This window comes from Pongo pygmaeus, chromosome 14 (genome assembly GCF_028885625.2).
Source record: "Pongo pygmaeus isolate AG05252 chromosome 14, NHGRI_mPonPyg2-v2.0_pri, whole genome shotgun sequence".
In the NCBI taxonomy this organism is placed as follows: Eukaryota; Metazoa; Chordata; class Mammalia; order Primates; family Hominidae; genus Pongo; species Pongo pygmaeus.
In genome coordinates, this window is record NC_072387.2 from 102,843,441 (window position 1) to 102,915,529 (window position 72,089).

Consider the following 72,089-nt stretch of genomic DNA (forward strand, 5'->3'; position numbering starts at 1 on the left):
CGTGGATTGGAAAAAATCTGAGACAAATTTACAAGGCTGTTCTAAATATTAAGGCAGAGCTGACTCCGAAAATAACTTGTTTTTGAGTAGCTTGCACTTTAACAGAAAACCTTGCTTTAAAAGCAAGATGAAAATAGCTTCCTAGCTTCATTTGAATCTTTTAATTTATGTAATAGTTATATTGTCTCGGCTAATCAGTGATATGCCAATTAATTATTTAAGTGGCCCTTTTTGCATTGCCAAACCCTAATCAACAACAACTACAACAAAACCTGGTAGAAAGACTTTATTTAAGTAGCTTCATAACTGAATATATTCTATAGAAAATCCTGGAGCCTTGTCAGACGTGTACACTGTAGACCGAAATTATTTATTAGGGAAAAGTAACTTGCCCTTTTGAACTTACACCCTAACCTATTAGGTGAGCTCCTTCTTTCTAGGAGTTGTTAACTCTTTTCTTATCAATTGTAAGGTTCACAGCCAAAAATTATTCTAGGGTGATGACCTTGTCTATTTTAACATATTTTTGAGTGATTTCAAGGTACAAGTAGATTTGAACTACAAGTTCTCAGAAAATAACTCCCTTGCTTTTTTCATAGTATTGAAGCATGATTCTTAAGGACTCACTTCTAGTTTCCTAGAACACCATAAACCCCTTGGGCAGCCAAAGGCTAATCCACTATAACTCTCTTCTCTGCCCTTTTTGCCATTCATTCCTGGGTGAACGGTAGAGGCATGTACTTTTTGCTTTATGCAGTTTCCTGTCTAGTCAGATTATTAATGTGATTTCTATGTTAAGCATAGTATAGAGATGCAGTGACTTTTGCATGCTAACACATTTTCAGAAGCAAGTAACAATGTAAGGAAAAGAAAAACACTCAAAATTAAAATGATAAATTAAAAGTTCACTTATAAAGTATCATTTAGATGCAAAAATACAAAACTTCTAGAGAGAGCTTTAAGCATTTTTACCAATTTTTTTAAAGTTTTAACAACGACCCTAAAAGTTACCATTTGTTGGGCAGCATATCAAGATATAAATCATCTTTGATTCTCACAATAATCCTGTAATGTAAGTACTATGATTACATCAACTTTACAGCTCTTCTGAGACTTAAAGAGATAAAGCACATTTAAAAACTCAGGCTGGGCCCGGTACAGTGGTTCATGCCTGTAATCCCAGCACTTTGGGAGGCCAAGGCAGGAAGATTGCTTGAGCCCAGGGGTTCAAGACCAGCCTGGGCAACCTAGTAAGACCCCATCTCTACAAAAAATATAAAAATTAGCTGGGCATAGTGGCACATGCCTGTAGTCCCAGCTACTCGGGAGGCTGAGTTGGGAGGATCACGTGAGCTGAGGAGGTCGAGGCTTCAGTGAGCCATAATTATGCCACTGCACCCAAGCCTGGGTGACAGAGCAAGACTCTGTCCAAAACAAAAACAAAAACAAAAACCTCAGGCTGGATGCGGTAGTGCATGCCTATAATCCCAGCACTTTGGGAGCCCAAGGTGGGAGGATCACTTGGGCCCAGGAGCTTCCCAGACTGGGAAAAGCAGCAAGACCCTGTCTCTGCAAAAAATAAAAAACTACCTGAGAGCAGTAGCGAATGCCAGTAGTCCCAGCTAGTTGGGAGGCTGAGATGAGAGGATCACTTGAGCCCAGGAGTTTGAAGTTGCAGTAAGCTACTATCATCACACCACTGCACTCCTACCTGGGCGACAGAGTGACACCCTTCTCTAAAAAATAAAATTAAATTAAAACTCACATGATTGGTCTATGAGAGGATCCATTCATCAATCACCCGTGTACCCAGGATGACAAAAACTCCATCTTTACATGAGCTTCTTCAATGTTAGACTTGGGGAAGGGAACATAGTGATCCTGCATTGGTTTTTCATGCTTCCATCTTCAAATGATTTGCATAATTGTACAAATATTTTATTGATCAAAGCAAATTGCAAATCCAACTTCAGAAGAAGAGATAAAATGCAATCATTCTTTGTGCCCAGAATGAGAACTGGAACCGATGTGAATAGCACTAATGACCCCCACACATATCAAAGATATTCTGCTTGCGTGATTTTGTTCTGGTCTGGAGTTACGTAAACACAATTAGTGGTAAATACTTTACATTTAAGTTTCCTTGTAACTGTATTCTAGTTCCTATAATTTACTTAGAGTCACATTCTGTACTTTCATTGCAGGGATAAATGCCCTAAGAAAATACAGTCTATTAACTCAGAGTCTAATAACAAACGCTTATCTTGAAAATCCCTTTTTATTTTTCTCACTTGCTAGTTGAACCAGTGACTTGGAGATGCTTATAATGATTCATGTTATCTCACTTTTATTTCTAAATGTTCATTCCAAATAGATTATCCTTTATCACAAATGTTCTTCCTAAAGTGCCAGCTTCAGGTTAGCTATTTCATGCTTCACCTAAATCATAAATTTAATAAAAAAGGAAGAATTTCAGTTCCTCTCCTTAGTTTATTTACACCCTACTTCCACATACTAGCAGTAAGTTAAAAAAAATTTCTTTATTTTCTCTTCTTTGGAGTTATATGGCATCTTTCTTGAAATTACTGTATAAGGGGCATAGAAATTCCTGTGAGTTATATTTAGGGGTGGTCCTGACATGACAGTGACATGTAAATTCACATTAGTAGCTTCAGCTTCAGAAAATAGATGTTTCTATTTTCTATTTTCTAGTAAATTTCTAGAAAATTTCTATTTTATAGTAAATTTATTCACTTAATATTTTCCTGCTCTATAACATCAAAATACTTCCTAACCCACAATGTTTCTGTAGCATTGTAGAATCCCTGTCTCCACCTTCTTCCCATGATCAAACTGTAAAATATTTTAGGTGCCCTCTGTGATATTTTATGTTATTGAAACTAAGAGAATATGAACTAAACACTTATGCAATGACTACCATGATTATAGAATAAGTAATTCAGAAAATTAATATAAAAATTCTTTAAGGTTTAACTTTGTTCTTTTGTGTGGCAACACACTGAAAACAGCTTGAGTTAGTTACTTTATGTGGTGTCCGGCTGCAAGGAAAAACAATATTCAAAAGGGAAAATGGAGAGAAACGTGAAATAAAAACCCTAAAATAACCTCTTCTGAATATTATTGATTCAAAATTGTTTCTTAGCTTTTATACTGACTGTGTGAGATTTACTTTTTCTTGAGATAAAAAATATAATTTAGTCAGTCAAGGAATTTTTGTTTGCCAGTTATGTGCTACATGTAAAATTTTTCTACCCAGAAGAGATTTAAAAGGTAATGTGGTTATCATCAAATTTTAAAGATAAGGCTTTTATTTTCATCACAATTTAAAATGTAATAAATTATGTAATCACTAGTGTAAAAACTACTTGAGATGTGAAAAAATAAGTATGTTGATGTCATCTATGTTATACAGAAAGTTTTCCAGAATACAAGAATTGTGATAGTAACTTTTATTACTCTTCTTTGTCATCAGAAATGATGTCAATTTAACGGTGATTTTATTTTTCTTAACTATTCATAATAAAAAACTATCTGTACTGGGACAAAATTTTAACAAAAAATATAAGCTTATAATAACCAATATGTGAATGCACTGAAGTTTTACAAATTTTATTACTTTGATTACATTCTAACATTTATCATGATGTATAATAGTATATTGATTTAAAATAATAAAGTGGTCTACATTAAACCAAGTCTTCAATGCTACAATAATTGTCACACCTCTCTTCATGTTTATCTATTTTTCTTTTGTCCTTTCTTAGCTGAAAAGCCTGGGTGCAATACGGTCCCTCTAGAGATCTTTTTGTGAAGCTTAGAGAACATCCATGACATTTCATGAAGACACATGAGTAAAAATGACTAAAGAGGCTAGTTCTACACAATGACAACAAATCATTTGGGGACTAGAACCTGTAGCATTACCTTAAAAAAAATAAAAACTGTGTATGATCAACAAAATATTTCCAAAAAGTATTTCTTTTAATATGCCCTATTTTTTTCTCTTGGGTAAAGTGTTGTTAAAAACAATAAGCACTGCTACTATACAACAGTATCCATTCATTACCATGCGGGAAGCAGTGTACTAAAAGTTAGACTTCCACATTATCTCACTTAGACATTACATCAAGCCTGAAAGGTAGGTATTTCTGCAAAAATTTAAGCTATGACAAAACTAGAATCAGAAAAGTAAAGAAACTTGCCCAAGCTTAAACTTACCAAGGCTGTAAGCAATTATAATATTTTATTTACTATGAGTAGATTAACCAAGCAAAATTTTTTCTACATAGCTTTGAGTATTCCTGAAACCTAGATGATTTTATTTTTCTCACTAACTTGTTTTTTTTCCAAAACATGTTTATTTTTATCTTTGTCCAGTAATAAAATCATAATTTACAAGACTGATGACAGAAAGATCATACGAAGTTTTAGGAAAATTTCTTAACATTGCAGACGGGATCATATATTGAGCCTTTCAAAGCTGAACAGGATTCTACTTTTGTCACCCACGATTTCCTATAGTTCAAAGGATTTACTGATAATTCAAAGATAATTGTTCAAATGCCTAGTCAGTATCACAGCATTCACATTAGTTTCCTCATGAACTATTTAAGTCATGGATGCCTCAGGTACCCAAGGTTTTTAGTAGTTACTCACTTGAGAGCAAGCTTCCAAGACTATCAGGCAAATTGTTAGTTCTGTCCATGTCATTGGATCAGAATCCTTGAACCCTAGGAAAACTTGCTACATTCTATATACTTTAAAATGAAAAACAATGCCCATTTGGAACTTGAATAATTCATTTTGACAGTTTGACCAGATAAATTGTAGAGGAAAAACTGTCATGTATTTCACAAGCAAACTTCGGTATAATTAGGAAATTGGTTTTGTATTTTTAGTTAAGTACTTATATAATTATAAGAGAAGCTCAAGTTTTTACTCAAGGAATTTAGAGTTAAATGATTTCTAGAGAACATATGCAATGAAAAGTTAATGTTTTAAAAATAGCAAAGGTATTATCATTATGGTTTATTCCTTTTCTTTGGCATTCTTGAATATCCTAAGCATAGATAAGTGATAAATAAATAGATACATAGGAACATAGATGAACAAATGTATTTGTTGGCTGTTGGCAAGTGAGATATTTATATAATTTCTTAAAGTTCTACCTTATATGTCTGAATTACATTGATTAAATCAACTTGAGTTTCATAGGGGACCAAGAATACTTAGATCATTCAATTCATCATGGTTAATTAAGGTATCTACCAAAGTCCAGGTGTAATATTAAACTCCATGTCTTTATTTAGAGAACTCAAAATAAAATGCTCATCAGGAAATCTAATAAAAATAAAAACAAAGTCTTGCTTTCTGTAGGAAAAAAGATGGAGGCCAGAACTTTTTGAGATTTCACAAAAAATCAATAAATAACTGAATTATCTGCAGTAAATATTTGTATATAAAATAGATTGGGAAATAAAAATATCATTTTAATTAGGATGTTAATCTATTAGTTTCAGATGTCCCTGAGAGGTAGAAAACAATCAATCTAGCTAGCTAACTAGACAGGTAGGTAGATGGTAGATAGATATAGATAGATAGACAAGATGATAGATAGATAGATAGATAGATAGATAGATAGATAGATAGATAGATAATATAGATAGGAAAATAATCATTGTGAAAATTCCCAGATGAACACATTAAAAGTAATTTTCAAGACATAGAAATGGTGAAAGTAGATGCAAAATTTAACTTACAGTATTTTTTAATCACTCAGCCCAAAATGTCATAACTTGTTGTATTGACAGACTAATACTAGTTAATATCTTCTTGACTTATTAGAAAATTGGATGTTAAAAATCCCAGAAGAAAAGACATGGCACAACCACAGGTCTCCTCTGGAACTGATCTCTATCTTAAACCACCGATCTCTACCTTAAACCGACTAAGACTAGCTCCACCAAAAAACAAAGTAGACGTTGGAATGAGTCAATAAGCTGACATAGTAGTAGAACAAACATAAAGTTGGGACTTTCTAAAAGGGATGCTTATTGAGTTACTTGTTTTTTTTTTTTATTTTCAAAATAAGATTTTATAAAATGATATAAGAGAATAGGAAAATCTCAACTGCAGTTTATCAATTATTGTCTATGATCCTTGGGTTTTCCCTAGGTATATTATTTCATCATATTTATGCCATTCAATATCCAGTGTAATTCTATACATTGAGTATTTTTGTGTCCCTTTTAGTGTTTAAAAAGGGATACTCAAAGAGTTTTTTATGTAAGTGTATTTCAAACTTGTGGGCATTTAAGAACTAAGGTGAGTATGTGATAAAAATCCAGATTCCAGGTCTCTTCTCTAAAGTCTCTAATTCAGTAGGTCTGGGGTGGAGATTGGCACTCTATATTTTAAGCCAGCCTCCATAGTGATTCTTTTACAAGCAGCCACTTTGGGGAATACTGATTTCCACCACAAGCTGCCTTGTGAAAGAGTTGAGCAGATCCTGAGTTTAAAAGACAGTCAAGATAAACGGAAAGAAAACAACTGTGTATATTTGTCTGTTTTAGAAGAAAAAATTATTCTTTTATCAATGAAAGAACAGAAACCACAGTTTTTGTTTAATTGCATGTGAATATAGGACAACTTTACTGTAAGCTTCTGTTAACATGGCAACAGTAGCAATTCAGACATGACCAATTCATTCATAATTTTTGACTAGCTAGCATAAACACAATATATGTGAAGCCAAAATAAGCGTTCAATATAGCAACAAGTTGAATCAGAAGATACAAAAGGAGTTACAGAAATCATTGCTCCAGGCCAGGCATAGTTGCTCAAGCCTGTAATTCCTAGCATTTTGGGAGACCCAGGGAGGCTAATCCCTTGTGCCCAGGAATTCAAGACCAACCTCCTGGGAATACGGCAAAAGCCTGTCTCTTAAAAAATAAAACAAAACAAAACAAAAATTAGCCAGGTATGGTGGTGTGCACCTGTAGTCCCAGCTACTTGGCAGGCTGGGGTAAGAGGTTTGCTTGAGCCTGAGGAGGTCAAGGCTGCAGGGCGGGCAAGGCTGCAGTGAGCCATGATCATGCCACTGTACTTTAGCCTGGGTCAAAGAGCAAGACCCTGTCAAAAAAAAAAAAAAAAAAAATTGTTGCTCCCTTCTAGGGGCTTAGAACAATCTAATAGAATAAAACATATATACACATTAGGTAAAACTTCAGGTAAACGTAAAGTTTTTATGCAGTGTGTTAATGTGTGACTAGACTAGTTACATAATTTCCAAAACAACTGGAGTAGTGTGGACAGGAGCTGTGATGGTAGGGCCTCCTACAGATGTGGTACTGACCTAGACTTTGAAACAGGCAGGTATGCATGCTGCAGGGGAAGAAGATCATACAGGACTACAAAAGAGCCTGACGCCCAGTGACTGGAGGGGAGATCGGCCTGCTTGGAATGAGAATCTATTTAAGTAGTATAGAAAGTCTAAACAGCTTTGGTCTTAACTAGAGAGGAGAACTATGCAGGGTTTTCTTGACGTTGCATATCGTCTTAGACTGTCTACTCATTCATTCATTCACTTAAGCAAGCAATAGTCCTTTTACAGACAAAGTTTTGATATTAAGCATTTTGTGCAAGCTCTTAGAAAGCATAATTATCTTCTTTAAATTTTATCTGTACTCAGATTTACTCCTTGAATCTGTGTCCCCTTTACTCCTTGAATCTTCTTTACTCCTTGAAACAGTTTGAATCATCTGTGTCTCCACCCAAATCTCATATTGAAATGTGAGGTGGGGCCTGCTGGGAGGTGATTGGATCATGGGGACGTATTTCTCATGGATATTTTAGCACCATCCCCCCTGATAATGAGAAGAGTTTCTAGCTGGGCTTCCTGGGTCGAGTAGGGGCTCAGAAAGCTGTGAAACTCACTCCTTTCCTGCATCAGGATTTACTTTGGTCCCGGATGAATAATATTGAAGATATATGCTTAAAATATTCCCAACATCAGAATCTGCGCATGTATTTTCTCCCCCAAGAAAGCTATAAACAGTGAAAATTTTGCTGTAAGCTTCCCTGTGTCCTCTCTCCCTTGCCCCCTCCTGAAACTAAAAAGAATGTTAAAAGCCCGTTTTTCTGTGACCAGCAGACCTTATCTATGCTCCCAGTTCCAATCCCTTGTAAACACAATTTGTAAAATCCTGTGGTCTCGTTTCCCATGCTGCCGCAAGGTTATATAAAGTAGATAAAACTTAAGTTACAATTCCAGTTCTCCTCAAGACCTGAGACATATTAATTGTCTTTGTCTCTCGCTCTGGTAACATCTTCCCACTGCAGGTATTTCCCACCTTAAAGAGTTTAAAAGGTGATCAAAAAAATCTAACACTGTCTACCCGCTCGGGACCCCTTCCACGCTGTGGAAGCTTTGTACTGCCCCTCTGCTCGATAAAGCCTACAGCTTTTTTTTTCTCTCGGTCAGATCCGTGTCTCTCTCTCACCGCGGGCTGCCGCCACACCAAATCTTTGGCATGGCTAAGGCAAGAACCTTTAGCGATATAATACTGTCCTCATGATAATGAACGAGTTCTTGTGAGATCTGGTAGTTTAAAAGCGTGCAGCATCTCCCCACCCACTCCCTTCTTTCTGCTTTCACAATGTGATATGCCTGCCCCCTCCTTTGCCTTCTGCTATGATTGGAAGCTTCCTGAGGCCTTCAGGCATCTTTTCTTTATAATTTACCCAGTCGTAGGTATTTCTTTTCATTTATTTTTCTTTTTTTTTTTTTTTTTTTTTGAGACAGAGTCTCACTCTGTCGCCCAGGCTGGAGTGCAGTGGCGCACTCTCGGCTCACTGCAATCTCCGCCTCATGAGTTCAAATGATTCTCCTGCCTCAGCCTCCTGAGTAGCTGGCGTTTCAGGCACCCGCTACCACGCCTGGCTAATTTTTGGCTTTTTAGTAGATATGAGGTTTCACCTTGTTGGCAAGGCTGATCTCAAACTCCTGGCCTCAGGTGATCCACCCATCTCAGCCTCCCAGGCGTGAGCCACCACACCCAGCAGGTATTTCCTTATAGCAATGCAAGAACAGATTAATGCACTCCTTCCCCCATGAAGACAATTGGGTAGTTATTTTTTGAACAAAATTATTCAAAGCATTCTCATCTTCTCATTGTAGCTTATCTACTACATTACGATTTCAAATTCAAAATTTAAAATAAATGACTATAAGATACCTATTTGTAAAATTTAGAAGTGTGGAAAAATGTAATTTTATTGATATCTGTCCTTTTATTTTAAAAAAGAGAATGAAATAATTTCTTTAATCACCAGTAGAGCCATATTTAGCAGATAAATGCCTGGAATGATCTGACTCAGACTTATGTCTCCATCATCTCCTTCACTGAGATTGTATGAAAAAATCTCTCGTTTCCCTCCATGAAGCATGAATGGGCTCTTCAGTCTAGTTTTCTTGTTCTCATTACACTCATCTTCAGCTTAATTTCCAATGGTTTTGTTTCTTTTTTTAAGCCCACGCAGTTAAAAATCATTAGTTTCAGTTGCAATACAATTTTAGGCAAGGGCTGATGATATCTGCACTGTAATGGATACCCTCTAAGATCAGCACTTTATATCTATCCCTAACAGGAAATTTTTTATCAGCAGCATTACTATCAGACTTAAGAGGATCAAAGCATATAAGAGCTATTATCAGATAGATGCTACCTTATCCTTTACAGAAAAAACTGCCACTGTAAGTGGTAAATAATCTTTTTCATCACTCTTTCTGGGCACTTGTTTTTATCACCCCCTTAGACTGAGATTATAGGCATGACTCTAGTGCCAGTCTCGAAACAATCTTCTCTCATAGTCCCTCCATATACTACTCCCTACATTGTACATCATAACTATGGCCAATATAATTTACTCAAGAGCAAAATAAGAACAGAGAGATCAGAACTCTATTTATGATGTCAGATAGTGCGGGAGAGACCTTAGCTCCACCCGTCATGTCTCCCAGTTCCTCTGATTTCAGCCTCAGCTGATGGACAGTGCCACACAAGTTCTGATTGACAGTTACTCACCTCAAGCATACTCCATACATCTTTCTACTTTCTGCCAAGAACATTCTCCAACATTATGAAGTCCATGTGCCCTATATGCAAGTAAAGCCAGAAGTAAAGTTCCTATTGGGAAACAGAAGCCAGTGAGTAAATGCCCCTGCCTCCTGACCTCAGGGTGATAATTTTGGAAATTCTAGTAGACATTCTGTCACTTCTCGACAGGACCTAGTAGAATCAAGTGAATGCTGTGCACAGGCACAAACTCAATAATACATCTCCCTGTTAGCTGTTTTTTCCATCCCTGTCTCACCTCGGCCACCCTTTCACCCCTACTTTCACATCAACTCCAATGTAAACTACTCACACCTAGGCCTTTGTCTCAAGGGAACGCAAACTAAGACAGGTTACTTTGATAACAACTTGCTATTCCTTTAGAACAGGGATCAGCAATTTTTTTCTCTAAAGGGGCAGATTGCAAATGTTTGTGTTTCATACGGTCTTTGTGGCCGCTACTCAATTAGGTGTTGTTATGGCTGTTAGGGTGAAAACAGCCATAAACAAAGCACAATGAATGCGTGTGACTGTGTTCTAATTAAAATATATTTATGAAAACTCGTGGTGGACCGCATGCTGTCTGTGGGCCATAGATTGCTAATCTCTATGAAACTTATTTCTGTAATGCATTAGAATATGCTTAGTTTCCCCTGGGCTTCAGTATCCTAGTGATAATAATTGGTGAAACTAACAATTGCATTTTATTAAAATGATTACATATGAGGCATTATTTCTAGCAGGTGTTTTACATATATTATCATGTTTGACTCCACGTTTTTATATTATTTATGCAGAAACTGAAGCTTGGAAATGTGTGCTTATCATTCATGTTGTTCACCAAAGAGCTGCTGTTTTATGTGGACTTACGTCTTCATCGTCTCCTTCACTGAGGTTGTATGAAAAAAATCTCTGTTTCCCTCCATGAAGCATGAATGGGCTCTTCAATCTTAAACAATCTGTCCATCAGCTGAGGCTGAAATCAGAGGAATTGGGAGACATGATGCATGGAGCTAAGGTCTCTCCTGCACTATCTGACATTATAAATAGATCTCTGTTCTCTCTGTTCTTATTTTGCTCTTGAGTAAATTCTATTGGCAATAGTTATGATACACAATGTGAGAAGTAGGATATTGAAGCGATGAAAAAAGATAGTTTCAATTGTTTTTTAGCCTCATTACACTCATCTCCAGCTTAATTTCCAATGGTTTTATTTCCTTTTAAAAGTCCTTGCAGTTAAAAATCATTAGTTTCAGTTGCAATACAAATTTAGGCAAGGGCTGATGATATTTGCACTGTAATGGATACCCTCTAAGATCAGCACTTCTAAGTACATAATTATGTACTTGCCTTCTAAGTACATAATCAAACTGTACTGCCTCTCTCTGGTGGGGTGAGGCCACCTAATAACTTCTAGGCAATGTGTTATGAGCTTTAATTGATACCAAATGATGCTCCAGAACTCTTTTCTTTTGTTCCATTGTTGACAAATTCCAGATAGTGGGTTTCAGATTGAGGCAAACAGAAGGCAGCAAATGCCAGTGGCAAGTAATCTGAGAGAAAAATACATCTGATATTTGGAAATTATTTTTTACCAGTGAATAACTTAGCCATCCTGACAAATATGAAAGCTAAATAACTTGACCATTAACATAGCTAATAAGTGGCATAGATCAAATTTGAATACAGATCTTCAAACCCCAATGTCTGACCTCTTTCCACTGTACCTGCCTTACTATATGTTAGTCTTTTCTGCGTATTAAAAACAGAAAAAAACAACAATATTTTACGGTAAATTCTCCCTGTCAAGGGATGCCACTGTCTGAAGGGCCAAAGGTCTCCTGTCTTAACTGTGTTGAAAACCCAAGAAATAGGGATAATCTGGAAAAGGTGAGCAAAAAAGAACACTGGTTCTTGAAAAATTGTCAAGCACATAGTATTTATATTCGCTGGCCTCCCATCTTTTTCCTACTCTAAGCCACAGTTTCTATCATAGAAAGACTCTGGGACATCTGTCAAGGCATAGTGATTTACTCTTCTCTGGTAATTACCTCCCATTTCTCTAAAATGGGAATGAGAACTCCCCATTAGTTAAAAATAATAATAATAATAAAAATAACTGGTCTCAATAACCATCATGAAAATAATTTGTTAAAATAATCCAGTCTTAAGTATCCTACAGGAAGACCATTAATAATAAATACATTTCTGATGGTAGAATCTGAATATAGGCCAGGATAGTTTTGTCAGCTACCTCTCCAGTTCTTTTCTAATTATTCCCACCTTCTCTCTCAAATCAGAACAGCTCAAGCACAGAATATATATGACTCAACCCCAGGATCAGAAAATAGATATTTCCTTAACGCAAACAGAAATCAATGAGTAAAATATTTGAACTGTATTATCATAACTAATCTATTAGTTAGGACAAAAGAGGATAATTAATTTAGTGTCTTTGTTTTTAAAATACGGTCACTTTTCTTAGGTTTATTTTTGTAAAAATGTATGCCAGTCACAAAATATTCTTGCTTCTCTCAAAATGATAAAGATAATTTATTCAAATTAAACAAATATCTCACTTTTTTCTCATAGAGGGCAGTAAATTGTACTCTATAGTAATGTCAGTAGCGAGTAACATGATTCTACAAATCTGTAGACTGGTTGACTTTGCATTATTTGCTATATAGATAGAACATAAAATGTTAGTTTTAAAAAGAAAAAAAGATGAACAGCTATTTAAGAAATAAATCATTTACTCTTTAAACCCATAAACAGAAAGTAAATATAATATGTGGTTTGCACCAAAACTTCCTTAAATTCAGGTGGCTAAACTGAATTAATATTCTATGTTGCCTAGGAGTTGCAGCTGACTGCCTCAGAAAATATATGGACATATAGTGATATATCTCCTGGGCTGTTATGTAAAATAAAATTGAATATATCAGACATTGTTGATTGCCTAAATATTTACAGCTTGAGAAATTTTAAGATCAATAACTTTTTTCAAAAACGTTGAGGTTTGAAATGAATTTATTTTAAAATAATTAGAATTAGGAGGCCAATCATGATTTGCATTATCTAGTCCTGTATTGAATCGTATCATTTTTGTTGTCATATGCTTTTTTGTCCTATTTTTAAAATTTAGTCTACCTAACATTTGCAAAATATTTTTAAATAGAAGTTTTTCTGAAGAGATTTCATGCACATAATAAATGTCTGCATTAACATATGTGTTCATTACAAGAATATTTTTTCATATTGTAAAAATCTGTGAGTATCTAAGTTTTTACTTAAATCTTGGAACATTCATGACAAGACATATGTTGATTGTTTAACGTTAAATGTTCAGCAGGAATTAATTTTATAGTATTACAAATGGTTAAAAATGACACATTATACTACAAAACTAGAATTTCTGATTTATAAACTCATTTTTATATTCACAATTTAGAGAAAATTGTGGACACATTAAACTGCTTACATAAGCTTTTACGGAAGTAACTAAAAAATGAAATGCAAATTTTGCAGCGCCATTTGGCTGGCTAATTTATCTAAAATACGATAACTGTAAAACCAGGTAGAAGGTCATAATTATAATTTTTTTCTCAGTGAAATCTGTGATAGATCTCTCCACATTTAAAGAATTCAGCACTTTTGTCCATTCTTACAAGGTTAAAAAGAAAATATCCAAGAAACACAAACTACAATTGCAATTTCTTAATAAGACTGTATGTAGGACACATGTATGTTAATGTGTTATATAATGTTAAGGAAGAGCGAGAATAATTCCTTTTTTGTTCTAAACATCCAGAAGAGTAGTCCTATTAATTCAAGGTCTCTTACCCTTCCAAAGGAAATCATCTAAAATTTTATGTGACCATTTAAATGATTGCTTCGGGAAATTTATATGGTAGTCATGGGAACAAGTAAAGAAGTCAAGGCAACGTTGATCATTTTAATGGTGTGCAAGTGATCCATCCAATTTGTAAATACCTTAGACCGCTCTCCAGGCCATGAATGATCAGAAAAGGCATTTATGCAAAATTAATGAAGTAAAATATATGCTCATTAATAGCTAGAGTCTTCTAAGGTTTTTTAATTGGTCAGGTTCATTGTAATACTCCATCCAAGCTTTTAAAAGAAAAAAACACCTTAGCTGGGTTAGTGCACACTTTTGAAGAAAACATATTTTCTTTTTGATAATTCAAAACTAATTATTTTGCGATTTTCTTTTTAAAAATACTGACTATTTCTATTAATAGCACTTCTTTACAAAATATACCTCCCTGGTTCTATCAACATTTGTCTGCTTAGAACAAGTAATGATATAAGTATGGTGTTCCTATATCTTGGCAGCCCCCTCTTAGAGATTAACTGCATAAAGTACAAACAGGGCAAACTGGACCTAGACCCATTATTTTGACCCCCCTCTCTCCAAACCTGGCACTTGGATGAGACAGGTAAGAGGAGAACTAAGTTGTGAATGCTGGAAAGAATCCCATGCTACAGACAAAATGTACTGATGGCATCTGGGTGATAAATAAATATCACAAACACCCAGCACTTTGGGAGGCTGAGGTGGGAGGATCTCTTAAGGCCAGGAGTTTAAGACCAGCCTGGGCAAAATAGCAAGACTGTGTTTCTACACACACAAAAAAATAAATAAATAAATAAAAGAAAAAAATTAAGCAAACAAACAAAAACGAGCTAGGCGTGATGACATGGACCTATAACCCTAGCTACTTGGGAGGCTAACATAGGAGGATCACTTGAGCCCAGGAGTTCAAGGTTATAGTTCAAGTAAGATATAAGTGTGCCACTGCACTCCAGCCTGGGCAACAGAGCGAGATCCTGTCTCTAATAAATAAACAAATAAATAAATAAAATGAACAGTGATAGTTCATGAAAACAGTCTGTCAGAGGTGGTCTGACATGCACCACATCTCAGAGTTTCTGAAAACGTGACGAAGAAGAGCTCGATCTCTTCAGAAACCAAGGCCAACAAGCAGGAGAAATCAAGGAAGTCTGAGAGCAAGTAACTCATCCTGAATTTCAACACAGAGACTAATCACAGAGACAAAACAGAGACTCATCTCTGACGGGATAATGGAATTGCGTTATGGAGGGAACAATGGATTAGATAGATTAAAATGCAGGAAGACAGGGTAGAGGGAACAAAGTAAAACCCTAGGTACTAGAAATGAGATACTAGATTGAGAAGTTTGGTCTTTTTACTAAATAGTTGATTGGTAATTCGTGATTAATTTATGATGACTATGGTAAAAATCTAGGAAGGACATGATATAGTAACATTTTCTTTGGAACTGAGACAACCTTGATCCCAAAACTACAGGTCAAATTGCCTGTGCCCCGGGAAGAGGAGCCTACAGAGAGGACAGGTAGGCAATGTCAGTGGCTGACTTGTAAAAGCTTCAATGTGGCTGCTTTATATTTTACTCCAGCTAAAACCCAAACCTATTTCCTCATATGTGCCATGAAGAGCACTCGTTCCACTCTGGTTTATAGGGAAGATTAAATGGACTTGTGTAATTAAAGTTCCTGGCCCAGAGTAGAGACACAGTAAATGCTAATACCACTCTCATTGTTATGGTCATGATCTGGATTTTCCAGACTGGTTTCACATCAAAAGTTCTAAAGTCAGGTTTCTCTCTATACTCTTTTCTACTCAATTCCCACCCCAGGCAATCAAGAATTACTTTTTAGTGGAAACAAGAAGTAACAACAACTACCTCTATAAAAAAACACAAAAGCATGGGCCTGGTGTGGTGGCTTCTACTTGTAATCCCAGTACTTTGGGAGGTTGAGGTGGGAGGACGGCTTCAGAAAAGGAGCTCAAGACTAGCCTAGGCCGGAAAGCAAGACCCCATCTCAACAAATATATATATGTATTTGTATGTGTGTGGTTATTGAAAAAACACTTATGTATCCTTTGGAGACATACTGAGGCACAAAGCACTTTGAATCCTGTACACTTTGTTTCTGTCCTTTACAATTCCCGTTACAGGCTGACCCAGGGAAAGCTGAGGGGTGGAGAGATCTCATAATGCGGAACACTCATTGGCTGTGTTGCAGCTCTTCCTCATCCCCTTCCTAGAAAGAGGTGACCATTGTGGAAGCATGCCAATGACCTCCAGATCTCTGTGGCCAGGTTAGTCATGGATTTAGCAGTACTGAGCTATTTTGATGGCGTAGTTAGCAATAGGCCAAAACCAGAGGATGTGGGCTCCTGTGGTTTGCAGCAAGAGCCTCTGGGAATCTGTTGGAAAAAAGCTGAGTGTTGGGAAGAAAGGTGAGGCAGGGTTTGCATAATGTCCTCTGGAATGTGTCTAGACTTGCTGGCTCCTTGCTTCTAGCCCTCCTAGGCTCCTACATCGATTGTATTCCCATTATCTCAAGTAGCAGAACATGTTCCATATAAATGCTAAACCATCACAGCTGTAGATCATGTGCCTGTCATTTTGACCCCCACATTCTCACCACCTGTTTCTCTGTTGGATTACCAATAAATAATGTGGGCTCCCAGAGCTCAGGGCCTTCGCAGCCTCCACAATCGTGATGGCCTCCTGGTCCCACTTTAGTTCTCCAACTGTCTTTTTCTCAATCCTTTGATTCTGCTGGACTTTGTTACCCCCACGACCTGGTGTTGGATCTGATCACCCCAACATTCCTGGCTGCCTGATGTGGGGCAACAAAGACCCCGGTGAAGGAACGCTAGAGCGTGTGAAAGTGGAGGATGCATTGTCAAAGGACACCCGAGGACGTCTAAAAGAAACTCAGCAGGAAAGCTGAGCACTCGGAAGAACCAGGGTAACAATGAGACAAAGTGAAAGCAGACTTTCCGCTTATTTAAATTTCTTAAGGCATTTATTACAAAGAGAGGGAGTGAAAGTTAGTACTCAGAATTTGTTATCACTCACTCTTTAGTGCAGTAAAGCAGTTTTCCCCATGGTTCCCAGAACAAGGGACTATGGAGTTGGATGCATGTGAGAGAATTAGAAGAGGTTTTTAAAAAAGTGTATAAAGATGGAGCAAAAATTCCAGTCTGTTTGTTCACTGTGGGCACTAATAAAACAGCTCTTGAGCCATTTCAAACAGATGATGAGGCAGATTCAGATGAGGAAGAGGAGGACGAGTGTAAAAATCTAACTTCAGATTCTGAATGTGAGGAACAGGAAACGGAGGAAATTTAAAGAAACGATATGTTTTACTAGCCCATCGGCTCCACCTGCTGAATTAAGTGAAAGGCCACCTCCTCTCTCCCCTTAATGGGCGAGAAGATGAATTAGCTACAAAACTTACTGCTCCTGTAGTTGCAACATTAAAACCTGGAGCAATTGGTAGTGCTACACAAAATTCTATTCAAAAGGCTAGAGCCGAGGGAGACCTTGAAGCATGGTAATTCCCCGTAACTATAAGATGCTCTTTTAAGATGCTCTGCTCCCCAATTTCTATCCAGCTTACCCCCACTGCAATACAATCTTCAAGCCTTGGCTCCTTGGTCAGGGCCTTAGAACTGATAACCTAGTACTTTAACAGCTGGAACTGGGTCTACAACAACATAATAGATCAGGATGAAAACAAATCCAGTAAATTAAAGGGAGGCACATATTCCTATAGTGGCAAATGGGGGCAACGAACAAACGTCCTTCCGCTTTGTTTCCAAAACCCATCTACAAAGGAGAAAGAGATATATACAAGTAAAGAAAAAACAGTGTACCCTATTCCTTTAAAAGCCAGGGTAAATTTAAAACCTATAATTGATAATTGGAGGTCTTCTCCATGACCCTATAACACTCCAATACTACCTTGTTGTCAGTGTAAACAAGGGCGTAGCCTGAAAGCACTGAGACCACTGACAGCCAGTAGCCTTCCTATCAAAAACCCTTAACCCAGGGATGGCTCAAATGCATTCCATCGGTAGCGGCAACTGCTTTGCTAACAGAAGAAAGTAGAAAAATAACCTCCACAGGAAACCTCATTGTGAGCACACCTCACCAGTTAAGAGCTATCCTAAGTAAAAAAAGCAAAAAGGTAGCTTATAAACTCAAAGTATGGGGCTATTCTGTTAGAAAAAGGTGATTTAACATTAACCACTGAAAATTCCCTTAACCCAGCAGGTTTCTTAGTGAAGGATTTAAATCTTAATTACCATACAAAGGTCCAACCAGACCTAGGAGAAACTCCCTTCAGGATAGATGGTTCCTCCTGGGTGACTGAGGGGAAAAAAAACCACACACACACAGACACAATGGGTATTCAGTAATTGATAGGGAAACTCTTGTAGAAGCAGAGTTAGGAAAATTGCCTAATAATTGATCTGCTCAAACGTGCGAGCTATTTGCACTCAGCTAAGCCTTAAAGTACTAAAATCAAAAAACTCTATCTCAATCCTGACTCAAAAGGTTACCTACACCCTCTCTGAAACAAATTTGCATAAGAACTGTTTATGGGAGTGCATCTTGAAGGGGCAGCTGGGTTGCTGTGAAATACTCAGGAACCCAGCCCAGCTCTAGGACTCACCCCTGAGCACAAAGGCAATGTTGGGCATGCTGGTAAAGGACCACTAGAATCCAGCAGCCCGGACCCCTTTCTTTGTGGTCAAGAAAGGTGGGAAAACAGGTGCAGGACTTCTACATCGGTGAGCGTAACTAACCCGATAAGCAGAGGTCCATGGGTGGTTATGCACCCTGGAAAGGAATAAGCATTAGGACCATAGAGGACGCTCTAGGACTAATGCTCATAGGAAAATGACCAGGGGTACTGGCATCCCTATTTTCTTTTTTTCAAATGGGAAATGATACCCCCCAAGGCAAAAACGCCCTTAAGATGTACTCTGGAGAATTCGACCCAGTCAGAGTGTGTGTACCTTTTTCTCTCTCAGACTTGAAGCAAATTAAAATAGACCTAGGTAAATTCTCAGATAACCCTGATGGCTATATATGGATGTTTTACAAGGGTTAAGACAATCCTTTGATCTGACATGGAGAGATATAATGTTACTGCTAAATCAGACACTAACCCCAAATGAGAGAAGTGCCACTATAACTGCAGCCCGAGAGTTTGGTGATCCCTGGTGTCTCAGTCAAGTCAATGATAGGATGACAACAGAGCAAAGAGAACGATTCCCCACAGGCCAGCAGGCAGTTCCCAGTATAGACCCTCACTGGGACACAGAGTCAGAACATGGAGATGGGTGCCACAGACATTTGCTAACTGGCATGCTAGAAGGACTAAGGAAAACTAAGAAGAAGCCTATGAATTATTCAACGATGTCCAGTATAACACAGGGAAAGGAAGAAAATACTACTGCCTTTCTGGAGAGACTAAGGCAGGCATTGAGGAAGCATAACTCTCTGTCACCTGACTCTATTGAAGGCCAACTAATCTTAAAGGATAAGTTTATCACTCTGTCAGCTGCAGACATTAGAAAAAACTTCAGAAGTCCGCCTTAGGCCAGGAACAAAACTTAAAAACCCTATTGAACTTGGCAACCTCAGTTTTTTATAACAAAGATTAGGAGGAGCAGGCGGAATGGGACAAACGGGATTAAAAAAAAAAAGTCCACTGCTTTAGTCATGGCCCTCAGGCAAGCGGACTTTGGAGGCTCTGGAAACGGGAAAGCCTGGGCAAATTGAATGCTTAATAGGGCTTGCTTCCAGTAAGGTCTACAAGGACAATTTAAAAAAGATTGTCCGAATAGAAATAAGCCGCCCCCTCATCCATGCCCCTTATGTCAAGGGAATCACTGGAAGGCCTAGTGCTCCAGGGGACGAAGGTCCTCTGAGTCAGAAGCTGATCCAGCAGCAGGACTGAGAGTGCCCAGGGCAAGCGCCAGCCCATGTCATCACCCTCACAGAGCCCCAGGTATGCTTGACAATTGAGGGCCAGGAGGTTATCTGTCTCCTGGACACTGGCATGGGCTTCTCAGTCTTATTCTGCAGTCCCGGGCAACTGTCTTCCAGATGTGTCACTATCCGAGGGGTCCTAGGACAGGCAGTCACTGGATACTTCTCCCAGCCACTAAGTTGTGACTGGGGAACTTTATTCTTTTCACATGCCTTTCTAATTATGACTGAAAGCCCCACTCCTTTGTTAGGGAGAGACATCCTAGCAAAAGCAGGGGCCATTATACACTAGAATTAGGAGAAAGTAAAAGGGTAAATATATACAGACTCTAAGTATGCCTACCTAGTCCTCCATGCCCACGCAGCAATATGGAGAGAAAGGGAATTCTTAACTTCCGTGGGAACACCTATCAAACATCAGGAAGCCATTAGACCCCCAAATTCTCCTTACCTCTGAATCTACTTCCTCCAATCCCTGCCTAAAGATAATTTTATAGGGAAGAGGATTTGCTTGTGTCTCTCCAGGTGACAATTAGGCACCTATGTGGGTGCCCACCAAACATCTGAAGATATGTCATGAGCCACAGCATCTAGTGGACCCACCTGTACAGTGCAAATTGAAGGTTTAAGGATTGCTTTTAAGCCTCGATTTGCTTTCTCTGTGCCTTCTGTTAGAAGGGGCCTGCTTCTAGTTATCAACAGTAAGTTTTACCCTTCGGTAATTAAACGAGGCAGAAGCTGAGTTACAAATGCTTCAGCAATGGCCTGCCTCCCGGCTACAGCCACAAAAGTTTTTGCTTCTGTTTCAGTGGGTTTACTAAGGTGAGGGTGAGGGTATGCTTGTGTTTTTGCAGGAGATGAACGAACCGTGTGGATGCCCTCAAGATGTGTATGACCATGGAATGGGAGACTGGAGGGACCCATGGATCCCAACCACGGACCGGGTTCCCCTAGTACGAGCCATGAGCCAGTTGACTCTGAATGTGAAGACGGAACGAGGACCGACTGGAGTCACGATGCTTGATGGACCAGTGCTTTCTGACTCGGCTCCTCTCTACCCTGAATACAAGAGAACTTAATAGTTAGGCAGGAATATCATCGCCCCTATTCAGCATGAAGAAGTTACAGAAGACGGACCTTCATCCTTCTGCAACCCCTAGGATTAAGGGTCCTCTTGTAAAAAGGAAAAGGGAAATATGTGGGAAGCATTCAAACCAGAGTGACTCCAGTTTGAATAAGGGCTAAGAAAAATGAAGCTGGATCACCAACTGGCAATTAAGGGCCGCACAGCCTATAATCACCTTGCTCAATTAAAAGAGGCCACCTTTTATGCTAGTAATAATGATAGCTAATAATAATGATACCTTCTCTTTTACAAAAAAGAGAAGGGGGGCGTGTTGGGAAAAAGCTGAGTGTTGGGAAGAAAGCTGAGGCAGGGCTTGCACAACATCCTCTGGAATATGTCCAGACTTGCTGGCTCCTTGCTTCTAGCCCTCCTAGGCTCTAGATTGATTGTATTCCCATTATCTCAAGCAGCAGAACATGTTCCATATAAATGCTAAACCATCACAGCTGTAGATCATGCAACTGTCATTTTTGAACCCCACATTCTCACCACCTGTTTCTCTGTTGGATTACCAATAAATAGTGTGGGCTCCCAGAGCTTGGGGCCTTTGCAGCCTCCACAATCACGATGGCCTCCTGGTCCCACTTCTCAAACTGTCTTTTTCTCAGTCCTTTGATTCCACCAGACTTCATTGCCCCCATGACCTGGTGTTGGATCTGATCACACCAACAGGAATCCACTGGAAGCCTGGCTTGATGTTTCCTTCGAAGGGTAACTTTATGTCTTGGAAGATGTAATTTCCACATGGTGATACTGTGTGGGGCAGAGACATTTCTTCTCAACTGCAACAATTTGAAGCTCTAATTCAGAAGCGGACACTCTGTTCTTTATTGGATTTCAGACTCTCAGGAATCTCTGTTTATAGCTGCAACCTGGAGATTCCCCCAATCTCTCCACTCCAACACAAAGTTCTAGTCTCAGAAAAGCCTAAATAAATAATTAAGGAAAAGTTGAAGTGTAGCCTCTCAGCTGTTTGTTTTTCTTCCAGCATTTCTCTGTGATAGATTTTTAGAAACCAAACAAATAAAAAAAAACCACCCACAGTATTTTTCATTCACTCCAATCAAGGGATGGAGCCTACTTCTCTGCCGTTGGAATCTAGGCATGGCCATGTGACTTACTATGGTTAGTGAGGCCTAAACAAATACAGTTCAAGCAGAGTGTGGCCAGTGTTTGCACCTTGGAGCTCACTTTCTTTGCTGCTGGGAATTCTTTTGTCACCCTGTGAATTGGCCCAGGCTGGCCTCCTGGAATATGACAGACCAGGTAAGCAAGGCATGCCAAGTCTGCCGAACCAGCTAAGGCCACAGACACATGAATGGGGCCCTCCTAAACGATCCAGTCTTACCAAGCTGGCTCATATCAGAACTGCCCAGCTGACCTACAGAATTACTGGGGAAAAGCTGTTTTAGTTCACCAACATTTGAAGTGGTTTGTTATGCAGCAAGAGCAAACCAAAATATTTTATTTAGTTCTCATATAATATAGAGCTGCAGAATAAAATACTGTTTAATAGGGGTTACTTACATGAGTAAGTACTTTAAAAGCAACACGGCTTAATGTTTTGTCATTTTCTCAGGAAAAAAAAATTATGCAAATTTAATAGATGTTGTCCTGGCGAGTAAGTAAAGCAGGTGATGGATTATGTGGCAGCACATATTCACCTATGAATACACTTGATTATGTATATTAAATAGTAACTATTTCTTACATTTATTGGTATCAGTTTCAGAATAAAGAATGGGATGAGGGCTGATTGTTATTTGTTTGTTTTCAACTTACTTATCTTGGAAAATACTACCCAAAAAAACACACTTTCCTTGAAATAGGAAAGAGCATTCCACTGGATTTTACTCCTGTTTCCATAGACACAATCACTTGGGTTATGATGTGTCCAACAGGGATTCTATGCAGGAACAGCTTTTCTTATGCTTTACTTTAGCAACATGGGTCAGTGACTCACAGAAGAAATGTGGTTTCCTTCTGAGGAGGAGAAAGAATCAGGGTTCCAGACTGGATGGTATGTCTAGTAGATATGCAGGTGGATTTTACTGTTCAAAATTAAAGCATTGGGTCAGTGTTCAAAGGATTGGCATTGGGTTATTTATGGCTCGCCTCACTGATACTAAGCACACCCTTGCCTTTGTGATCATACTTGCTGAGTTATTGCCATGAGGTTGTGTGAGCTTGGCACACCAAACTGCTTGACTCTCTAATATGCTACAAAAACTTATAGCCACATGGCAGCAGGTGCACTTCCCTTTACATTATCCAAGAGATATGGACCAAAATTAGAAAATTGAGACATTTGGGGTTTTTTTCCCCTAGAACAGGGATTTATTTAGAAACTCTAATCTGAAGACACTCACTTTTGAAATGCTGAGGAAATTGCAAACAATTTATCACACAGAAGTATTTGGAAGCATCCACATCATTAAAAGTGTCCCTTTCTAGTTTATAACTGAAAATCAAATAATGATCAACAACAGTATTGAGTTCTTCCTAGGCAATCTTCTTTTGAATCGCTAATGCATTAAAGAACCATTTAAACTGATAAGGTCCATAATTTTCATGGTCTCAGATCTTCAAGGAGAAAATATGATTATTTTAAAAAATGTTCTAATATGGTACTGGACTAATGTCACTTAAAGAAACAATATCGAAAAATCTGTATGAATCGACTAACATGCAAGATTGGGAAATTTTTAAACTTGTACTTTTTTGTGTAAAATATGTATAAATATGTATACATAACGTATGTACAGTGTGTATTTCTAATCTTTGGGCATCATTAGTTAATTTCAGAGTGAGGAATTTTGGAGACAGAGTATTGTCATTTCTTGTCTGTTTATTAGGTTATTTTTCTTGAGAAATACTATACAGGATAAACCTTTCTTCCTAGAAATAAGGAAAAAAAAACAACTGACTGGATTTTCCTTGTTTCTACAGATGCAAGAGCCAAATGACTTTTGAGGTAAGATACAAACACTTGTTTTTATTTTTTTAAATTGTATTTTAAATTCAGCTGGGTACATGTATTTATTTGCTACATGGGTATTACATACATCATGCTGGGGATTGGGCTTCTAGTATACCCATCACCCAAATACTGATTGCACCTCACTATTACTGGATTGCTATCAATCTGTTTTCTTAGGTCTAATAGTATTTGTTTTATGGATCTAGGTGCTCTGGTGTTTGGTGCATATATATTTAAGATAGCTAAATCTTGTTGTATTGAACCTTTATCATTATATAATGCTTTTCTTTGTCCTTGTACTGTTGTTAGTTTGAAGTCTGTTTTATCTGATACGTGAATGGCTCCTCCTGCTCACTTTTGTTTTTTATTTGCATCATACATCTTTTTCTATCCTTTTTCTTTGAGTCTCCATGTATCTTTAGCCAGTGCATGCATCTCTTGCAGATAGCAGATGGTTTGGTCTTTTCTTTTTAATCCAATTTGCTACTTTATCTTTTAAACAGGGCATTTAGGCCCTTTATATTCAAGGTTAATATTGATATGTGAGGTTCTGTTACTGTCTTAGTGTTATTAGCTAGTTGTTCTGTAGTTTTGATTGTGTTTGGAGTTTTTCATTGCTTTATAGCATCTCTGACCTTCGTATTTTTAGTAGAGATGGGGATTCACCATGTTGGCCAGACTGGTCTCAAACTCCTGACCTCAAATGATCTGCCTGCCCTTCAACCTCCCAAAGTGATGGGATTACAGGCATGAGCCACCACACCTGGCCATCATATGTATGCTTTTCTGATGGTAAAAATTTTCCTTTTGTTTCCATATTTAGAACTCCTTTGATCATTTCTTATAGGTTCAGTCTACTGGTGACAAATTCTCTCAGCATTTCCTTGTCTGAGAAAGACTATTTCTCCTTCATTTATGAAGCTTACTTTGGCAGGAAATAACATTCTAAAATTTTGGCATGTTTTTTCTCTAAAGGGGCAAAAAGTAGGCCACCGATCTCTTCTGACTTGTAGGACTTCTGTGAAAAGTCTGCTGTTAGTCTGCTTGGTTTTCCTTTATAGGTGATTTGACCTTTTTCTCCAGCTGTCTTTAAGATTTTTTTCTTTAGCATTATTTTTGGGCCTCTCTAGCAAGATTAGGGAGATTTATCTAAATTATTCCCTCAAATAATTATTCTCTCAAATAGTTGTTTACTTTTACTTCTCTCTCAGGAATGCCAATAAGTCAAAGGTTTGGTCACTTTACATAATCCCATATTCCTTGAAGTCTTTGGCAAACACTTGTTTTTAAAAGGCAACAAAAATCTTCACTGTGACCTGCAGGAGGTATTCTTATCCTGTCATCTAGAAAAACAAATATGTACATTTGAATTCATTTTATTTTGTCTTGCCTTAATCTTTTTCCTTATCTTAAAATGTTGTTCACCCATTGCTTTCTCATCTACACCCTTACTTTTATTCTATTGTGACCAATACTGGTGTCTTTGTGTAGCATGATTTTAAGCTTCCTCAAAGTTTAAAGATTTTCACTTAACATGGAAACATTTAAAACAATAATCCTTACTATTGACATTTTTCAGTGCAAACATAACTAACCTAACAATATCAATGACAAAATTTCTACCACTACTACTGACACTGTCCGTAGAATAAGAAGAAAAGCCACAGACTAGGGGAACATATCTGCACAAGACACGTCTGATAAAGGACTGTTCTCCAGAATATACAAAGAGATCTTAGAAGTCAACAATAAAAAGATAAACAACCTGATTTTTTAAATGAGCAAAAGGCCTGAACATATATGTCACCAAAGAAAATATACAGAAGGCAAATAAGCATCTGAAAGGATGCTCCACATCATGCATCATTAGGGAAATGCAAACGACAATGGGACAGGATACCACTACATGTCTGTTAGCGCGGCCAACATCCAAAACATTGACAACACCAATGCTGGGGAGGATGTGGAGCCATAAAAATTCTCATTTGTTGCTGGTAGAAATTGACATTAGTCAATCAACATCAGGAGAATGTTATTTTCTGGGAATTTAAGCTGAAGATAATTCCTAAAGGATAAGCCATATGAATATTTTAGAGCCCTAAATGTACTTTGCAACGTTCTTTATTATAAGAAAAACAAAATCCTAAACATCCAAAAATTGGAAAATGTGATTAAGTCGATTTTGATATGTGACAGACTGGTATACAATGATTAAAATATAAATCTAAAAACGGTATATCATGTAGAATGTTTACAATATAAAGCTAAGATAAAATTCAGATTTCAATGCAGCATCTGCACGTTGTTTACATCTGTGTCAAATTATATGTGTATGTCTTCAAGAACTGGAAACAATCTGAAAAACATAAATCAGAACAGAATACTGAGATGTTGAGACATGAATTCTTTTAAAAGTTCCTTTATTATTGGGATGCTTACTATCAATGTTTAAAACTTGTATCTACTTTCCTTAATAAACTGATACTTTAATTGAGATAAAAGTAGCTGATAAAAATCTTAGTCCATAAGGTCCCATGATCAACAAATATAAATTTATTTTCCTGTATATAAAAATTAATTTCTTTTGGGGGCCCCATTCTCTTGAATCTCAATCAGTCCTGGGTGTCCCTTGTGATTTCTTGGAGGCACACCATTTTTTTAATCTTTGTGTTGTAGTCCCAGGTGATTATCTCCTCCTTCCTTATCCTGATCGATTGGATTCTTTGATCACCCGTTCTCTTAGAAATATTGGCACAACTTGGCCAGCGCGGTGGCTCACGCCTGTAATCCTAGCACTTTGGGAGGCCAAGGCAGGCGGATTACCTGAGCTCAGAAATTCAAGACAAGCCTGGGCAACATGGTGAAACCCTGCCTCTACTAAAATACAAAATATTAGCCTGGTGTGGTGGTGCACGCCTGTAGTCCCAGCTACTCAGGAGGCTGAGGCAGGAGAATCGCTTGAACCCAGGAGGCGGAAGTTGCAAGTTGCAGTGAGCCGAGATCGTGCCACTGCACTCCAGCCTGGGTGACAGAGCGAGACTCCAAGACTCCATCTCCCGCCACCATCCCCCGTCCCCCCCACCCAAGAAAAGAAATATTGAGACAACTCAGGCCTGGCGTGGTGGCTCACGCCTGTAATCCCAGCACTTTGGGAGGCCGAGGTGGGCAAATCATGAGGTCAGGAGATTGTGACCATCCTGGCTAACCTGGTGAAACCCCGTCTCTACTAAAAATACAAAAAAATTAGCCGGGCGTGGTGGTGGGTGCCTGTAGTCCCAGCTACTCGGGAGGCTGAGGCAGGAGAATGGCGTGAACCCAGGAGGCAGAGCTTGCAGTGAGCCAAGATTGTGCCACTGCACTCCAGCCTGGCTGACAGAGTGAGAACCCGTTTTAAAAAAATATATATTGGCACAACCCGGATGGGCATGGTGGCTCACACCTGTAATTCCAACACTTTGGGAGGCAGAGGCAGGTGGATCACCTGAGGTCAGGGGTTCGAGACCAGCCTGGCCAACATGGTGAAATCCCATCTCTACTAAAAATACAAAAAATTAGCCCGGCGTGGTGGTGTTTGCCTGTAATCCCAGCTACTCTGGAGGCTGAGGCAGGAGAATCTCTTGAACCCGGGAGGCAGAGGTTGCAGTGAGCGGAGATAGCGCCATTGCATTCTAGCCTGGGTAACAAGAGCAACTCTGTCTAAAAAAAAAACAAAAACAAAAGGAAAAAGAAATATTGGCACAACTCTCAGAAACATGGGAACCCACATGTCTACACTCATCTGGGCTACAGTTTTACTTCTGGTTCCTTTCCCCTTTAGGCACATAGGATCATGCAGAGCTAAAAGGGGGCTGTCAAAACTCTGAAAAACTCTTTCTTATCTTCCTTAGTAGAAATCCCTAAACAATTCTTTTGCCAGTGGTTATACCTGCTGCCTAAAACTCTAAGGTCTTGATGCCGCACAACCAAGTTTTACTTTGAAAATGGTATGTGGTTCAGTTATCACCCAGATTCCCATCCTCACAGGAAATTTGATCATACTTTCTACCCCAGGCTTGTAGTAGGTAGCAAAATGGAGAGAGAGAATAAGTGTGAAGGAGAGAGAGAAAGGAAATGTAGCAAAATATTAAGAGTTGATGATCCTAAGTGAAGACTATACATTTATTAATTGTACAATTTTTCCAGCTTTTTTATTTTGTTGTTTTTCAAAATAAACTGTTGTGAAAGCAAGAATGAATGGAAGAGCTGAATTGGAAGTCAACAGTATAGACGTGTGTTGTATGGAATTTTGGTATGATAGAGGAGAGAATTAGGATCGTGAGTGGGACAGAAGGGAAGTGTATAATTTCTTGCGCCTTATGTTAAAAAAAAAAAATCTAGTCTGGGCTTGGTGGCTCATGCCAGTAATCCCAACACTTTGGGAGGCCGAGAGGGGGCAGATCACTTGAGGCCAGTAGTTTGGGACCAGCCTGGCCAACATGGAGAAACCCTGTCTCTACTAAAAATACGAAAATTAGCCAGGTGTGGTGGTGTACACCTGTAATCCGAGTTACTTGGGAGGCTGAGGCAGGAGAATCATTTGAATCCAGGAGATGGATTTTGCAGTGAGCTGAGATCATGCCACTGCACTCCAGCTTGTGTGACAAAGTGAGATCCTGTCTCAAAAACAAACAAACAAACAAACAAAAAACAGAAAACCAAGCAGGTTATTTATACACACATTTTATAACTTCAACTACATATTAATATTTGCAAACACTTGGAAAAATTTCTACCTCAGAAGTGGCTTTTGTTTTATTGTGTCCCCATAACTTTTTTCCTTTCATTTAAAAATATTATACCATGGTAATAAAGACAGAGTGGTACTGGCAAAAGTAAAGAAAAATAGATCAATGGAACATAATAGACAGCTAAGAGATAGACCCACATAATATATAGGTAACTGATATTTGACAAAGGGACAAAGGCAATATGGTGAAGAAAAATCTTTTCAACAAGTGATGATGGACCAATTGGACATCCATATGAAAAAGAATGGATCTAGAAACAGACCTTACACCCTTCACAAAAATGAACTCAAAATGGGTTATAGATTTAAAGGTGAAACACAAAACTAGAAGATAATGAGCAAAAAGCTGGATGGCCTCATTTATGGCATGATGTTTTAGATAAAACACCAAGTGCACAACCTGTAAAAAAAAAAAAAAAATGATAAGCTGGACTTTATTCGAATTAAAAACTTCTTCTCTGTGAAAGACATTGTCAGTAGAATAAGAAGAAAAGCCACAGACTAGGGGAACATATCTGCACAAGACATGTCTGATAAAGGACTGTTCTCCAGAATATACAAAGAAATCTTAGAAGTCAACAATAAAAAAAAACCTGATTTTTTAAAGAGCAAAAGGCCTGAACATATATATAACCAAAGAAAATATACAGAAGGCAAATAAGCATCTGAAAGGATGCTCCACATCATGCATCATTAGGGAAATGCAAATGACAATGGGATAGGATACCACTACATGCCTGTTAGCGTGGCCAACATCCCAAACATTGACAACCCCAATGCTGGGGAGATTGTGGAGCCATAAAAATTCTCGTTTGTTGCTGTTAGAAATGCAAAATGGTACAGACACTTTGGAAGACAGTTTAGCAGTTTCTCACAAAACTAAACTCACTCTTATCATATGACACAGGAATCCTGCTCTTCAGTATGCACCCAAGTGAGCTGAAAAATTATGTCCACACAAAAACCTGCACAATTATGTTTCTAGCAGCTTTACTTATCGTTGTCAAAACAGGGAAGCAACCAAGATATCCTTTGATAAGGAGTGGATCAGTAAACTGTGGTACATCCAGACAATGGAATATTATTCAGTGTGAAAAAGAAATGAGCTATCAAGCCATGAATAGGCATGGAGGAAATAGAAATCCATATTACTGAGTGAAAGAAGCTAATTGGAAAAGGTATGATTCCAACTATGTGGCATTCGACGGGAAAAAAAAAAAAAACACTATGAGGACAGTAAAAAGGTCAGTGGTTGCCAGGGGATAGAGGGAGGGAGGGATGATTAAATGGAACATAAAGTTTTTAGTATATTGAAACTATTCTATATGATACACAATGGTGGATATATGTCATTAGACATTTTCAAAGTCGATAAAATATACAATGCTAGTATTCCGAGAACCAAGCCGGTCCAGCCTCATTTTTCTCCAGGCCCAATGATGAGAAGCAGACAAACTAGGAAAGAAGGGAATTTATTGCTGTAACCAGATACAGGGAGAAGGCCAGAGATAAATAATTCCACCAGACCAACTCAAAGTGTTACAATTTTCGTACTGCTTATATAGGTTGGGGTTATGTGCCTACCTGCAGTATAGCATTCGCCTGTCTATAGGTAACTAATTTTGTTTTAACTAGCAGGTCGGAGGCCAAAAAATGGTTGCTAAGTCTGATTAAGCTGTGAAGGCCCCAGTACCTTCAAGGCCTGTCTACTGTGGTACCGGAGTGGTTATTTCTAATTCATCTTCTTTACAGCTTGGTCCGGAGAGCTGCCTTAGACTCACAATGAATCTATTCAAACAGCTGCCTCTGTTACCTTGACTCGTCTCAGATTTTTGTCAACCTGAGAAGGGTCCTGGCACTACGAATATGAGACTGTCTATTATTTTGGCTTGCTCCTGTTTAGGGAGAAGCCCATTCAAGGCTCCTACTTACTAAATATTTTATTTCTAGCTTTGATGTCTGGGCACTGATTTCCTAGGTTTAACTATTTGCTCAATGTTGAGGCAGTGCTGTGGAAATTTGTCTGTGTAACTGAAGTGCTATGCAGGCCTGTGTGACTGTCATACAGGCCTGTGTGTGATTGTCAGGGAGAATTGGCCTGGCACACTAGGAGTGAACACAGGGGTGTAAACTATAGACTTGGGGTGATAATGATGGACTTGGGGTGATAATGATTGTCAGTGTAGGTTCACCGTTTGCAACAAATGTACCACTGAGGGGCAGGATGTTGATGGTGAGGGAGGCTAGGCCTGGATGTGGAGGGGGTTCTGGGAGTATATGGGAACTCTCTATACTTTCTGCTCCATTTTGCTGTGAACCTAACACTGCTCCAAAAATAAAATATATTTAAAAGGGCAAAAATTCTAGAATTAGGGCAGATATAAGCTCGAGGAATAAAATAAGAACTAGTTGTAAGAATTAGTGAGCTAGTAGAAGTCACTAAATGCCACTTGTACTATTTTTTTTTTTTTTTTTTTTTGAGATGGAGTCTCACTCTGTCACCCAGGCTGCATACTAAGTTTGTCATTGAGAAGGCTGATTCGTAGACTCATAGGTGGTGCAATTGTGGTGAAGAATGAAACATTCTATGGAGGTCACAGTATTGCTAATGGCAGCCTTCTGGTAACCTGTGATACCTGGTCCCCTCAGCTAAATTCATCTTGTCCATTCTTAATGACAGGAAACACTAGGATTTATTTTACTTTGTGTTAAAGCCTGTGTACCTTTCTAAAAGGCCTCTTTTAGAAAAGTCTTGGCCATGCCTGAAGGTATTAACTATAGCAGACCTCCAGGGATAAGAAACACTTGTTCAGCTCTAATTATTTTATCAGGTGTCAGCCTCACTGCCTAAATGCCTAAATTCTAAAGCAAGTCAGTTGCCTTTTAATCAACAAGACAGAACCATCTACACCTGACAGATCCCCATTAGAAAACCCATGGAGACAACTGCTTCTCCAGAAGGATCAGAACAGATCATTTATTTCCTGAGATTCTCTTTCACCTTTTTTCATTCTGATCATAGGAAAAAGATACACATGTGCTATATTACATTAACTCTTCCAGTGTAGCAATGTGTTCTCAGAACTACAATTTAATATTTTACCTAGTAATCCCAGCACTTTGGGAGGCCAAGGTGAGAGGATCACTTGAGGCCAGGAGTTCAAGAGCAGCCTGGGCAATATAGTGAGACCTCATCTCTATTTATTTTTTTTTTAAATGTACTTTGCCTTGTATCTGGAGAAGTGTGTGAAATAATGTTACCTTAGACATTGCTTTATTTGTTGTTAATATATCAAGAGGGTTTTTTATGAACTTCTATCCTGCCACGTGAGAAATTCTTCTGAGTTCAGAACTAGGACATGTTGGCCATTTCTAGTAATTTAGCATTCTATATCAAATGATAGTTATTTAACTCAGCACCATTGTCTTTTCACCCTGGCTGCCAGGAAGTTAAGTGATTTTTATGGCCATAGCTTCATTAGCCTTCTCTGCTTCCCATCTCTTGTCATTTTGCCCTTGTTTTCATTTTACAAAAATTCACTTTATCTCTCCAATATGACAAAACACTTTACAAACTCAAAGGCAATAAATCCCAGGCATGTTTGCTGAGCAGTTATGATGTGGTCATCCATGGCACTGAATGAGAACAAAGGTCAGATTCAAGATCCTGATGGAGGATCTTGGAGACTCACAGCAAGTCAGACACCCAAACTACAACTGTCAGAAAATTAAGTACATAGTATAACAGAAATAGATACAAGTTGCAGTGGGAATAGAGATGGAAAATATCTGTGTTTTGTTAGAGGAGAACTAGAAGACTTCACAAGAATGTGAACTCTTAACCGGGGTCTGGAAGGATGAGTAGGACATCGCAAGGAAGTATGTTTGTAATGTACAATGGGTCCTGAATCCCAGGATACAAATACAAGATACATAAAACTTAATATCATTTTTCTGTAACCGAATGCATCTTATTTGACCCTGGTACTGTGGTTTAATCTGAGTAAGTTGGTCTCTATCCTATGAGCCCATGAAATGCTCATTTTATTTAGGGAGTTCAAGAAAATAGTGGTTCTGATTCATTTAATATTCTCTTAAATATAGTGTTTCCTGCCTGGATGTTGACTTTTGAAGCTCAGATATTAGGTATTTGATTCTTCTAATTCTCTTTGTATTTTTGATGTGTCATCCCTTCCCAGAGGTAATAACAGGAAGATAAAATACAGAAAAAGGGGAAACCAGGTATTATTGTGCCCAGCATTGACTGCCATAACAAAACAACATCCCTTAGTTGAGAGAGGCCTCAGTGGCAAGGGACCTTAGATATTATCTCTGTCAAGCTCCTTCACCCTCATTTTATGGAGTAGAAAAGAAAATTGATGCTAAGAAAGGCAGAGTGATGCTCCCAACATTATCCTGGCCAGTTGGAATTGTGGGCTGCACTTTTTTTTTTTTTTTTTTTTGAGATGAAGTCTCACTCTGTCGCCCAGGCTGGAGTGCAGTGGTGCAATCTCGGCTCACTGCAACCTCTGCCTCCTGGGTTCAAGCGATTCTCCTGCCTCAGCCTCCAGAGTAGCTGGGACTACGGGCATGTGACACCATGCCTGGCTATTTTTTTGTATTTTTAGTAGAGACGGGGTTTCGCCATATTTGTGAGGCTGGTCTTGAACTCCTGACCTCGTGATCTGCCCACCTCAGCCTCCCAAAGTGCTGGGATTACAGGCGTGAACCACTGCACCCGGCCTGCGGACTGCACTTTTAACCCCAGCCTCAGCAGTATTCCAGATCTCTTCAATATTTCTTTAATCTGCGGCACTAAAGAATTGCCAAAGGAGTTTGTTACAACATATCAATGATGCATCATATTTCAGGGCTTTATTGTCAGAGATTCAAACACAGAATGCATTTTTACCAAGCGCTTCAGGTGAGACTAATGCAAAGGACCCGCCCTTTCAAGTACACAGAGTGAAAGTCTGAACTCCATAAGGGCAGAAGCCGATTTTTGTTAATCTTTTTATGCCCAGTGCCTACATAGCACATATCGTATAGAAAATGTGTAACGTTGAATGCATGCAAACTATATTTCTAAAAATACACACCACCTTCATTTGTTGTTTGTTTCTGGCAAAACCACTGGCAAATTTGTTCTTTACTGGAATATTTTGAATTGTTATCTTCGAATTGTTATGTTTCTGCATTTCTTTATAGATTAAGCTTCTCAATACAAAGCCCAGATCAAGCTTTTCAACACAAAAAGCCATCAGCCTCAACAAAATCCCAGGAAGCAGAATTCAAGCAGTGAAGGATAATGTTTTGTTTAAGTTGTCAGTGTTCACCCTTCAAAAATGTAAGATATAATTCTAAATCAAAATCCAAGTTACTTTTTTTTTTGGTATTTTGTGATTTATTGTAGCCTTACCTTTATTTGTGAGGAAAATGTATTGAAGGTTTTTTTCTCATTAAATACGTAACTATGAAATATTTAGGTCTGCAAAATGAATTTCTCTATATTTTATGAACAAAATATCCTAGAAAAGAGAGACTTTTTAAATAAATGAAGATTAGTGAGGATAATTATTTCACATAGAAAAATTACATTTATTGGCTTCTAAGACCTAATCTACTCAATAAAATAAGTTATGATACCTTAATAACTGAGGAAAATAGACATAAGTAAAAAAAAGAAACACGAGGAAAGAAGTCTACATGTAAGTATTCTGAGGTCAGGACTTTTTCAACTTTATCACAAAATTCACAGGGTGGATAAATAGTATTTCCATATTTTATAAAGGTTTCAAGGAAGCCTCAGTATAATCAACCCCTAACATATTATCTTCTAGATAGCCAAGTTCTGTAGCTCACAACACATGGCCCCTGCCTTCCAACTTTAATTAACATAATCTGGTTATCTTGTTCTGTAAAAATTACAAAAGTCCATTTCAGTGGGGTAATTGCAGGTGAGTGATATCCAAGACTGAGAAAATGTAGATTATTAGATTTAGCAAAATGTTATAGCATGATTCATATTTGTTGATTGTGAAAATGCTTTTGGGAGATTGAATTAGCAGAAAGAAGACCTTTTACAAGGCTCAGAGAAAATAATCTCAGGAGTGTAACATTGGAATGAATTAACATTGGAATGAATTTGCAGATCTAAATGAGCCTGTCTAAAAATTAATATAACAAAAGAAGAGTGGTACATAAAAGTAGAAAGTCAGCAAATAAGCCAGATTGATTTTGACATTTGACAAGCAACTATTATAGTGAAAGTAATCATGAAAATACAAGCTGACTGTGTTTTTAGTGATTAATTTTGGCTAGAGTATGACAAGTATCCAGATATTCAGAAAAAAGCAAAATTGCTAATTTGCCTAAAACATATTTTTTCAGTGTAATTTGAATCATTGTTTTCCTATATTACTAAACTTTCTCCAGACGGTTCATAATTTTGCTTTTAGAGTAATTGTTTTGTTTTTAAACTTCCACCTTATCTTTTCTCATAAAGCAACACTCATGACCAGAGCCCAGAACATAATACTAAAATCACATTTCTTAAAAGCATTCTACTTTAAGGACACATCTTCAATTCAATTGAAACTAAGTCTTACACAATGGAATAATTCTCAAATTATTTAAAGTGAATTACTGGTGGCAGCATTGGTGTTAAGGGAAAGACCATTGGAACAGGCATACATTACAACCAAAAGCCCTATTCCTCCTACCATAATTGGCCATCTATTTGGGGCAATGTAGCTTAGATAAAAGAAAACCTACTCAAGGTTTTGGCCGTAACTACATTTGTACAAGAAGATTCTGGTAAAATGTCAGGACTTCACCATCCAGCCCCTTGGTTACCGATAAAGTTTGGATATGTGTCCCCTCCCGCTCTCATGCTGAAATGTGATTCCTAATGTTAGAGGTAGGACCTGCCCGGAGGTGATTGGATCATGGGGGTGGATCCCTCAGGAATGGCTTTGAACCATTCCCTTGGTGATAAGTCAGTTCTTGCCAGTTAGTTCACATGAAATCTAATTGTTCAAAAGTCTGGGACCTTTCCTCAACCCCTTTCTCTTGCTCTTGCTCTTATTATGTGACTCGCTTGTTCCCTCTCACCTTCTGCCATGGTTGTAAGCTTCCTGAAGCCCTTACCAGAAGCCAAGCAGATGTTGCTGCCTTGCTTGTACAGCCTGCAGAACCATGAGCCAATTAAACCTCTTTTCTTCTTAAATTACCCAGTCTCAGGTATTTCTTTATAGTAACACAAAAACAGCCTAACACAGTCACCTACTCTGCAGTTTTTCCCAGCAGCTTGTCTGATGCCAAAGCCACCCCTTTCATAGATGGAAGCAAAGATGCCATTCTGGACAGTGAACAAAGTCACCAGGATAGGGTGTTAACTTTGTTCTTTCACAGCACATTACAGCTTTCTTTGTGAAAAAACAATATGGAAAAGGAATGGGAAGTAAGACATGCTGTACTGAAAAGACATAACACAATATGTCAGTGGACAAGAACCATTTTAGAATAAAACTAATTTTATATATTTCTCAAAAGTATATTTGTTCATCTAATAAAGTGATGGGTATTAAAGGTAAATAATGGGGAAAGGGACAAAAATTCTTCAGTCTCAGTAGACAATATTAGAAAGTTTTCTTTCTCACTCATAGAACTACAAAAAGGTGATCTGTGGTGTGATTTTCTCAACTTCATCCCCAGGCATATTATCTCTGTAAGATGAATCTTTTCTAAGACATGGATTGCCCTTTTATGCTGACTGCATGCGTGCGTATGCATAAAATGCCACACTTCCAATTAGCCTGTGTATACTCAGGAAGGATGACATATCAGGGCTGTCAGCCTAAAAGCCCTACAGCTCAGGAGAATTTTCCATATCACTCTGTGGGCCTGCCAAGATTATGGGACTTATCTATTTGTTTTCTTCCTCTTCTCTTTTCTTACCTTTCATTCCAAAGTCAACCCCTCTCTCAAACTGTAGATATTGTTATTTTGGATAGCTCTAGAAATAAAGTGAATTTGATGATCTCTTTTACTAAAATTTAAATAATGTTTTCTCTTATCCCAGTAAGATGCACTCCCTGTTTCCCTGTTTTTCCCAACATCAGTCAGTTTCCAACAATTTAGCTTTTCATCTTCATACAGAAAAATGTGCTAACATACTACTGAAAAAGATTGCTTTCTATGGAAGAAACTACAAGGAGAAATTTGCATTTGAAGTTTAGCACTTGATAATGTCTTCTTTGGACATCTTAAATATTTTGCACGTGGAAATGTTGCAATACATGTTAGCGGTCCACCCATTTAGTTAAATGACATCTAATAGGATAATGATGTAAGATCTTCAGAAAGACATTTCAAGCCCTTGAAATAGAAATGCAGAGTTCAGAAATATACGGTATTTTTCTGATAGTTTCAAAATTCTTATATTGACAAACAGAGAAAAAGAAATAGGATGGGTGTGGAAATATTGGTATCAAGTTAGACTGTCAGGTAGAAATATAACTGATTTGAGTGTACTTTCAAACAGCTATATCAGTATTCAAATGCATAATTTAGATTTTCACTAGGTTCAACTTAGTTGTGCATTAAATTATAATGTATGAGGCCAGGTATGTGAAGTTTGTAAGCTATGTGGCCAAGGTAGAGAATTTGTGTGCTGTTTTCTGAAAGCCTTGGTGATTCAAGCATCATAGATATGGATGCCTCCAAGTTTATCTGAAAGTATCATTCACATTTTTATTACTCTGAGAGAGTTAGGTAAGATCACAGAACTTGAGGAGACACAGTAGACAATTCGGTCTGTTTTTTCTGCTATTCTCACAGTAATTACCATATTTTTTCCAGATTGAGCAATCAATAATGCATTCTAATGCTTTCCATTTGGTTCTCTGCAACATTGGTGTTAATGTCCTCATCTTGCCATTAAAGTTTCTTTTCTCTAGTTTTCTAATCAGACCAAGATGGTCTTTTTAAAAGGAAAGAGGCAGTAACTAGCTAATTGACAAAGCACATTTGCTCTCCTTCAAAGCATGTTGCAAAGAACAAATCAACCCATAGCACTTAGTCCTTCTGATGATTTTGAGGGAGAAGGGATTTTATTATTCACAGTGGAAAAAATTAGACTATGAACAAGAAGGGCATTTTTTTTCCTAGCCTTATTTACTCAATGTGAATGTGAGCTTACATTTAAGAATGCCTATTTTGTTTATCTGTTAAATTCTGACACCACCATTTTAATGCTATAATTATTAGCTATTAAAGGCTTTAATTCTATTAAAAGATTATTGAAATAGATTTGTTAACTCATAGTAGGTTTTTTCTTTGTATAACAGATTCTTGCTTTGAGAGATGTTTTTCCTCTCTTGCTAAATTAATGGAAACACAGAAAAGATTAAATGACTTTTTGAGGATCACATCAAAATTTAGTGGCTCAGTTCAAATTAGAAATCTAGATTACAGCCCTTTAAGCTTCAGGCCATGTAGTCTCTTATGTTCATAAAATAATAGTTCACATAGTAAAGGAGAGACAGTGCAATTTATCTTCGCTGTTAGTCAATGCCATCAATTCACTCTATTCATTCCTCCTTGTTTTGTTGTTTGATTACTACAGAAAGATGTGTAACTACAGGTAAGACTTCAGTTGGCCTTAATAAAAATGTTTAATGCAGTATTAGATTCTAATATAAAATTTAGTTCTTGAATATAAATTAGGAAAATGTATATTCAAGAGATAGAAGATTTTTAAATTCTCAATACAAAAGAAAAGAATAAATTACTTTGATAAATGATCAGGGAAAATTTCAACACTTAGAAATGACATCCAGGTATGTTACTCTAATCTGTTTTGAAAGAACAATCAGCATTATTCAAGTTTTATAAAATACCTGAATGAGAACTGGTTACTGCCCTCAATGAACTTACAGTCATTTAGGGAGGATAGAACAAGTCCCTGCAAACAAAAACTAATAGTGCAAGACTAGGCATGATTAAGCACTAAATTCTGTTTTATGGGCTGACTCTGCTTTCAATGAAAAATCAGAAGAGATGGAAGAATAACTGCTGCTGAGAATAACTGGGAGTGTTTCTTCAATAAGTTCAAAGTTAAACTAGATCTCAGTGGTTGGGAAACAATTTGAGGGAAGGAGGAGAGACGTTATAGGTGGGGTATGCAAGACCAAGCATAGGCTGTTTCTGAGGTAGTACAAGACAGCTATGAGCTAGTGAGCAAAATGAAGTCTACACGCTCATTTGGTTATCAATTCAGCAAATATTTACAGAGATCCTACTATGCTAGATGCTGACAGCACAGAAAGAAAGAAAGAAAAGAAAGAAGGAAAGAAAAGGAAAGAAAGAAAGACAAAATTCCTATTTTATGTATGGCCCCAGCAGGAAGCACATGGCATACCCAAACAGAGTAAAAGAGGAGAGCATAATAAAAAGGTTTATTTACAAAGATGCTAGTGGGTTTTAGGGAAACCAGCAAAGGATAGTACGATGCTGTATGGCTAGCAATAGTGGAAAGCAGTTAATATTTCTAGATTTGAAGGGACAGTGGGCGGGAGAAGTTACTGAAACTCACAGGGAGTAGATAAAGGAAAAGGGCTGCCTCACAAGAGATGTAGCCTTCAGCAGAGTCTCACCGTCAACTTGCAGTAACGAGCCAGAAGGAAATCTGGTGAATAAATAGGCCCTTGCCCCAATCTCTTAATTTCCTGTTAATGTTTCCCACTAGGTAACTCCAACTAGAAGGCAACAGGGCCACTTTGATACAGTCACTGCAGGTCAATGCTGGGGCATAGCATATAGTGAAGAGCAGCACAGTGTGTGTATCAGGGATCCAGCAGAGAAGCAGGAGGATGGAGAGACACACACACACAGATTTATATAAATATATATAATTGATATTCCTATGTAATTTAAGTGTATTAATTTATATAAGTATAAATTAATATAAATATAATTTATTTATAATAAGCTGACAGGCTGGAAACTCTAGAGGAGAATCTGATGCTGAAGTCCACATGTAGAATTTCTTCCTCCTCAGGGAAACCTCAGTTTTGCTCTTAAGAACTTGCAATGGATTACATGAGGCCTGCACAGATTATCAAGAATAGTCTCTGTTACTTAAAGTGAATTAAATATAGATGTTAACAAGATCTTTAAATAAGTCTTCATAGTAATACATAGACTCATGTTTAATTAAAAAACTGCTTGCTATAGCCAAGCCAAGTTGACTCATAGACGTAGTCATTGCTATAGGACCAACAGGTCCATACGCCCACTGCTCAGGAACAGACCAACACCCTCAGACAGCAGGGATGCATCAGAGATAGAGTTTAATGATCATGGGAGTCAACCAAGGAGATGGGAGGAGACCCTCAAATCCATCTCCCAGAGGGGCTGGGGTAATCATAGAGGATGAAAGGCTGGAAAATTGAGGTCATTGGTTGGGAAAAGAGGGATGAAATCATCAGGATGTGGAAACTTCATTCTTTAGTGAGTCAGATTCTCATGGCGTCCTTCAGACCAGCTGACATCAGTAGTTTCACTGGTGCATAGGCCTTGAAAGAATATCTCAAATGGAAAACTTCATAATTTATAATGTTCAAGTCGTTATCTGCAAAACAGTTATGGAGAACTCTAATCTTGTAACAGGGCTACATGATTCCGAGGCAATAAAGTCAAACAGCTATGAAGACCAAACAGCTCAGAGGACGCAGGTCAGAGAGCCAGCTGCCTAAAGATCAATGCTGAGTGTGCTGCAAGCTTGGCTTATTTTCTTTTCTCTCCTTCCCTTCCTCCTGATCAGTTTTATAAAGTTTATAAGGATGGTTTCACCATAACAGTCTCTATTCTTACGGAGCTTATATTTTTTATAAGAGAATACAGAAAATTTTAAAAATTATATATTTTTAAATATATAAATTGATGATAACTTCTTTTGATGATAACTGCTAAGGAGGATAAAGCAGAATATATTGATCAGGAGGGAGGAGAGATGCTGTTTTAGACAGGATGGTCATAGACGTATGTAATCCGCTGATATTTGTGCTGAGACCTGAATAAAGCTAGAAAATAAGTTGCACGGATGTCAGGAAATTATTCCAGGAAGATGTCCCCAGCAAAGGCTTGGGCTTGCTCTGTTAAGGATGAGCAACGAGGCCAGTTGCTGGAGCTGAAGCAGCATGCAAAGAGTAAGAAAATGAGATCCGATGATAACATGAGGTCAGATTAGGACCTTTCAAGCGAGTTAAGGATCTTGGATTATATTTTGAGGGAAATAGAAAGCAGTTAAACCATTTCAAGCTGAAAAGTAATTTGAACTTTTTTTTTTTTTTTTTTTTAAATGAACTTCTTTGGTCTTTGGGTAGAGAAAAGACCGTGGGCATCAGGAGTTGAAGCAGGAAACATGTGCAGTGCTTTAGTCTCAGTCCAGGACTAGATGAGCATTGTGGTGATAAAGACCGTAATATACTCTGAAAGTAAAGTCAACATGATTTGCTTCCTAGATATAACACATACAAGAAAGAGAGAAGTCAAAGTTGGCTTGATATTTGGCCTTAGCAACTGAGTTAGTAAAATTACTATTTGCTGATATGCAAAAGACTAGAAAGGGGCAGGTTTGGGGTTGGGAGAATGAGGATTCAGGAGTTCTAATTGGAAATGATTAGTGTCTATTGGACATCCAGTTGGAAATGTTGAATAGGCTGTTTGTGTCTGGAGTTCAGGAGAGAGGTCAGGACTATAGATGTAAGTTTAATAGTTACTGACATAAATATATTGGGAGGAAAAGGAAAGAAAAACCAATAGGTTTAAAGAGGTAATTTATGATAGATTAGAGGCCCTTAACAGTGAGGCGGAATAGCATAGACTTCAGGGTTTCTTACATTAGCAGTTTACACATTTGCCTCACTTATTACACTGTGAGCTCCTTAAGAGAAGAAACGGTGCCTTATTCATTTTGGATACTTAGCACACAGCTAAGTAGCTAGTACATCATGGCCTGTTGGTAACTATTTATTGAATGAATGAATGAGTGAATGAGTTAACTAATTGAAAGAAATTATAATGTTAAGAACTAGAGCAGAAGCTAGAAAGCAGCTACACTCATATCACAGAAATTTTTTTAAATGTATGGAAATCTTGACAAGTAGAAAAATAATATATAGGTTACTTGTTGCTAAACAATGTATGAGATGTAAAAATAAAAGGATACTATTGTCCTTAAGGGACAAACAACAGGCATTGATTAAAAAAGAAAATGAATGAATAAAAAAACATAATTAATGAATAATGAATGAATAAAAAAACATAATTAATGGTATCATAATTTAAAGGTGCATATGATTAATTTAAAGGTGCATGAAGTAATCATGGGCCACTCTATAAAAGAAGTAAGATTGGAATGGGAACTTCAAGAATAATTAATCTTTTGTAACATATAATTGAGGAACCACATTTTAGGCAATCAAAACCTGAAGGTGTAGTAAGTATTCTAATATGGCTAGTATACAGGGAATAAATCAGGAAGTATAATAGTAGGAGATAAGACTGGCCTTGAATACCTAGGTAAACATAGGAAAGATATTTAATGGGTAACATTAATAAGCATAATATTATTTAGAAGACTCTTTTGTAAGCAATAGAAAATCCAACTAAGGCTTAAACACTGAGGAATGTATTAGTACCTGGAGGTCCAGCTATCAGATGGACTATGGGGATGACAACTCTGCGTGAGGCTCCATCCTGGCTCCTTGCTATCTCCTGGCTCTATCCTCATACTGGATGTTAAAGAGCTGCTGCTGTTAAAGATTTCACATCCGCAGAGTACAGCATGCAGGGCAAAGGAAATAGTCTCCCTGTATGCCCCCCCTTTTTTTTTTTTTCGAGATGGAGTCTCACTCTGTCACCCAAGCTGGAGTGCAGAGGTGCAATATCTCGGCTCACTGCAACCTCTGCCTCCTGGGTTCAAGTAATTCTCCTGCCCGAGTCGCTGGGACTACAGGCACACGCTGCCACACTTGGCTAATTTTTTGTATTTTAGTAGAGACAGGGTTTCACCTTGTTGCCCAGGCTGGTCGCGAACTCCTGACCTCAGACAATTCGCCCGCCTTGGCCTCCCGAAGTGTGTATGCCACTCTTAAGACTCAGGAAGCAGTTCCAAGTGCCTCCAGCATACTCCCACTCACATCTCCCTTGCTCAAATTAATTCACCTGAGACTTTTCTTTCCACAACCAACTCTTCCTATCAGACCAATGTCCTTATTGGCTCAGATCTAGATTCCTGAAGCAATCACTGGAAAGGAGGATGAGACAACTGTGATTGAGTTAGACACTTCAGGGCTGTCCCAGGAGTGGGAGGTGGCACTCCATCACTCAGATGTCACACTTGGGGCAGGGGTACTGGGGCTGGAGGGTGAGGGAGTGAGACAGATATCGAGTAGGCAACTTCAGGGTCCACCCACTATAGGAACTACAGACGAGTCACATGAACAGGTAATTGCATAGAATGCTAATTTGCTGGCAATAAAATGATTTCAGGATTTACAAATAAAATAAAATAAAAACTCATAAAATATCTTTAGAATAACACTTTGGGTGAATGTCTTTATTATCTAAATGTTGTTTATAAATCAATAATTTAAAAAACATCAAGAGAAAAATGGCCTAGAAACTTAAAAAATAAATACATATTATAAATAACAAATGTTCTGTTTACATGAAAAATGTTCTATCTTACTAGTATTCTAAAACTGTAAGCTAAAACATTAAAAAGTATAGATTTTTCTCTTTAAATTAGATTTTTAAAAAATACCTCTTACTATTGAAGAGTTGTGGTAGTTAGAGGAGAAAGTATTATAACACTCCTGAAAAAAAATTTAGCATAATGCTTTAGGAGCCTTATAATAGTCAATTATCCTATAATTACACCTCCAGGAATGTATCTTAAGAAAGTAATCAGCAATACAATGAAAGATCTATATATAAAGACTTTCATAGCAGTGTTTGATATAGTTTGGCTTTGTCCTCACCCAAAATCTCACCTTGAATTGTAGCCCCCATAATTCCCATAATCCCCACATGTCAAGTGAGAGGCCAGGTGGAGGTAATTGAATCATAGGGGTGGTGTCCCCCATGCTGTTCTCATGATAGTGAGTGAGTTCTCACAATATCCGATGGTTTTATAAGTGTTTGGTAGTTCCTTCTGCATTCCTTCTCCTTCCTGATGCCTTGTGAAGAAGGTGCCTTGCTTTCCTTTTGCCTTCTGCCATGATTGTAAGCTTCCTGAGGCCTCCCCAGCCGTGCTGAACTGTGAGTCAATTAAACCTCTTTCCTTTATAAATTACCCCGTCTCAAGCAGTTCTTTATAGCAGTATGAAAATGGACTAATACAGTTTTCTATATAGCAGATAAAATCTGAAAAGACAGCTAACAGCCAACAACAGGGAAATTCCTACATAAGGATTGGTTCATACAATGGAAAACTATGCAGACTGAAAAATAATTTTGATAATAGAGAAAAATTTTCAATATGATTTTTTTAAACATAGAAACTCATATACTTTTTAAAAAAATTTAATGAACCGTTTTTTGAAGGGAAGAGGGGTTTTTTAAATAAAGGCCCTTTTGAAAGTTCCACTTACAGAGATCCAGCTAACCTCCCTAGTTAGCTGTATTCCTAAGTATTTTAATTATTTGTATAGTTATTCTGAATGGGATTGGATTCTTGATTTGGCTGTCAGCTTGGTTGTTGTTACTGTATAAAATGTTACTGATTTTTATACATTGATTTTGTATCCTGAAACTTTGTTGAAGTTGTCTAACAGATCCAGGAGCTTTTGGACAGAGACTGTGGTATAAAATCTTATTGTTTGTGAAGAGAGATAGTTTGACTTTGTCTCTTCTATTTGGATGGTTTTTATTTCTTTTTCTTGCCTGATTGCTCTGGCTAGGACTTCCTGTACTATGTTGAATAGGAATGATGAGAGTGGGTATCTTTGTCTTGTTCCAAGAATTACAAAACACTGCTCAAGGAAATCAGAGAAAACACAAACAAATAGAAAATCATTCCAAGCTCATGAATATGAATAATCAATATCATTAAAATGGCCATACTGCTCAAAGCAACTTATAGATGCAATGCTATTCCTATCAAATTACCAATGACTACCCTGGAAGATAACCTAGGAAATACCATTCTATGCATAGGTCCTGGTGAAGAGTTCATGACAGAGATGCCAAAAGCAATTGCAACAAAAACAGAAATTGACAAATGGGATCTAATTAAACTAAACAGCTTTTGCACAGCAAAAGAAACTATCATCAGAGTAAACAGACAGCCTAAGAATGAGAGAAAATCTTTCCAAACTATGTATCTGACAAAGGTCTAATATATAGAATCTATAAGGAACTTACATTTGCAAACAAACAAACAAAAAAAAAACCTTACTAAAAAGTGAGCAAAAGACGTAGACGATTTTCAAAAGAAGAGATACACACAGCCAACAAGCATATGAAAAAATGCTCATCATCACTAATAATTAGAGAAATGCAAATCAAAACCACAGTGAGATACCATCTTACACCAGTCAGAATGGCTATTACTGAAAAGTAAAAAAAAAAAATAACAGATGCTGGCAGGAGAAAAGGGAACACATACGCTAGTGGTGGGAATGTAAATTAGCTCAACCACTGTGGAAAGCAGTTTGGAGATCTCTCAAAGAACTTAAAACAGAACTACCATTCAATCCAGTAATCCCACTATTGGGTATATATCTGAGAAATATAAAACATTCTACCATAAAGACACATGCACACGTATGTTTATCACAGCACTACTTGCAATAGCAAAGACATGGAATCAACCTAAATTTCCAGCAACAGTAGACTGGATAAAGAACTATGGTACACATGCACCATGGAATACTACGCAGCCACATAACAAGAATAAGATTGTGCCCTTTGCAGCAACATGGATGGAGCTGGAGGTCATTATCCTAAGTGAACTAATGCAGGAAGAGAAAACCAAATGTTACATGTTCTCACTTATAGGTGGGAGCTAAACATTAAGTACATATGAACACAAGGGAAAAACAGACACCAGGGTTTACTTTACAGCGGAGGGTGAGAGGAGGGACAGGATCAAAAAACCACCTATTGGGTACTATGCTTATTACCTGGATGATGAAACAACCTGTACACCAAACCCTCATGACCTACAACTTATCTATATAACAAACCTGCGCAAGTACCCCTGAACCTAAAATAAAGTTTAAAAAAAAAAAAAGTTCTGCATTATTTTAACATACTTTGAGTAAGTGCCTGCCTAAAAAAGACAGTCTTTCATTTTGCTAAGATGAAGGACTGCATTCTCTTTGTGAGTGATCTTTGAATGTAATCACAATGCCAGCTTTTCTACAGTCTGTCCTAACTTTCTACATAACAGTGTCAAAAAGCAAAAATAAACAAGGTGCAATGATGCACACCTATAGTCTCAGCTACCTGAGAGGCTGAGGCAGGAGGATCACTTGAGCTCAGGAGCTCGAATCAATCCTAGGCAACATAGTGAGGCCCATATCTGAAGAAAAAAAAAGTATTTAATTAGCTGGGTGTGGTGTCTCATGCCTGTAGTCCCAGCTACTCGGGAGGCTGAAGAAGGAGGATCAGAAAGATCACTTGAGGCCAGGAGCTCAAGGCTGCAGTGAGCTATGATGACACCCCTGCACTCTAGCCTAGGGGACAGAGCGAGAAGCCATATCTCTAAAATAAATAGATAAATAAAAAATATAAGGACATAAAAATCTCACTTGAATTATATCAATATTATTAATTTGAAAATATGGAGTCTACCATGAGTCCATCATTGTTCTGTGTAAGGGAACACTGAAGTTGAAGTATCAACAAATTTATTAAAATTAGTTTTATCATTTTGATGTTGGGCCCATAGCCCTTGAATAATCAAAGTGGCCATTTAAAATATTTCACAATGTTGATAATTGCTGAGGGTGGGTGATGGGTACATGGGGATTGATTCCATTATTCCATCTAATTCTGTGTATATTTTGAAATTTTCATGATAAAAATTGAAAAGTAAAATAATTTACATGAAATGGGTTAAAGCATGTTTAATTTACAATGATTAATTTTCTAAAACTTAAATTCTGAACTTTTCTCCATACTATATGTACAATTTTCCAGTTAACAGAGTTTGAAAATGCAAATCTTTTATTTAAACAAGGATGAACAGTAAAACAATATGTTTGCATAGGTATAAACTGTGCATTGTAAACATCTTTACTATGTTGTAAATGTTACTTTATAAAATGACATGTCTGAAATTTTATATTGGAAGGGATCTTCTTATATAGAAAAGTTATATCATATTTATAGATTCATTTTTAACAACCTAGCATTTTATTTTAGGATCAATAATTCTGTCTTTATAAGAAAACTAATTCTATTGGGCACTTTTTTGTATGGTTTTATTGTTAAATGTATTTGCAATTGGACAAGCTGTTTCATTTTCCACATTTAATACACTTTAATCACCATAAAATAATAAAAGCATTTTAGATTTATAAGAACTTTAGAAATCATCTGAACTATGAAATAATTATGGGCAAGTCCAATGACTTCAACATTATATCCCTAATTTTGAGCATTCAACAAAAAAGCATTGCACTGAATATATTTAGTATATTTTCCCATCTGGCGTGGGGCTTTTGCCCATAACATTCCTGACTGATGGATGTGTTAGTCTCTATACAAATCCTTCCAGTAACAAGGTTCTCATTTTTCAGGTGTTTATTAAATATCCCTGTGTTAGTTTTCTAAGGTTGCTATTATCATCTACCCCAATCTGAATGGTTTAAAACAACAAACATTTATTCTCTCACTGTTCTAGAGGCCAAAAGTCCAATATCAAGGTGTCAGTAGGGCCACACTCCCTCTGCGTGGGAGAGAATCTTTCCTTTCCTCTTCCTAGCTTTTGGTGGTTGGCTGGTCACTCTTCTGCATTCCTCGGTTCACAGCTGCAGCACTTCAATCTCTGCCTCCATCGTCACATGCCATTCTTCTCCTTATGTCTGTGTCTTTATGTGATATTTACCCCTCCTGAGTCTGTGTTGAAATTTCCTTCTACTTATAAAGACACCAGTCATATTGAGTTAGGGCTCACCCCAATCACCAGCCTCATCTCAATTTGAGCCCAGCTGCAAAGACCTTATTTCCGATAAGAACACATTCCTAGATCTTGAGAGTAAGGACTTTCTGTATCTTTTGAGGGACATAATTCACGCCATAACACTAATATACAAGGGACACAGTTGTAGAAAGTGGAGGGTGTTCTTTGGACAATCCCTAAATTCTCTAGAATGAGGTTTTCTCATTTTTAAGGTAGTCGAATGAAATTGCATGATAATAAAAGATAGAAACACCTACTGTGGATGGATCATATGCTAGGCAAAAGTTCTGTCCACCATGCAGTAATAACTCTGAACCTCCCAAAGACTCCACTAGCTAGCAAGTCCAGCCCCATTTTATGGTTATACATACTTGAGGCATAGAGAGGTAAAGTAGCTTTTCCAAGCTCACACAACTAGTAAATGAAGACGTCGGGAAACATATTCAAGCAATCTATGTTTCAACCCCATCTTGATTAGATCGGATAGTTCATTCTGAGTCTTAGATCCTTGCTTCAAACTTTCACTACTGCTCTTAGCTGTGCCTTAGCACTCACTGCTCCTTCCATGCAAAGTCCTTTAAATATTTGAAGATGGCTATTATGGTCTAACTAGTCTTTTCTTCCTCAAGATAAACATTGTAAGATCTTTCAATCATTTTTTATGTTGAATCACTTTCAAATCTTTCAATTTGAATAATCCTTAGTTCATTATGCAGAATACTGGAATTATGATTACCTACATTACAGTGCTTCTAACTGAAGTTTATATATATATGAACAAAACCTTATGATTATCCAGAATTCACGAATTACATGATGTGAATTGAATAAATGCATTTTTATAGATTTCGTATTAGTAGGGGTGGAGTTAATAAAGCTTCCTACACATTTTGATACTGCTGTTCTACTTTGAAGGCTAGGCAACTCTGAATATTTTGAAGGATTCATAATAACTATTACTTCCCCATTTGTGATAAAAAGATCAAGTAAAATGGATGTGAAGGGCCTTAGGGATTGTTTCATGTAAAATTGCAATGCCCCTTTTTATATCACATCTCCGCTCCCAAGAGATTTCTGAAAGGATTTAGTCAAACGTGAAACTTTTTGTTCTATTTGTAAGTAATGGATTTTTATTTCAGAATCAAATCTAATATGCTGCTTTCTATTTTTGGACCTTAAAATAGCACAATAAGCTCTTAGATCTTCATTGGGGTCCACATACATGTGTCTGCAATTGGATTAGATAAATTGGAACTTCATGAAAATGAGATAGAGTTAAAGTATTTCATGGTCTGGTTTCTTAATAAGAAATAATATAATTGTATCATGGTGCCCTGGTGCTAGACAAATTCTGAAGCCAACTGTAGGCTTTTATCAAAAATTAAACTTTGACGTAGAGCCAAGATTCTGGTTTTCAGTTAAGATGCTTTATATCTATGGCAGCTTTGCACTTCATGGACTAATTGCCATAATACATGGTTATTGATGCAGAATCCTCCATGGTTCCTTTTGCTCTAACAGACTTGCATGTTAAAAATGGAAGCTTTAACATATTTAATAGCACAAGTGACTAAGTTGTCAGAAATTTTCACACTTAAATGCTGACAGCCTCATCCCCTTGAAGTAAGGACATTCTCTTTTTCCTATTCTTCATTCACTCTTCTGCCTGTTATCATTAATATTGCTCGGATTGTCAGATGCTGGCATCTGGCAAATCCAATTCTTACTGGCCCAGAGCATGTGCTAATTATATCCTACAGCTAATTAGAAAGCATCCTCTTTGCTAGAGAACAGTTTATTTAGCTCATCAATGAATAAGACTTGGTTTGAATCTTGATTTAAAAATCAAAGGGAACTGGAAATGGGATGAGGTAGAGGAAAAGATACCCTTCATAATGCAGGAATCCTTGTTAGTTAAATTTTAAAAATGAATATAGATTTTGCATAAGGTCTGGAAGGAGGGGAATTTAGACTAAAACACTAAAACTAGAGAAATTAAAGAATATATTTACATTTCAAGAAACTTACTTATGTTTAAAATATGTTATTTTAAAATCTCAAAATAACTGTAGTAGAGGCATCAGTGACCTAATTTTAACACAGGTCAGATTCCTTAGAAAGGGATTGGGAAGCTTGTGTTTTATTGATGAATATTTCGTGAACAACATACATGATTCAATACTTGTGCTTAGATTGGGTTCTTCTGAACAATCAAATTTCTGTAGTCAGTATTTAATTGTCCTGTAGTCAGTAATTTAATTACTTACAGAGGATTTACTAAAGAAAAGTTACAGTTCCTTATATTACCTGAGCTTTACCATGACTTTGGAGATGACTTAGGTAGGTATTAACCATTCAGATATATATAATAACCTGGTTCATTCACTTTTTTTCCTCTTTATCTGCCCAGTCAAATCTGAGCACTACATGTAGCACAGAAAGACATTTGCATGCTAATTTTCAAAATTGCTGTCAATTTATCATGACTAATTAAAAAGTGAAGCTCCATAACATTTTAAGCCAGTGGTTCTCCACCCTGGCTGCACTTTACAATCATCTAGGGAAGCTTTTTAAAAATATTCAATATTGTCCCCCACTTCCCACCTCCCCACATACAAATTCATTCAGAATTTCTGGGCATGGGACCCAGGAAACATTTTTTTTTTAAGTCTTCTGGGTGATTCAAATGTGTCTGTAGATTGAGAATAATCATTCTATGAGATAGTTGGTCACAAAAGATTCAGAAGCCATAATAAAGCTTTCTTGAATTTCTTAAGAAACAGATAAAAGCAGGAGGTCAATTAATGAAAATAAGTAGTTATTTTAGCTTGGATAATCTCAGAGATATCTGTGTCCTACACAGCAGGGTTCTGTAAGGGGCACATGGATACCTCTGAGAAGCTGATGATGACTTCTCGCTGCCAAAGCATGCAAACACATGAAACTGGCATGGATGATGATAAATTTCACAGAGAATCAGATCAGAATCTGTGAATCCCTGAAAGAAGGAATGTCCTCAGAGATAAAAGAACTGAAATCAAAAAATAAAGCCCCCAATTTTATGTACTGAGCCATGCAGGCAGAGATTATATTGACGAATAATGATTTTTAAGATAGAAAAACTTTCCCCAAGGACATTTACTTGTTTCATTTTAAGAGAATAAGATGGCTGGGCGTGTTGGCTCACACCTGTAATCCCAGCACTTTGGGAGGCCAAGGTGGGTGGATCACGAAGTCAGAAGATCCAGACCATCCTAACACGGTGAAAACCCGTCTCTACTAAAAATACAAAAAATTAGCCGGGCATGATGGTGGGCGCCTGTAGTCCCAGCTACTTGGGAGGCTGAGGCAGGAGAATCTCTTGAACCCAGGAGGCAGAGGTTGCAGTGAGCCGAAATCGCTGCACTCCAGCCTGGGTGAAAGAGCGAGACTCCGTCTCAAAAAAACAAACAAACAAACAAAAAAAAATACACACGCTTCCTGAGAAGACCTAATTCTTTCCTGAATCTCACGCTCTTCCCTCCTGATTGGTGTATCTTGCACCTAAAATAAAGAGGACTCATGCATTCCTTATTCTAGTCTAGCTTCCTGATTATTAAAAAAAAAAAAAATTCAAATTTTATCTATTCCCTTTCCTTTAAATTATATTAGACTGATGCTATTAAAGCAGACCTCCAAATTTTAAAGTCCTTTAGATTTCAACCTCAAATTACTAAGGGGTACAGTAGCTATCCACTCCGAAGTCTATTTTATAGTCTAAACTTTATTTCATTCTTTCGCTCTACAATCACCACCCAATGCTGTCTGATTTTCTTTGAACCATTCTTAGATGATCTCATTCAAATCATGTTCTTTAAATGTTCTCAATTCACCTTTTTCTATTACAACCCTAGAAGTGTAAGGTGTTAAAATCAACTCTGAAGTTATTCTAGCTATATTCACTCAGCCTAATAATTCCTAGATTATGCTATGCTTTTTTAAAGCACACAATTAGCAACTCATTGGGTAGTTTGAATCAAAGAATTTCTTAGAAGTTATCACATGTAAATCCATTGGCCTGCATAAGTAATCCAAACTATATCAAATTTTTTTAAGCTAAGAATATTTTGAGATTCCTATTCATGCTGTTTTTTGTCTCTTTTCAGTCAATTCGTTATCCCTAAAATATTGTTATTAATAGGCAAGTAGCAGACTAGATTCGTATCAGTGGCACACTAAACATCATGGTGCATGTTTCCAACACAGGAAGGAATGAAGAACTGATAAAAAGGACTAGAAAGGTAACTGACAAAAAGACTATAGTACAAAAGTTGATATGTATATACAAATGTATCTCCGCAGAAACGTACTGTGGAAGATCAGTAAAAAAAAATAGTTTTCCACCAAACAGTAGGGCACCTAAGGAATACTGAAGAAGTGGTACACATAGCATGGCCCTTCTGATTCCTACTTTTGTGTGCTAGTAGGTAGTGTGTTGGATTGGAGATTAAAATATCTATGGCACCGAATAACAGGAAAAATGTCATTTAAATCAAAGCTAAACTCTTGATTCTCTGGTAATTAGATTTAATTTTATTACAGTCATTAATATTGACTAGTCCCTGTAGGTGAGTTCTCCTTACAGGACCCTTATGCATGCTTATATGGGACTTACTTGAAGGTAGGCCCTTACTATGTAACTTATGTGTATTTATATACTTATGAATATTGTAATTTACTCTATTCTCCCTAAAGTCTACCCATTTCAACTTCTTACATGGATATCTTTCTTGGTTTATAGTTTATAGTTTATTCCATATAGTTTCATATATAGATGATGATTAGAAAAAGCAATTGGAAAATAATATAAAGCTTAGCTCATCCCTAAGAAGCAGAAAATTCATTATATAATATGTAAAATTTTGCACGCAGTAAATACCCATTTAATATTTAAAGAAAGAGAGTAGAATTCAGAATCACTCTTGCCAATATATATCCAAGCTACTACAAAAGAACATTTATGATTGCCATAAAATTTACCAAGAATTTCTGGAGAAAATATTTTTATCCAAAATATCCTTTCATTATCAAAATATTCTTTGGTGCTTTATAATTATCTAAACAATTATATGATACCAGAATATGAGATATCACATTGTAGCTCTACAATTTTTCACTTCTTCTATAATTCTTATTTATAGAATTTATCAAATTTGAGTTTCATCACAAATCTAAGTTCAAATACTAAGAATTTTTACTGGAGAATAAGAGGCCTTAGCTCAAATACTAGCTATACTAAGAAGTAAACTATTTAGTATTTCACAAATACTAAGATCAAATTTTGACCCTTCTATAGTCCACTGTACTGCGCTGTAGCTGTGAGTCATCACTTTTGGGAGGCTCTCTTCAGTAGGAGTTAAGAGCCCAGCCAACAGACTATAATTACATTATTCAATGATCTGCAGCCTGTGCCTCAAGCAACCTCTCACATTAGTAGTGGCAGTGAAAGCTGGAAAACTATGTGTACAAATTAAAACAGAGAAAAATAAATCAGAAGTAAAAACCATTGTTTGTAAAGGGGCTTCAGGTTAGAAAAATTACTGTTTCAGCATCTGAGATCTCACTCAAATTCAAATGTTGGTCCGATCAAGAATCCGTCCAAAAAAGTATGTGCTTAAACCACTTTGGGTTGAGTATATTTGCTGGAGAGTTAAACTGGTGTAACCTAGGCCATCAGCAGGAACATTTTAACTAATGGCAGCTAGTGTTTGCTAATTTCCAGCTTGAAACATCAAAATATAAATATGAAAAACGATAATTTAACAAGTAATCATCAATATTTGATTAATACAGAGAAATCTCTCCCCAACCACTCACCAACTAGACTTCTGAATACAGTCAGAAAAGTACTGTTACCTCCAAGTCACTGGTTTAAAAAAACAAGTAAATGTGTGTGTGTGTGTGTGTTTGTGTGTGTGTTATTTTAGTCCATTCAGGCTGCTAGAACAAAATACCTTGGACTGGGTAATTTATAAACAACAGGAATTTGTTAATTTATTTCTCAGTGTTCTCGAGGTTGGGAAGTCCAAGATCAAGGTGTCAGCAGATTCAGTGTCCAGTGAGGGCCCACTCTCTACTTCTAAGACGGTGCTTCTTGCTCACGTGGTGAAAGCGGCAAATAAGCTCTCTTGGGCCTCTTTTTAAGAGCACAAATCCAATTAATGAGGGCTCCATCCTCATGACCTTTTCGCATCCCAAAGCCTTCACCTCTTAATACCAACTCATTGGGGCTTAGATTTCAACATATGAATTCTGGAGAAACACAAACATTCAGAACACAGCATTGCCCAAAGACCTTATCTCCTAATTCCATCACCTTGAGGGTTAGAATATCAATACATGAATTTGGGCAGCACAAACTTTTAGACTATTATATATATTTTTTCATAGTAATATGTGTAATATATAGTAATATATACAAATGTATAATATATTTATAATTATATATTCTCAATATTAATTAAAAGAAATATGTACCTACTTAAATCAGCCAGTAGCCTAGTGGAACAAATCATGTATATCAGGTTGGATTTCAAACATGGGCAAAAGAACAACCTTTGTTTGCATCACAAAAGGAACTATGCCTGGTTGGAACACAGCCACACCACTAAGCGATCCACTGATAACTTGTGGCTCAAAATGTTTCTATCATCCTATTCCTTTCTTTGCTAGTACTACACACACTTTGATGTTGAGATAACATGTACACTTCACATGCAAGACACAATAGGAGCAGAAATTGCTCCCTTGATTTAGCCAGTAGTTATTTATGAATGTTGAACAGTGCAAAATCGTGGTTATCTGCAGATCCTCATCAATAACACCTCATACTATTTCTGCAAAGGCAAATGCACTTGGACATTCAATATTTTTTCTTCACAATTATTTGAATTTTCTCTGAACAGAAGTAGAAAATAGGTCATCGTACCCATGGTTTAAATAGCAAGACAGTTTATTTTAGATTGTGTTGAAAGCCAATAGCTTAGATGTTCTAATAAATAAAATTGCTCCTCCTTTCACAATGTAAAATGCCAGAATGCTGTTACTTCTTTTCAGGCTATTGTATACAAGATAGTTCTATGGGTAAAAATCCCTTAAGTGTTCCAGACCCTATCAGTGAAATTTAGTTGTTCTAACTGAAAAATAAAAACTATAACACCTAAGAAGCAAGAATAGATAACACTTGGAAAATCACAACTGCAGAGACCATTTCAAAGGAAACAAGTAGCAAAAAATTAAAACCCTCCTATTTTTAACATTAGTTATAACTTAGGTTACACTTGAGACATTTTAGGCATTCATCAAGTAACTGCTTATTAAAACTATTTGAAGGACTCTAGACAAGACCACAAAGAAGGCAAAATCTCCAGAAGCAATTTTGTTCACCTACTTCTGCTCCTTCATCCCTTCACAAGTCTGGGGACTTGATCCATCTCTATCTGCCTGATGTCCCCAAAATGGATCTTGTCACTGTGTTATTCTGAACATGCCATTTTGTTAAATCCTTACTTGTCTCTCTTCTTCATGAAAGCATACCTGCCCTTTTGTTTCCTCAGAACATGTCAGATAGTGGTATTCCAATTCCACCTTGAGTGACTTTCTTTTAGGCACTCTATTTAAAAATCTATGTGACACTGGGATTAAAATAAGCATCTCCCTTATTCCAGGAAAGATAATGTATTTAGACTATTTATATTATTTCTTTATTCACATATTCTTTCTTCTTCTCTCTTTCCTTCTTTCTTTCGACATTCTTTTAAGGCCTTAGGAGCTGTTGTTAACCCCAATGACACTGTTTCTTGAAGGAACAGCCTCTTACATATCTTTGAACAGTACCTAATAATAGCACTTGGTAATTACTCAATAACTGTTAGTTGAACTTAACCAAATTACCTCAAATTTAGTCCATAGTTGTGTATAATTAAAGGAGAACCCTTGGCCCTGATTACGACTAGTTAATGTAGAAAGTAAAAATTTTAAGTTTACCGGATGGCTTTGGAGAGTCATGAACCATCAATATATCAATGAATAAATCCTTGCACTACTCCCTGAAGAGCAAATGGCTTAGTTACCCTCCATGAGAAATACCTGGTGTCATATCAAAGCTTGTAATGCTCCTGCATCAGTTCACATGGCTTTCATTCTAAGGACTTATATCTGAAACGGTTATTTTTTTGTCCATTTGCTTTCTATATACAGAATGCATGTCAGTAGGTCTTTATTTCAATCACGCTGGGAGATTCCTTCTTACCTACCAGCTCATTCACCTATTGCCATAAGTTAACTTTGTATATACCACACAACTGAGATTCCAAGTTATACACTGACACCACACACCCACAATCACACACACACACACACACACACACACACAGTGTTAGGGTTCTCTGGCAAAACAGAACAGGATGTGTGTGTGTGTGTGTACATACATATAGATACATACATACATAAAGTTTCTCTGCTTCTGTCTCTGCATGCGTGTGTGTGTATATATATGCACGTATTTTAGGTGGTGAGTATAATTAATTTGTTTTCACTCATAAAATTGATGGTATTAGTCCCTTTACAAGTTAAGATTTAAATGGATTAAGCATCTTACCCATTTTAGACCTTTATTAATTCAACAGATATTTATTAAGCTCTTACTATGTGCCAGGCGGTGAACAAGACACGTATATTTGTGCACATATATATATACACACACATACACACGCACACAAGCACACATGCAGACAGAGACAGAAACGGAAAGATTTTAAGGAACTGGCTATGTGACTGTGGAGGCAAGTCCAAAATCTTCAGGATAAACTGGCAGGCTACAGACCCAGAGAAGAGTTGCAGTTGGAGGCCAAAAGCAGTCTGCTGGTAGAAGTCCATCTTGCTTGGGAGGTTATTCTTTTTCTATTAAGGCCTTCAGCTGATTGGATGAAGCCCATCCACATTATGGAGAATAAACTGATTTATGCAAATTCTTCTCATTTAAATATTAATCTCTTCTTTAAAATATCTTCACGCAAACATCAAGAATAATGTTTGATGTTTGATGGTCTAGCCATATTGACACATAACATTAACCATCATACACTCCCAGCATTTGGGTTCTCCTATACTGCTTTAAAAGATGAAGAGACTTAAATTTGTTCATATAACAACATAGTTAATCAATCTTACTTGGAGGCTGGTACAGTTCTGTTTGTTAGGCCAGGTGCAGTGGCTCACACCTGTAATCCCAGGAATTTGGGAGGCGAAGGCAGGCAGATCACCTGAGGTCAGGAGTTAGAGACCAGTCTAGACAACGTGGCGAAACGCTGTCTCTACTAAAAATATAAAAATTAGCCGGGTGTGGTGGTGCACGCCTGTAATCCCAGATACTAGGGAGGCTGAGGCAGGACAATCACTTGAACCCAAAAGGTGGAGGTTGCAGTGAGCTGAGATCATGCCACTGCACTCCAGCCTGGGTGAGAGATCAAGACTCCATCTCAAAAACCAAACAATTAAACAATTCTCTTTTATAACATTAATAAGGAGATTAGTAAACAGACAATATATGTCTTTGGTTCCATATCTTGATTTTGATGGAAATACCTTTAAACACAAACACATAAGGCTTGTAGAATTAAGTTGCTAGCATAAAGACTGTCATGTTTTATGATACATACTAGAAGAATTTTCACTTCTCATAACATTCGTTTCTTAACTAGCTCCCATAAAACTTCATTATAGAGTTCATAAAGCATTTTTCACCTCCTAAATTCAATTCTTAAAGTAGCCATTAAGTGCCTACAGTGTACCCATTTGTAGTGTTATTAATAGCAGTTATGATACCAACTCTAACCAGCAAAAAGAGACTGCAAGGCGATGAAAATGTCCAAATAACCTGTATACTATAATTTTCTTGGTGATGGTAGGATTCTCTTCTGTATATACTTAACAAGAAAATATGAACCTTTGCCCCTGTATTTAAATAGGAAAACATGTTTTCTCTGACAATAAATAGTCCAGGTAAAGAAAGATAAGTAAGGTGATTCTCACTTCCTTTAGGCATTTTCCTAGAATGTACCTCTAGTTATATCAAGTAAATGCTAAAAAAATCTTTAATAGATCCTTGTGGTCGGTGAACTATGCCAAATCCAGTTTGTGGCTTGTTTTTATACAACCTGGGAGCTAAAAATGCTTTTTGCATTTTTAAATAGCTGTAAGAAAAAAGCAAAGAGGAATATGCAGAGCCTAAAATATTTGCTGTCTGGCCTTTTACAGAACAAGTTAACAAGTTTGCCAACCCCTAGTCTAGAAGATGACATACAAAATCCATAGCATGACATTGAAGGGCTTTCACACTCTGAAGACAAATTGATGGACAAACTACACTTCAAATGTTCCCTGTCCTGGCATGTCCTTATTTTCCTGTGTGGTCATCTAAATTCAGCTGTCTATCAAGGAACAGCTCAAGCTCATCATCTCTACGAAGCTTTATCTGGCTATTCAGTTCCATTGAAATCTATTTTGGAATTCCAATAGGCATGAATATTTGCTTCACTCACCGATGATCATGTTTCTTTTTATGTACACATTTTTATCTAACCTTGTCTTCCCAAGAAGAGTGTAACATCCTTACATGGTTTCTTTTTGACAGTGTCGTGCATATATTTAGTATCAGTTTTGCAACTTTTAAGGACTTTCTGGGCCCTGCAAGTCTAATTTCTTATTAAGCAATAATTGATCAACATAATTCATGAGGAATCACTATTGTCAAACATTGCTAAGCCACAAATACATTTTGTTCTCCATTTAATCCTCAAAAAATTTTAGGTGATGAGTATAATTAACTTGTTTTTACTCATAAGATTGATAGTTTTAGTCCCTTCACAGGTTAAGATTTAGATGAGTTAAGCATCTTATCCATTTTATACCTTTATTAATTCAACAGAAATTTATTAAGCTCTTAATTTGTGCCAGGCAGTGAAAAAGACAGACATAGTCCCTGTCCTAACATAGTGACAGATTTTGGATTTAAACTCGACTGAGTTATTAACATCTACGCCATAATATCGTGTGCATTTTTGTGGCATAAAGAGACAACACCTTATTCAAAATAGCTACACTAGTTTTATAAGATTAAATGAAAATACAAAGGGCTAATATCCAGAATCTACAATGAACTCAAACAAATTTACAAGAAAAAAACAACCCCATCAAAAAGCGGGCAAAGGGTATGAACAGACACTTCTCAAAAGAAGACATTTATGCAGCCAAAAGACACATGAAAAGATGCTCATCATCACTGGCCATCGGAGAAATGCAAATCAAAACCACAATGAGATACCATCTCACACCAGTTAGAATGGCAATTATTAAAAAGTCAGGAAACAACAGGTGCTGGAGAGGATGTGGACAAATAGGAACACTTTAACACTGTTGGTAGGACTGTAAACTAGTTCAATCATTGTGGAAGTCAGTGTGGCGATTCCTCAGGGATCTAGAACTAGAAATGCCATTTGACCCAGCCATCCCATTACTGGGTATATACCCAAAGGACTATAAATCATGCTGCTATAAAGACACATGCACATGTATGTTTACTGCGGCACTATTCACAATAGCAAAGACTTGGAACCAACCCAAATGTCCAACAGTGATAGACTGGATTAAGAAAATGTGGCATATATACACCATGGAATACTATGCAGCCATAAAAAATGATGAGTTCATGTCCTTTGTAGGAACATGGATGAAATTGGAAATCATCATTCTCAGTAAACTATCGCAAGGATAAAAAACCAAACACCGCATATTCTCACTCACAGATGGGAATTGAACAATGAGAACACATGGGCATAGGAAGGGGAACATCACACTCTGGGGACTATTGTGGAGTGGGGGGAGGGGGGAGGGATAGCATTAGGAGATATACCTAATGCTAAATGATGAGTTAATGGGTGCAGCACACCAGCATGGCACATGTATACATATGTAACTAACCTGCACATTGTGCACATGTACCCTAAAACTTAAAGTATAATAATAATAATAAAAAGATTAAATGAAAATAAAGAGTATGCACTGTGTGAAAGACCACAATATCTAGAGCAGAGAGTGAAAGTTCATTTGAGAAAGAGGAAAGAAAAGAACTCCCCCAGTTTTTACAATTAAAAAAATGTGCATAGAGATTATGGAATTGTAGTAGGGAAACTATGATTTGGTTGGTGGTTAATTTTGAAATCATTCAGTCACTCGACAAGAAAGTATTTTACGAGTTCTAGATTCTGTAAGAAAGATAATTTAATAGATGTCCTTTAAGACATTGGATTTGGCAATGATTTCTTGAATCTGACAGCAAAATCACAGACAAAAAATTAGAACTTGATAAATTAGATTTCTAATTGAAAACTTCTGGGCATCAAAGGAAGCAATCAACAGAGCAAGAAGGCAACCTGTGGAAAGGGGGAAAAATATTTACAAATCATACATCTGAAATGGAGTCAATATCTACAACATATAAAGAACTTCTGCAACTCAACAACAAAAAAAACAGATGACACAATTTAAAAAATGGGCAAGAGACTTGAACAGACATTTCTTCAAAGAAGACCTACAAATGATCAACAAACACATGTAAATAAGCTCAGCATCACTAATCATTAGTGAAATGCAAAACAAAACCACAATGAGTAAGGAGATACCACCTCACATCTATTAGGGTGGCTACTACAATAAATGGTAATAACCACTGTTGACAAAGATATGGAGAAACTGAAACCCTTAAGCATTGTTGGTAGGGATGTAAGATGGTGCAGCTGCTATGGAAAACAGTGTGACATTTCTTCAAAAATGTAAAAATAGAATTATCATAAATCCCAACAATACCACTGCTGGCTATTTATCCAAAAGATTTGAAAGCAGGATTTCAAAGAGATATTTTGCACAGCCATGTTCATAAAGCATTACAGACAATAGCCAAAATGTGGAAGCAGTGCAAGTGCCCAGCAACATTTGAATGAACAAACAAAATGTGTTATATGTTATTCATCCTTAAAAAGGAAAAACATTCTGACACATGCGACAACATGGATGAATCCTGAGGACATTATGATAAGTGCAATAAGCCAATCACAGAAAGAAAGACAAGTACTATATGATCAAACTTAAATGAAGTACCTAGAGTAGTTAAATTCATAGAAACAGAAAGTATAATATGTTTACCTGTAGGGGCTAGTGCAAGAGAAAAGCCACTTACAAAGAGCTAAGAAGGAGTGGAGAGTTGTTTAACGGGTACAGAGTTTAATGGGTACTTTCACAGGATGAAGAGCTCTAGATATTGGTTGCACAACAATGTGAATGTACTTTGCACTATTGAGCTGCAGACTTAGAAATTATTAAGATGGGATTATAAAAGAGTATAATTGCAACATTTGTAACACACAGAAATGACAAATGCTTGAGGTGATGATAGATAACCCGTTTACCTTGATGTGATTATTACACAGTGTAGGCCTGCATCAAAATATTACATAGACCCCAGAAATATATACACCTATTCTGTACCCATAGAAATTAAAAACTGTAAAAATAAAAAAAAGATGGTAAATGTTATGTATATTTTGCCACAATTTAAAATTTTTGAATTAAATAAATAAACTTAATAGAAGTCTTCTATTCCTGCCCTTAAAGAATTTTCACCAAATTAACTATATTTAAGGTGATTTATGAGACTACAATATCACGATTTCTACCTAAACTCAAGATTTCTAAAATAGAGCAAAGACCCAAGCACTTGAAAGATGTTAGAAAATGTTGAAAGATTAATTAACTTATTAATTAATTAAATTATTAAGATAATTTGCATTATCTAATGTAAAAAATTTTGCATATTTACAAAATGTCTTTTTTATACCTTTTTCTGGCAAACAGAGACTTTGCACTTGCACTAATATATAAACACCAAACATCTCAGGATTTATTAGCTCACCTCAACTTTTTATCTCTTGCTTTTTCCAATAGAGAAACTAGGTGGAAACCCAAATTGTGTTGTTGTTTAAGAGATTAACTTGGTGCACAGGTGGAAACTGAAGAGTGGATGATGTTTGTCATTATACTGTCATGTGACTTGAGCTGCTGCTGAGCTTCATGAGGTGTTTTAAACAATTTCACATCATACATTAATCCAAATTCATGCCCCAACATAATCAAATTATCAAATAGTTGAATGTCTGTAGAAAACAGGCTTATTAAGGGCTTTTTAAGATTGAGTAAGGACTTTTTTTCTATTTCAAAGAAGCTTTTAGAAAAGTTGAAGAGATCATTATTTACGTGAAAAGTTAAATATCAACAAAGAACTAAAACTATGAAGAAAATTATGAAAAAGAGGATTTAGGGATGTAAATATAGTTAATTGCCGATAAGAGATAACCAATGAAGTCTGTGGTTTTCAAGGAAGCCTCTGAAATATATTTTTTTAGTATGTAGGGAAAGATACACCAGAGCAGGGATTCTCCACTGAGGGCAATTTTGCACTCCTGGGGATACTTAGCAAGACCTGGAAATATTTTTGGTTGTCACAACTGGTATCTAGTGGGTAGAGTCCAGGGATGTGGCTGAACATCCTACAAGCACAGGACAGCTCCCTACAGCAAGGAATTATCTGTCCCACTATGTCAATCATGCTAAGATTGGGAAACACAGGGATGAAGCTAAGCTGCTTGATGAAAAGGATTTTACTAAAGTGCTGGAGAATGGAGGAGATAAGACATGACAAGAGAGAGGCGGGGAATAGTAGATACAAAAGCACCAAGGAGAGCTAACTGGATCAATCCAACGTGAGTTGAAGACTTTACACAGGTGTGGGCCTGTCTTTAAAAACAGACTGGAAAGAGTGTGAGCTTAGGAGCTTTGCTATGTTTGTGATATGTCTGTGATATTGTTTCTAATATTCATTGGGGGAGAGGATAACATTAATCCCAATATCACAGAAGGTGTACAGACCCCTGTGATATAGTTTCTAATCTACAGGAAAAAGAAATATTACACCCAATATCGCAGGGGGGTGTAAACCCCCCTTATATATTGTTCCTAATATGCAGCGTGGTAGAGGCTTATATTACTCCCAGTATCGCAGAAGATGCACACACACCTGTGATACAGTTTCTAATATCCAGCGGGAAAGAGGCTGCTACTACTTTCAATATCACAGTGGGTTACAACCCCCCACCCCCCGTGGTATTGCTCCTAATATCCAGGGGAGAAGAGGATGATATTTCTGACAATATCACAGGGGGTGTACACCTCTTCTGTGATATGGTTCCTGAAATCCAGGGGGTGAGAGGATGATATTACTCCCAATAACGTAGGAAGTGTACACCCACCCTGTGATTTTGTCCCTAATAACCACAAGAGGAGAGGTGATATTACTCCCAATATTGCAAGGGGTGTACCCCGCCTGTAACATTGTTTCTTGTATCCAGGAAGGGAAAAGATGGTATTACCACCAATATTGAAAGGATGTACACCCCCCATGTGATATTGTTCTTAATATCCAGGTTGAAAGAAGATAACATTACTCAAAATATAACAAGGGGGGTACACCTGCCTGTGATATGATTCCTAGAATCTAGAAGAAGAGAGAATGATATTACTTCCAATAATACACGGGGTATATAACCCCTTTTGATATTATTCCTAACATCTAAAGGAAGAGATGATATTACTCCCAATACCGCAAAGGTATACACCCTCCTGTGATGTTGTTCCTAATAAGTGGCGGGGGAGGGCATTGATATGACTTCAAATATCGCAGTGGCTTTACACCCCTTCTGTGATATGGCTCCTAATTTTCAGGGGGTAGAGTACGAAGATACTCCCAATATCGTAGTGGGTGTACACCCACACTGTGAGATTTCTATGAATATTCAGGGAAACACAGCATGATATAACTCCAAATCTGGCAAAGAGTGTACACCATCTTGGGATACTGTTCCTGATATCTGGAGGTGGAGAGGATGATATTAGTTTCAATATCGCAGGCTGTGTACACACACCCTGTGAAATTGTATCTAATATCTAAGAGGGGAGAGAATGCTATTAATCCCCATATAGCAAGAGGGTGAGGCACCCCCCTCCGTATGGGGAGTAATAGCACCCCACTCTCCCAGCCGGCTATTACGATCCACATGTCAAAGTGGTGAGGCACCCCCCTCCATATGGGGAGTAATAGCCCCCGCTCCCCCCCGGGCTATTAGGATCCACGGTGGACTCACAGCCTGTTTACCATGTTGTGAGTATCATCTCCTCTTCTGGAAATTACGAACTATTTCACACGCGGGTGTACACCCTCTCTAGTACTGGGAGTAATATCATCTTCTTTACCTCTGAATGTTAAAAACAATGTCGCAACAGTATTTGTACTTTCTGAGATATTGGGTGTCATATCATTCTCTTCCACGTTGAAATTAGAAACAATATCCCTGGACGTGTGAACACCTTCTATGATATTTAAAGTAATATCATCCTCTTCTCTTTTGGATTGTGGGAACAATATCACTGGGGGGTGTATACTTTCTGCGATATTGGTAGTAATATCATCATCCCCTCTGCCTTTGAATATTAAGGACAATCTCACGGGGGGTACACGACCCCTGCGATTTTGGCAATATTATTATCCTCTCCCCTCTGCACATTAGGAAAAATATCAGTGTGAGTGTACACCTCCTGCGATATGGGGATTAATATCCTGTTCTCCTGTTCTGGATATTAGGAAGAATATCACACGAGGTTTTTACACTTTCTCGAATATCTGGAGTAATGTCATCCTCTCCTTTTTTGAATGGTAAGAAAAATGTCACAGGGGGTTGTGCACCTCCACTGCAATATTGGGAGTAATATTATGCTTCCCCCGCCCTTGGTATTAGGAACAGAATCCCAGCGTGGGTGTACACCTCCTACTATATGGAAAGTAATATCATCCTCTCCTTTCCTGGATTTTAGGAACAATATCACAGGGTGGGGATACATAGCCTACGATATTGAAAGTAATATCATCGTCTCCCTTTCTGGATATTAGGAACAATATCATAGAAGGGTTGCACGCTCTCTGCGATATTGGGAGTAATATCATTTTTGCCTTCCCTGAATATTAGGATCAATATCCCCGGGTGGATGTACACCCACTGTTATATTGGGAGTAATGTCATACTCTACCCCTGGATTGTAGGAGCAATATCACAAAGTGGGTGTACACCCACGGCGATACTGGGGGTAATATCATGCTCTCCCTCCCGGGATATTAGAAACAATATCACAGGTGGGTATAAACCCCCTGCAGTATAAAGAACAATATTATCTTCTCTTCCTTTAGCTATTAAGAACAATATCACATAGCAGGTGTACACCCCCTGCTCTATTGGGAGTAATATCATTCTCTTCCCCCCTGGATATTAGGAACAATGTCAAAGAAGTGTTTATAACCCCTGCTATACTGGGAGTAATATCATCCTCTCCCACGTTGAAATTAGGAACAGTATCCCTGGGGGGTGTACACCCCCTGTGATATTGAAAGTAGTATCATCCTCTTCCCTCCTGGATCATGGGAACAATATCACTGGGGGGTGTACACTCTCTGCGATATTGGGAGTAATATCATCCTCTCCGCCTTGGAATATTAAGGACAATATCACGGGGGCTTGGGGGATGTACACCTTCTGCGATATTGGGAATAACCTCTCTCCCCGCCATGCATATGAGGAAAGATATCACAGGGTGGGTGTACACCTCCTGCGATATGGGGAGTAATATCATCTCCCCTTCTGGATATCAGGAGCAATATCACACGGGGGTGTACACTTTCTGCAATATTGGGAGTAATATCAACCTCTCGGCCTTTGAATATTACGAGTAATACCACAGGGTGGATGTACACCTTCTGCGATATTGGGAGTAATATCAGCCTCTGCCCTCCATGGCTATTGGGAACAATATCCCAGGGTGGGCGTACACCTCCTGCCATATGGGGAGTAACGTCATCCTCTCCCTGCCAGGATATTAATAACAATATCACAGGGTGGGTGAACACAGCCTGCAATACTGGAATTATTATCATCCTCTCCCCCTCCAGATACTAGGAACAATATCGGATGTTAGGAACAATATCACAGGTGTACACTCCCTGCGGTATTAGGAGTAATAATGTTAATTATTAATCATTAATTATTAACATTAATAATATCAATGTTAATATTAATTACTAGTATAATATTAATTAATAATAATTAATTATTTTAATTACATGATTCTGTATGGTTATAATTGATTACTGATATTAATGTTATTTTCCATAATAATTATTAATCTTAATATTAATTCATTTTATTATCAACATTATTTATTATTGATTTAATTAAGTCACATTCATTACTGATATTATTATTTTATTATTAATGATATTACTATCAATTATTCATAGTAATCATTACGACTGATAATAATTTTTATCATTATTATTAATATCAATGATTTCTATTAATCATTATATTTATTAATATTATTTTTCCTGATATCGGGGGGGAGAGGATGATATTACTCCCAATATCACAGAAGGTGTACACCCCCTATGATGTTATTCCTAATAGCCAGGGGATAGAAGATGACATTGCTCAAAATGTTGCAGTGGGTGTACAACCCTTCTTTAATCTTGTTCCTAATATCCTGGGTGGGAGAGAATGATATTACTCCCAATATCGCAGGGGGCATAGACCTCCCCTCTGATATTGTCCCTCATATTCAAAGGTGGAGAGGATGGTATTTCTTCCAATTTCGCAGGGGGTGTACACCACCCCTGTGATATTGTTCCTAATATCCAGGTGGTGAGAGAATGATATTAATCTCAATATCGCAGGAGGTGTACAGTCCCTAGTGATATTGTTCCTAATATCCAGGGAAGGAGAGGATTTCACTCCCAATATAGCAGGGGGTGTACACCTTTTGTGTGACATTGTTCTTAATAGCCAGCGGGGGAGAGGAAGATATTACTCCCCATATCGCAGGAGGTATACAGTCCCTCGTGATATTATTCCTATATCCCGGGAGGGAGACGGTGATACTAGTGGCAATATCGCGGGGGCTGTATATACCTCCTACGATATTGTTCCTAATATCCCGAAGGGGAGAGCATAGTATTACTCTCAATATCTCAGGGGGTGTACACCTCCTTTGTAATATTGTTCTTAATATCCATGATGGGAGAGGATGGTATTACTCCCAATATCTCAAGAAGTGTACAGCCCCCTGTGATATAGTTCCTAATATCTAGGTGGGGAGAGGATGATATTATTCCCAATTTCGCACGAGTTGTAAAACCCCTTTGATATTTTGCCTGCAATCCCGGGGAGAGAGGATGGTATTACTCCCAATATCGAAGAAGGTGTACACCCGCCCGTGACATTATTCCCAATATCCACGTTGGGAGATGATGATATTACGCCCAATATCAAAGGGGATGTACACCCACCCTGGGATATTGTTCCTTATATGGAGAGGGAGATAGGATGATATTACTCCCGATATCGCAGGGGCTGTACACCCCTCCTGTGACATTGTTCCTAATATCCTAGGGAAGACAGGATGATATTACACCCAATATCGCAGGGGCTGTACACCCACCTTGTGATATTGTTCTTAATGTCCAGGAAAGGAAAGGATGTTATTACTCCCGATATCGAAGAGGTTGTACTTTCACCCCATACCCCCGGGATATTGCTCCTAATATCCAGGGGAAGAGAGGATAACATTATGCCTAATATCGCAGGGGAGTGTACACCCCCCTCCCAGTGATATTGTTCCTAATATCCAAAGGTAGAGACAATGAAATTACTCCCAATATCGCAGGGGGTGTACACCCCTCTTGTGATACTGTTCTAAATATTTAGTGGGGGAGACAACAATATTACTGTCCATATAAGCAGGGGTAGACAACATCCCTGTGATACTGTTTTTTAATATTCAGTGGGGGAGAGGATGATATTAATTCCAATATCACAGGGGACACACCTCCTGTGATATTTTTTCTAATATCCGGGGGAAGAGAAATGATGTGACTCACATTATGGCAAGGGGTGTAGAGCCCCTCCATCATATTGTCCCTAATATCCAGGGGGGATTAGAATGATATTACTCCTCATATCACAGGGGGTGTACACGACCCCTTTCATATTGTTCCTTGTATCCAGGGAGGGAGAGGATACTATTACCCCCAATATCGTAGGGGTGTACACACCCCCTGTGATAATGTTCCTAATATATAGGTGGGGAGAGATATTTTTCTCAATATCTCAGAGTATGTACACCCTTCCTGGGATATTGTTTCTAATGTCAAGTGGGGGAAATAATTATATTACTCCTAATATCGCACGGGGTGTAAACCCCCCTGTTATTTTGTTCCTAATATCTGGGTTGGGAGAGGATGATATTACTGCCAATATCGCAGAACTTGTACACCCCACCTCTGATATTATTCCTAATATCCAAGGTAAGAGAGAATGATATTATTTTCAATAGCGCAGGAGGTGTTACACACCCCTGTGATATTGTTGCTAATATCCAGTGGGGCAGACGATGATATTACTGGCCATATTGCGGGGGGTGTGCACCCCCTCTGTGATATTGTTTTTAATATCCCGGGGGTAGAGGATGATACTACTCTCAATATCGCCGTGGGTGTACACCAACTCTGTGGTATTGTTCTTAATATCCAGGGAGAGGATGATATTACTGTCAATAGGGCAAGGGGTGGACACCCCTTCTTTGATGTTGTTCCCAATATCCGGGGGGGGGGAGAGTATTGTATTAATCCCAATATTGCTGGGGGTATGCAACCCTTTTTGATATTGTTCCTAATATCCCCGGGGAGAGTCCATGATATATTACCGGCCATATCACAGGGTGTGTACATCACCACTGTTATATTGTTTCTTCCAGCAATGAAGAAATTGATGTTACTCCCAAAATGGAATGGGCTGTGCACCCCCCATGAGATATTGTTCCTAATATCCAGGGGGGAAAGGATAATATTGCTCCCAATGTTGCAGTGGGTGTATAATCCGCCTGTGATATTGTTCCTAATATCTAGGGGCAGAGGGTGAGGATGATATTACTCACAATATCGCAGAGAGTGTACACCGCCCCTGTGATACTGTTCTCAATATCCATGGGGGTAGAACATTATATTACTCCCAGTGTTGCAGGTGGTGTATACCACCCCCGTGATATTTTATCTGATACCCAAGTGAGGGGAGGATGATTTTACTCCCAATATCGCAAGTGGTGTACACACATTCTTTGATATTTTTCCTACTATTTATGGGTGGAGAGGATGATATTACTCCCAGTATCGAAGGAAGTGTACATGCCCCGTGATACTGTTCCTAATATCCAGGTTAAAAGGGAACGATATTACATTCCGCCTGTAATATTATTCCTAATATCCAGTGGAAGAGAGAATAATATTTCTCCCAATAGCGCAGGGGGTGTACAAACCTTGTGATATTGTCCTAATATCCAGGGAAGGAGACGATGATATTACTGGCCATATCGCAGGGAGTGTACACCCTTCTGTGATATTGTTTCTAATATTCAGTGGGGGAGAGGATAACATTAATCCCAATATCACAGAAGGTGTACAGACCCCTGTGATATAGTTCCTAATGTACAGGGAAAAGAGCATAATATTACGCCCAATATCGCAGGAAGTCTAAACTCTCTCTGCATATTGTTCCTAATATGCAGCGTGGTAGAGGCTTATATTACTCCCAATATCGCAGAAGGTGCACACGCACACCTGTGATATAGTTTCTAATATCCAGCGGGAAAGAGGCTGCTATTACTTTCAATATCGCAGTGAGTGCACGCGCCGCCCATGGTATTGCTCCTAATATCCAGTGGGGAAGAGGATGATATTACTGACAATATCGCAGGGGGTGTACACCTCTTCTGTGATATGGTTTCTGATATCCAGAGGGTGAGTGGATGATGTTACTCCCAATAAAGTAGGAAGTGTACACCCACCCTGTGATTTTGTCCCTAATAACCACAAGAGGAGAGGTGATATTACTCCCAATATTGCAAGGGGTGTACCCCGCCTGTGATATTGTTTCTTATATCCAAGAAGAGAAAAGACGGTACTACCACCAATATTGAAAGGATGTACACCCCCCCATGTGATATTGTTCTTAATATCCAGGTTGAAAGAAGATAACATTACTCAAAATATAACAAGGGGGGGTACACTCCGCCTGTGAAATGATTCGTAGAATCTAGAAGAAGAGGGAATGATATTACTTCCAATAATACACGGGGTGTATAACCCGTTTTGATACTGTTCCTAATATCTAAAGGAAGAGATGATGATATTACTCCCAATACTGCTGAGGTATACACCCTCCTGTGATGTTGTTCCTAATAAGTGGCGGGGGAGGGCATGATGTGACTTCAAATATGGCAGTGGCTTTACACCCCTTCTGTGATATGACTCCTAATTTTCAGGGGGTAGAGTACGAAGATACTCCCAATATAATAGTGAGTGTACACCCACGCTGTGAGATTTCTACAAATATCCAGGGAAACACAGCATGATATAACTCCAAATCTCGCAAAGAGCCGTTTTGGGATATTGTTCCTAATATCTGGAGGTGGAGAGGATGATATTAGTTTCAATATCGCAGGCTGTGTACACACACCCTATGAAATTGTTTCTAATATCCAAGAGGGGAGAGAATACAATTATTCCCCATTTAGCAAGATGTTGAGGGACCACCCCCCACAATATGGGGAGTATTAGCACCCCCCTCTCCCTTCCTGCCTATTACGATCCACAGCCAGGGGGTTGAGGCACCCCCAGCCATATGAGGAGTAACAGCACCCCCTTCTCCTCCCCTAGCTATTACGATCCACATGGCAGGGGGTGAGGCACCCCCCATATGGGGCTTAATAGGAGCCCCCTCTCCCCCCACTGGCTATTACGATGCACATGGCGGGGTTGGGGGGTCAGGCACCTCCCGCCTTATGGGAAGCAATAGCCGCCCCCCTCCCCCGCTGGCTGTAATGATCCACAGGGCGGGGGGGGTGGGTTCAGACACCCCCTGCCCTATAGGGAGAAATAGGCCCCCTCTTTCCCCTTGGCTACTACGATTCACATAGAGGGGGATTCAGGCACCCCCCGCTATGTGGGGATGAATAGCTACCCCCCTCTCCCCACCTGGCTATTAGGATCCACATTTCAGGGGGGGCCAGGCACCTCCCACCATATGGGGAGTAATAGAACCCCCCTCTCCCTACCTCCGGCCATTACGATCCACATGGCAGGGGTGTCAGCCCCCCGCCCGAGCCATATGGGGAATAATAGCACCCCGTCTCCTCCCCTGGCCGTTATTTGGCTCCTCTGAGACTGATATCCATTATTTATAAAGTGGAAGTAATAATATTTACCTCTTATTTTTGTTACCAAGGTCAAATGAAATAACTTTAAGTGCCTCTGACCAAGGCGGGACAAGAGCAGGCAATCAATAGTAGACAGGGAGATGTTCATTCTTTTAATTCTCTCCACCCTGGAGATTACTGAGGCTCATTTTGCAGATTCTCAATTACTATTGCAATCAACCACAGACTTATTAGGTAAGCCTTTATTGTCTGCTTCCATTATTTCATTCATTTATTCACCAAATATTTCTTCAACGATCCTTCTTTTCAGATACTGTTTTTTTCCTGTAAGAGAGCCGTCATTCTCTTAGAGAAAAACAGATTTATTTACAAAAACAGTAGGAGGAAATCTTACAACGCATATGAGTGAATAATGTACAGATGACTCCGAACTTGCAAGTTTTCTGAATGAGGATCATCAGAGATCCCAGTTCTAGAATCTGCTTTGAAGATACTTGCAATTCACTGTGAACTCTTTTGTCATATCAGCAGTTCTCT

The 72,089-nt window shown here is 37.9% G+C and overlaps 1 long non-coding RNA gene across 1 annotated transcript; it reads left to right on the top strand.

Moving 5' to 3' along the window:
- Positions 1-22,363: 22,363 nt before the first annotated feature.
- On the top strand, positions 22,364-34,270 carry LOC129011687 (uncharacterized). Its single transcript, XR_008493402.2, has 4 exons — positions 22,364-22,394; positions 24,031-24,102; positions 32,999-33,040; positions 34,103-34,270. It is a non-coding gene; the product is annotated as an uncharacterized LOC129011687 (long non-coding RNA).
- The last annotated feature ends 37,819 nt before the right edge of the window (positions 34,271-72,089 follow it).